Below are 72,089 nucleotides of genomic sequence, written 5' to 3'. Positions count from 1 at the left end.
ATTTTGCATTTCCATGATTCTTATGTACTCAATGATTTATGTAAATAACTATAATATATGTCAGATGAAAATAAACATTGGATATACATATTTTTGTATGCTTAAATTATTTTTTCCCTGATTTTATATATATATATGAAAAAGCAAAAGGAGAACCAGTTTGTTTGTGCTATTGACTTCACTTGAAGAGGAATGAAATATGAAAAGCAATTTTATCTGCATGAGTCTCATTAAACGTATAATAATTAGTAAACTCTCAAGGTAGTATGGTTCTTAATTCATATTAATGAAAATTTGTAAAAGAAAAAAAAAAAAAAAAAGGATTATCATCGTTGTATTGTTTCCTTAAGAGAAGAGTTAGGAGAGGGTAAAAAATTAAAAATAATAAAAATAAAAAAAAAAAGGAGAAGAAAATAGACTAATAAGGCAAATAGGCTTATTATAATGTTAGAAGTTCCTGCTATATATAAAGGTTTTATTTTAAGACTTATACAAAAAAAAAATTCCATTGACTTCACCTTCCTTTCAATATTCCCCTCCTATAGAAGGAGGGATCTGGCTAGATGGAATAAAACTTAGGTTGGAAACAAAAGGGTATAGGCTATGTGTTGGAATTTTACAGTACTCCCTGCAAAAGAATAAAGCTTGGTGCATGCTTCAATCAATATTTTATTCACCAGTGAGGAGAGAGGAGGTGGTAGAGGTGAAATGGAACTTTCCCGATAAAGTGGTACAAAACTGAAATGAATAGATCACAACCCGGGAGCCACTGGTCTATGCCTTTTATGGTGTGGGGCACTTCACAAAATCTCAAATAAATAAATAAATAAATCTAAACATACAGCAGATTTGTTATATATCTTGAATGTCATCACACGGCACTTGCAGGGCAACCAGGCGATCAGGCCCAGTCAGCATGGGTTTATGAAAGGTAGGTCCTGCTTGACGAACCTGATCTCCTTCTATGACCAAGTGACACACTTGGTGGATGAGGGGAAGGCTGTGGATGTGGTCTACCTTGACTTCAGTAAGGCTTTTGATACCGTTTCCCACAAAATTCTCCTGAAGAAACTGGCTGCTCGTGGCTTGGACTGGCGTACGCTTTGTTGGGTTAAAAACTGGCTGGATGGCCGGGCCCAAAGAGTTGTGGTGAATGAAACCAAATCCAGTTGGAGGCCGGTTACTAGTGGAGTCCCCCAGAGCTCAGTGCTGGGGCCAATCCTCTTTAATATCTTTATCGATGACTTGGATGAGGGGATTGAGTGCACCCTCAGTAAGTTTGCAGATGACACCAAGTTAGGTGCGTGTGTCGATCTGCTCAAGGGAAGGAAGGCTGTGCAAGAGGATCTGGATAGGCTGGACCGATGGGCTGAGGTCAACTGCATGAAGTTCAACAAGGCCAAGTGCCGGGTCCTGCATCTGGGGCGTAACAACCCCAAGCAGCACTACAGGCTGGGAGATGAGTGGTTGGAAAGCTGCCTGGCCGAGAAGGACCTGGGAGTACTGGTTGATAGGCAGCTGAATATGAGCCAGCAGTGTGCCCAGGTGGCCAAGAAGGCCAACAGCATCCTGGCTTGTATAAGAAGCAGTGTGGCCAGCAGGTCTAAGGAGGTGATTGTCCCCCTGTACTCGGCTCTGGTGAGGCCGCACCTCAAGTACTGTGTTTAGTTTTGGGCCCTTCGCTACAAGAAGGACATGGAGGTGCTCGAGAGAGTCCAGAGAAGGGCAACGATGCTGGTGAGGGGTCTGGAGAACAAGTCTTACGAGGAGCGGCTGAAGGAGCTGGGGTTGTTTAGCCTGGAGAAGAGGACGCTCAGGGGAGACCTCATTGCTCTCTATAGGTACCTTAAAGGAGGCTGTAGAGAGGTGGGGGTTGGTCTATTCTCCCACGTTCCTGGTGACAGGACGAGGGGGAATGGGCTAAAGTTGCGCCAGGGGAGGTTTAGGTTGGATATTAGGAAGAACTTCTTTACTGAAAGGGTTGTTAGGCATTGGAATGGACTGCCCAGGGAAGTGGTTGAGTCACCATCCCTGGAGGTCTTTAAAAGACATTTAGATGTAGCCCTTAGTGATATGGTTTAGTGGAAGTCTTGTTAGTGTTAGGACAGAGGTTGGACTAGATGATCTTGGAGGTCTTTTCCAACCTAGACGATTCTGTGATTCTGTGATTCTGTGATTTTACCTAACCTGTCAGTATTAAACTGGGTGAGAAAAAACGTAAAATTATCAATTAGATTTAAGGGAATAATAAAAAAAAAAATGTAAACAAAACAAAATGAGATTTATTCCATCAGTGCAGATCTACATCTTCTGCAGTTTTGCCTTTTCTCTAACTCAAATATATTAATTTGGGGGTCTATATTAATTTGGGGGTCTGAAATGAATAAGTTGTTCACTTCTTAGACCTTAGGCATCCCAAAAACTAAGACTGATGCCTTTAATAGATGGAGGATATCACCTTCTCAGTCACCAATGGACACAGGAAACCCAGATGATTAAGTACGTGACTAGTTTTTAGATCATTAATGACACCTGAGATGAAACCCAGCCCATCAGAAGTAGAATAAAGAATATTGCATTTAGTATAAATGCATAAAGTAGCTTTACTCTGTAGTTACTATGTTGTAGCCAAACAAAAGTAGAATCAGACACAGAAGGAAAGGAAAGAATAGGCAAAATTGTTGAAGATAATATACTGATTTCAAAGTGACTCATTCCTTAATACATTCAACAGGGATAGAAGAAGTAGGGAATACTAAAGAGCAATTAGCTAAACAGAAATATAAAAAATGTAAAGAAATCATATGGATTTCAATCAATTAATCAGCCTTATGGGTCTCATAAGCTTTGTCACAGAAGATATTTCATGCTTCCTTTGATGTTGCAAGTTCCTCACTGAGGAGGCATTCTAGCATTATTGAAAAGTGTTGCACTGGTTTACTGACATGTATTCCCTCATTCTTGTCCTCTATATGTCTCTTATACTAGCTTCCTATTAGCATGTTCATTCAGTTTAGTAGGCAAGGTGGCTCTAGCAGACTGGCCTTTGTTATCTATTTAGTAAGTGAAAAAATAAATCTGAAATTTTTCCATTTTTCTGTGTCAATGTATTAATTTTTAGGTACTGTGCAAAAGGTGGCTAGGAACACCTATATGATGGCTACATTCTAAATAAACTAATGTGGTTTTGAATGATAGACTAAATCCTCCATCTCTGAAATGTTCCAGTGGAATATTAATATTTTCAAGTACTTTCTTGGATGCAGATGCTTAAATTTACCCGTTTCACCCTGAAGACAACAGAATGAAATTTCTAAATGTTTGAATTTAGAATTACTGTTTTGATTTAGGAGAAGATGCACCTCATCATCTGGTACTGATATGACCTGTAGGTACATGTCCCTTTGTAGTTTCCATTTTATTTGAAGGTTTAAAATATTTATGTACTTTTAAGAACAAGGCAGATAATGTCTTGTCTTATACTTTTAGTAAGTCTTCTAACTGAATTAGGTCCTTCCTACTACAAAGCAAGCTTTATTTTTTGTCTATTATGAGGCTTCTGTGATAGCAGCTGTTGCCTACTGCTTAGAAGTTCCTCCAAAGTTGAGAAAACTATCTGGATTGACTTTGCAAGGTCATTAACATAAGTCTAGGCCAATCCACCAGTCTTATTAGTTTTAGTAATCAGTTATCATCCCTGGTCTTTCAAACTTGTAACACCACATTATGAATATATCCAGCAAAATTAATTTCAGCAATTTTATATCAACTATTTTGTAACAACTTGTCAGCATCCAAAATCCTCGGACCACATTCTTACAGGTGTTCAACATAAGGAAGGCGTTTTAATAGCAAATGTACTTGTTTAAAGTTATGTGATGTTACACAAGATTTTGATTCATCAGAGTGATACAGTAATGTACTGCAGTAGCAACGCAAGCATAGTATAGCAATTGCTATGTGCAGTTAGATCACAATAAACACATGATTTCTATAACTAGTCTCCATGTGCTCACTGTCATGACACTAGCCATCCACAGTTGTCTGAAAAGGAAAAATACATGGGTTGAAGCCAGCTGAAACCCACTCTTGTCTTCAAAGTTCCTTTTATTGGTTGCTCAGTTTTTATGATCTATATTGGGTTGAGAAACATACACACTTCCCACGTTAGTCTGGCTGTCTCAGGAAGGCATTCACACTTGTTTTTTGATTAATTCAGTAAGGCTGTTTAAACAACCAGATCAGCTACCAACCTCCAGTCCTCTGGCCCTTTTGTGATGTGATATGTGCAGCTTTCTTTAAAATAGCTGTTTTCACTTCCTGTATTCCCCAAGTTTCATGAGCACATCCCCTGTACCAATCTGCTCCAAGCCTTCTTCCATTGCAGGGTTTTGTTAATTGCTCACAAAGCCACAAGTCATTAAGTTTTATTTGGTTTCCCAAAAAAGATACATAAAAATTCGAGAGTCAGGTCAATTTTTCATTAAAACAAGGTTTATTAAGTAGCAGGTTACCAGAACTGTACAAGAATAAACTTATCTCTGGCCCCTTGCAGTATTTCCAGATTTCGTCACCTCATTTTCTGAGTAACTTGAAGAACTAACTAATATGTACTGTAAAATAAAATAATAATAATAATGATAATAATAATAATAGTTTGTATAAAGTTATAAAGAAACTTTAATGAGAATAATGTATCACAAAAAAAAAAGTTTGTATAATGTTATAAAGAAATTTATTGAGAAATAGGTAAAAAAAAAAAAGAAAAAAAATAAACCAGGTGAAGGACAAGAAGGACAAGTAATTGGTTCAAAGGTTAACACAATGGTCTTAAACTGTTACCCTAGATTGCATATTTGTGCCAGTAATATATTGAATATGTGAAATGTTTGGAAAGGGTTTTTGGAGGGTTGATTATTTTCTTCATCACTTTATTTTGGAGACCAAGTTCAGTAGAATAGAATGGAATAGAATAGCATAGCACAGCATAGCATAGCTTGGGTTGGAAAGGACCTTAAGGATCATCTAGTTCCAACACTGCTGCCATGGACAGGGATGTCACCTACTCCCCTCTTTTAGTTTTAAACCATTCTCCATTGCCCTGTCATTATCTGACTGAGTAAAAAGTTGTTCTCCATTTTTTTTATAAGCCTGCTTTAAGTATTGAAAAGCTGCAATGAGGTCTCCCTGGAGCATTCTCTTCTTCAGACTAAATATCCCCAGCTCTATCAGCCTTTCTTCACAGCAGAGGTGCTTCAACCCTCTGATCATCCTTGTGGCCCTCTTCTGGACCCATTCGAACAGATCCACATCCTTCTTGTGCTGGGGGCCCCAGACCTGGAAGCAGTACTCCAAATGGGGCCTCACAAGGGCAGAGTAGAGGGGAACAATCAACTCCCTCAACCTGCTGGTCACTCCTTTGTTGATGCAGTCAAGGATGCAGTTGGCCTTCTGGGCTACAGGTACATACTGCTGGCTCATGTCAAGCTTTTCATCTACTAGAACTCACTCCCAAGTCCTTTTCTGCAGGGCTGCTGTCAATGAGTTCTTCTCATAGTCTGTACTCCTTTCTGGGATTGCCCCAACCCAGGTGCAGCACCTTGCACTCGGACTTGTTGAACCCCATTAGGTTCACATGGTCCCAATTCTCAAGCTTGTCCAAGTCCCTTTGGATGGCATCCCTTTCTTCTGTTGTATCAACTGCACCACTCAGCTTAGTGTCACCTGCAAACTTGCTGAGGGTGTACTTGATCCCCCATTATCTATGTTGTTGATAAAGATATTAAACAGTATTGGTCCCAAGACAGACCTCTATGGGACACCACTCACCAGTGGCTTCCACCTGGACATAGGGCCATTGACCACCACTCTCTGGGTGCGACCTTCAAGACAATTCCTTATCCACTGAATTGTCCACCCATCAAATCCATATATCTCCATTTTGGACATCAAGATGTTATGTGGGATCCTGTCAAAGGCCTTAAACATGTCCAGGTAGATGAAATCAGTCACTTTTCAACTGATGCAGCCAATCCATCATAGAAGGCCACCAGATTGGAACTTTTGAGCGCTCAGCTGCTTAGTCACGCCGTCTAGAAAATATCATCTCTGTCAGGACAAATATTAGTAATTGTTGCAGCAATAAGCAGCTACAGGGATACAGACAACAATGCTAAAAACAAACAAACAAAGAAACAAAACAATCATCTTATAAATGTAACATACTTTTTAACATACTGTAACATACTTTTATTTTAGGTCATTTTATGTCTTTGTTGCTTCAATGTTAAATAACTTTGTCATTGTTATGATTATGTCAAAATTGATGATGAGGAAAAGAGAATGTCTGTTTTGCGATTGAATGTGAAAGGAAAATGCACAAGAAAAATATGAATTTATGGCTTAACGTTACAATAAATGTATAAATGACTTCATAACTTTCTGTATGGTATATGTAATACTCCAGGATAAGGTGTTGCTGAAACTGGTGTCAGAACGCAGGATTTCAGCAAAGAAAATCTACTGCAGCATTTCAATCAATGTATTAAGTTCCTATACAGAAATATGTGTAATATTATATAAATAAATAAAAAAGTTTACTATAGAAAATAAAAATACTTCTATGGATTATGTATATGCACACACAATAGTTTATCACAGATGGAATTTACCCAATCTCATTTCTGTCAACATTCTTTGCCTGCTGTTTGACAAGCAACTTCTTTGTTATTGTTTAATATTATTACTCTCTGCTCCAGACCCCATGCAATGATTCTGAATTTTTGATGTCACTTGAAGTTCATTCACACAAAAATGGGTTAATACATAGGCACGGACAAACTTCCCTGGTCCATCAAAGCTGTCGATTGGTCATGTCACAACAGAAGTAATAAAAACGTATATGCAAACATGTGGATGACAATGTCAAATAATACATTCTTTGTCCCTGTAGAACTATTCAGATCTCAAAGCACAGAAATGTGATAGAGGAATGTATATGCAAGAGTAGAACAAAATTATTGACCTTGCTGACTATCAGTGACAAGAGATAAAGTAGTATTTCTCAGTCCGAGCAGGAAACTAACCAAGATTCCCCTACTGTTTCAACAAAATAACACAGTGCAACAAAACAATCATTTTTGCTCCTTCCATGCTATTTTACTCACAGAGAACAATAAAGAAGTTACTTGGGTCGTATTTTTTGCTTGTATACATTTCTTCATAATATGTCTGCTTTTCTACTAAACTGTTATTTGAGTCTCATTGTCTTGGGCACTGTCTTGTCTCATGTTTTCTCTCTGTTCAAAATACTGTTGAAGTGAGTGATAAAACCATAAGACACTAATGTTAACAAAATTTTGGCCAAATGAGACCTGACTCAAGCTTTGTCTCAGATGAAGCCTGCCCAACAGAATTTCTCAGGTAAAATGAGACTTTAGAACATCCGCACAGTTCTTAGTCATTACATGATTCTGTTATGGGCTGGCAAAGCAAACAGAGCAAAGATAATTATTGTGTAGGAGGCTTTCCTGAAAGCTCTAGCTTACATCTGTTTTCTGTTTTCTCAAATACCTTGTGTGTGTTTGAGGGGAAAAAAAAAAAAAAAAAAAAAAAAAAAAAAAGCTCTTAACAACTCCATATACTTTTAATGCTTTTAGGGAAGCATCCAGGAGTTGATACTGGCCCAGATAATGACCACTAAATGGCTTAAGTAACAAAATGTTATTGTTTGCTGACCATATAAACTGGACATGGAACTGCTGTGTGTAAAAGTCAGCTAGCCAAGACTTGGATGCTTTGACCTCTCAGTGTTAGTGTTTTGTTCCCTTAAATTCCTGGTGCTGGTCACAACCACACTGGATGTCCTGACTGGTGTGTACTCTGTTCAGCATGTCTGTTTCGTTGAACAGACATCTTAAAACAAAACTTGATGTCCATGCTATACGTATCCCACTTAGTAATTAAATTATAGATTTTATGTGACTGATTGTTATGGTCCTGTTCTTGTAACTACTTAACTACCAAGTTCTCCTATGACAAATTCTCCAAGTTATCACTTAAAAGATATATAGTGGTGCTTTATGGGAATATGCTAAAATGCCATCTTCAAATCCACCTGAATTAAATGTTGCTAACAATATATTTCCATTTTAAGTATCTTTTGAGGGTTAGAAAAAAAAAGTCCATATCATAGATTTTGTTATTATTCCTCCTCCCTATAAGAGAAACATGGAATATAAAGTATTCTATTACAAAGAAGTGAATGAGATCAGTAAAAACAAAGAGATATCATAGCTCCACTATTTTCAGTAGGGACAAGATCGCATAGAAGATGTTGATCATAAGAACACCAAGATATCCTGCTGCTCACTCTGTAACTCGTCATCAATATCAATATGTGGTTATCTATTTATATAAATAATAAAAAATGTTTAAATATTACCTTGAATCTCACAATTTCAAATCAATCCCGTAACTAATCAAATCCTTTCCTCATGAAGAGTTCAATTTCTAATTTGAGCCCACATTGACAAATAAGCTTTAAGCACTACTGTAATACTCTTGAGCAGTGAAAGTATTAGATAATGAGGCCATAATCTCCTTTCAGACTGAGTCAAGCTGCACACTTATATTACCTTTCTAATTTGCTAGGTCAGCCACATGGCCAATCTAACTTCTTCCAGTCAAACACTTTCAAAGGTTAGCAAACACTATCCAAATGATTAAATGATTATGATTTCAGCTCATGTGGCTCTCTCTCTCCCTCTCCCCTCCTTTCTCCCCCCCAGCCCCCCCTCCAAAATCTCATGTTGTTTCACTGGAAAGAAATGTAAATTAGCAACTCTTAAGAAACAGTAATTTTTGTTCAGTGAAAAAAAAAGACTAGAAAATGATCAACAGCTGGGAGAATGCTAACCTCTGCAGATGCTAACCTCTGCAGTTTCACAAAGGAAAACAGGAATTAATTCTTAGCATTTAAATATTTATGTCCACAATTAAATAATATATATCATCATGGGGTTGAACAACAACAACAACAACAACAAATATTGACCTCATTTATCATCATGGAATTAAGTCAGACAAAAATAAGTGAAGTTAGTAAGTTATAGCAGAATGTTAAATGGTATGAGCATCCATTTGAGATATTACAGAACAGAGATCTGGAGATTTCCCCCACAAAAATAATTGTCCTAATCAAGAAAAACAAAGAACTTACTAAATTGTAATGTTTCATGCAATGTTTTTATAAGTTTTGCAGGAGATAAAGGGTCATTCTTACCATTTCAGGGGTGTAAAGGCAGACCAAACACAACTATGTGTGCTCTTTACTGTGGTTTAAAACAGTACCAGCACCTGCTGCTCTATCTGTGGGATCAGCCTGTAGAGAGCATCTGTCTCTTAATCCAATGGAGAAATTATCCAGAAAAATTATGTTACAGAAGCTTTCAGTTAGTCCAAAGAAATGTAGGAACATGTTCTCTTTAAAAAGTCAAAAAAAAAAAAAAAAGTTTTGGCCCAGGCCTGCTTAAGTAGTTTTTATTTGTTGTTCTATTTGTTGTTCAGTAAATCTAGAATCTAGTCTGGTTCTGCATAAGATTTCACCTTGGCATAATATAAGATGAAAGCATCAAAAGCTTGAAGTTTCTTTCACTGTATTGTGAAGAGTGAAGCAGTAGCAATGTGCATCGTCAGTCAAAATAATGAGATTTTTAAAAGGCAGAGGTTTATAATTAGAGCACATTTAAAGCAAATATTTTGATGAATCTTGATGATATCAAGGACTACTTACTAAAAACTGAGTGGGAAAACTGTTTAGAAATATATTTGTTAAAACTGAGTACAAGTTCAATCCTTTTATGAATTTAAGACTTTTAAAATGCATGTGGAAAGGTTAATTATTTAACTGTAAATAGAACTGAAAAAAAGGTGGTTCTAAAATTTTGCCTAGTTCTAATATAAGAGTAAAATTCTTCTGAGTATTTGGATAACACAGCTTGGGCAGACGGGTACTGAATTCCAGGAAGCCATATGAATAGTTGCTTGTTTTGACTTGTCTTATTCTCTGCATATGTACTTATTTGGCACATTCTGCTTTGCATGAAATCCGTAGGCTTTTTAAACCCATAGTTTTGTACTAGTAAGAGATGTTTACATATTTCTGGTAAAATCCCTGTTCGAAGCAAACTGATAATCTCATGCATGAAATCTGTTTTTAAAAGCTGTAATATTTCAAAGAAGATGAATCAGGTAATAAGACAGACATATCCATACATACGTATTTAAACATGTTCACTTCATCTTGGTACATAAATTTGGTTAACTTTAGCCATGTGGAGGTTTCTGTTTATTAAAATGAAGTGAGAATAGTTAAGAACTGCTAACAGATTGAGAACAAGTTTAAACTAACTTCCCATTTAAAGCTAGAGCTTTACATTTAATGATAGATTTTAAGTAAGATGTGTGTTTTCCTGGGTTTTGTTTTCTTTGATTTTGCAGTGAAATAGAAAGCTTGCTTGACTTAGTAACACATCATACACATTTTATGCTGTAGTAATTATTGGTCACCTAAATTTTTAGCAAAGCACAGGCTAACACAAAATTTCTATTAGATGACATAACCAAGATAATACACAATTATTAAGTTAAGTACATGTATTTTCTTTCTGTCAGCTATATGAGAGGTAATCAAAACTGTTTTCTGCCACCACATTAAGAATTCTTTGAATTTTGGGCCAGGTTTTAAACTCTTTTGGTTATTAAACGATTAATAGGCAAAATTGCTACAATTAGATAGCAATTTGAAACTTTAAGGGCTCATAATTTCTTGTTTCTCTGACATGGTAAAACCAAACACTATCATCTGGTGCAGAAAACTTTAGTATATACATATTAAGAATAGAGAACGAGGAAAACACAGAAAATCTGTGCAATACGGAAAAAAGAGTTAAAATCAACAATAAACAATGAGCAAATCGTTCATAGACATATGAATCTCTGTAACTAAAAATCCCTGTAACTAAAAGAAGTTATTCTCATCATCAGATATAAATTAGGCAAAGGAACAGCCTCTCAGACCTAAAATTTAGAAGGAAACAATATCATCCAATAAAAATGAAAGCATAAAAAGTTGTATACAAATACTTTATTAGACAAATAGTATGGGTAAAGAACAGTGTACCTACAGCTGCAGTTTATCTATACAGTACATGCCTATATAAATTGTCCCAGTAAAGTCAATAGGATAATTCATCAAATTAGAAACAGCTATCTAACCAAATAACATTGCTGAGTTGGGTTTTTATTTAAAACAAAAACAAACAAACACACAGAAGAAAACAAAATATTTATTAATGTGGTAAACTGGTTGTGAAAGAAAATCTACAGTTTCTTTAGAAGGAAAAATGTTTTTAAAGTGTCACCATCGGCTAAGACAAAGGGGGAAGAATGTTCATATTACCATTCACTTGTTAATTTCAATTCACTTATTTAACTTCTCTGCTAGCCAGCTTTACTTTTTCACGTCTATATTTCATGTCTATATTTCACAGCTATATTTCACGTCTATATTTCATGGAAGTATTTTCATCATTCCAATAACCATAGTTTGTTTCGCTGAGAATGTATTTCGCTTTTCCCTCTCCCTCCCTCCCTCTCTCACTTCTCCATCCCACACTCCCTCCATCTCCCTTACTCTCCCTCCCTCTCTCACACCCCCTTCACTCTCTCCCTCTCCCTCTCCCTCCCTCTCACTTTTTCCCCTCTCATTCTCCCCCTCTCTCATTCTCTCTCACACTATCTCTCACACTATCTCTCCCACCCTCCCTCACTCTCACTCTCCCTCCCCCCCATTCCCCTCCCATCCTCCCCCCTCACTTTCTCACTCCTTCTCCCTCTCTCCCGTTCTCCTTTTCCCTCCCCCACTCTCTCCCACCCCCTCATCCTCCCTCTCTCCCATTCTCCCTCTCTCTTTCATTCTCCCTCTCCCCTTCTCGCACGCTCTCCCCCTCTCCCTCTCATTCTTTTCTCTCTTGCACATTCTCTCACACATCTCTCTCATCCAATCTCCTGCACTCTTTTCTCTCTCATTCTCTCCCACATTTTCTCTATCCCTCTCTCTCACTTTCTCTCTCCCACTCTCTCTCTCTGCCATTCTCCCTCTCATTCCCCCTCTCATTCTCTCTCATTTTCTCTCCCTCCCTCTCTACCCCTCTCTCTCACCCTTTCTTCCACTCCCATTTTCAATTTCTCCCATTTACTCCCTCTCCCCCACTCTCATCTTTTCTCTCCCACTCTCAGCCTCCTACTCCCATTCTCTCTCTTTCACTCCCAGCTTTCTCTCGCCCCCCCAACTTTCTCTCACTCTCTCTCCCCCACTTCCCTCTCTCACACTTTCTCTCTCACATCCTCTCTCTCACCTTCACTCTCTCTCATCGTCTCTCTCTCAATCTCTCTCTCTCCCCCACTCACTTTTTCCCCTATTCTCTCTCACTCACACTATATCTCTCTCACCCCCGTCTTCTCACTCACACTCTCATTTTCTCTCCCACTCTGTCATGATCCCTCTCGCTCTCTCATCTTCTCTCTTATTCTTTCTCTCATTCTCTCTCTCATTTTTCTCTCTTATCTCTTTTTACTTTATTTTTTTTCTCTATTTTCGCTTTTCTCTGGGAGTGAAGGAGAAGCAGGAAGCTGGTACGAAACAGGAAAGGAGAAAAGACAATATTTGCATCAGAAAGACTTCTGTTTATCTGAGATAAATTTCTGAATTATTTTAATATCAAGTTAAGGCAGATTAATACTGGGTGCTGTCCTTTTTTATGGCTTTTTACTTGTAGCTGGGTTATCAGCAAAAAAGACTTGCAGTTTGACCTTTGCTTCCTGTTCTGGTTTAACCCAGCAAGCAGCTAAGCACCACACATTCATTCACTCACACACACATCCACACCCTACAGTGGCATGGTGAAGAGAATCAGGAAAAAAAAAAAAAAAAGGCAAAAAGCTCATGAGCTGAGATAAAATGAGCTTAATAGGACAGAAAAGGAAAGGGATAAAAATAATAATGATAATTATAATAATACTACAAGAATATACAAAGCAAGAAATGCACAATGCAACTCTGCTTACTGCCCGGTGACAAATGCCCAGCCTGTCCCTGAATAGCGGCCCCCTCCCCACCATGTCCAGCCACCCCATATTTATTGTTCAGCATGGCATCATATGGTATAAAAGACGGGTCAGCTGTCCTGGTTCTGTCCTCTCTAGCTTCTTGAGCACCGCCATCCTCTTCACTGGCAGGGCAGTAAGAGGAGTTTAAAAGTCCCTGATTTAGTGTAAGCACTGGTCAGAAACAACTAAAACTTTGCTGTGTTATCAGCATTATTCTCATCCTAAATCCAAAAGCAGCACCACAGCAGCTACTAGGAGGAAAATTAACTCTATCCTAGCCATAAACAGGGCACTTGCTTTCCAAATAGTCACTTGTGTGCCATGTACCAGCAGGTAAAATCGTTTCAAAACTTCTAGTCTTGTCCTGGTTGTGGTCTCTTTTTATGAAATAAATACGTACCAGAATTTAGAAATTATCTGCCATATATTTTGGAGGGTAGTGTACAGTCACTGAAACAAAATTCTAAGATTTTCCTATCTCATTATAATCTGTGACAAGTAGAGAAAACAATCGTAGTTTCAACTGAATCTAATAAATAAGGTACTCTTTCTTACCCCATGACTTCTCAAGAAGAATACTATTTTAGCAGTTCTCTTCTAAAATGAGTAAAATGGTACCGAGTTTTGATCACAAACCTTATCTAGATAAGCCACACACATAATTTCTGTAGCTCTCGTTACTTGATAGTCATCTGATGATACTTTGACAAAATAGACATGCAGTCACAATTTGTGACTCATTTAGTCAGAGTAAACTATTTGATCTCCTTTGCTATGGTATTTTTATCAGAAAGAAAGAGGTATCCTGGTATATTTGGGTAGTCTTCACATGAGACCAAATCATAGTACTTTTTCATGGAACAGTTACGTACATTTGACTGTGGGAGATTGATTTTGGTTAAACTAAATATCAGTCTGACAGCCATTAATCATGGCCAGCTAGTTTGGTGCATGACCACACCTCACAGAACTCCAGAGAGATCACCTGTTGATCCTGAGAGGTTTTCACATACAAAAGATTCTTCAGCAGTGTGGGAACTTCTTTAGAGCTGCTGCACTTGGGCACCATACTTGTGCTTTCTCCTTCCTCCAGACTCGTTGGGGAACAAACAGGTGGGTTCAGGCAGTCTCCCTGCTACTTATCGTACACTTAACATGGCAACATAGCCTTTGAAAAGAGGATTATTTTTCTTCCAGAGGGAGTAATGAGATCTAAATACTGTGCTTTCCTACTTGTTCTTCAGCAGGACACAGAAATCCCATGGATGCTAGTTCGTACTCTGCCCAGAAAATCCTTACTCCTTTTTATACTGTCATGGTAATTAAAGTAATTAACAAATATATATATATATATATTGTTGAAACATTCTAGGAGTGAAAAAAAACATTCAAATTTCAGACTGCCTAGGTGATAAAAATATTGTTATAATACATTATTTATGAAACAAGTCACAAAACAAACAAACATTAAATACAGTGTTTAGGAATATAAGTTAACTGTTTGTATAATTAATTGGAACAAGTAAGAAAAAAAAATTGAATGATTGGGTATATAATTTTGTTTCTCATTTTCATGTATTCTAAATGAGTATTAACTTGCCTATAATGTGAATTCTAGTAATATAGAATCATGGAATTACATCCAAACATGATATGATAAAAGGGGAAAAAAACACAGCTTTTTAAAAAACTGTTTTTTAAACATGTAAAAACCTCTTACCAATAAAACACTGATCTTTGCAAAAGGAATTAACAATGCTGGTATTGAATAAGCATCCTTTAAATATAGCTAATGTCTGCTTTCTAAATAGTTTACAGGACAACAAAAACTTTCTTTGACTACAGAACATAGGTTTGACTATGGTCAAACTAGCAACATTATTAGCTTAGCAAAACATGGCATTAACTTTAATAGTTTTTATACCATTTCAGAGTAGTAACTGAAAAGCATGTTAAGATGTTTGCTGCAATATATCCTAAAGTCTCATTTACAAATCTAAACCTCAGTGGCACTTATATGAATTATAAAATGACTATGTGAAGTAATGTTAGCCCAATTAAATAAGTAAAAATATATGAAAATACAAAGTTGGTGTAAGTATACCCTAAGGTACTGGAGGAATATGTGGTAGATTCAGAACTCAGTAATATTTTGACTAAAGAAAAATAAGTAAACATGGATTTTCAAGTGATATGTGAGCACTAAAGAAGTCAGAAAGACTAAAGGCAGGCAGAACATTGTAACCAGTTTGGAAAGGCAAACTACTAGAGAAGAGTAAACCTAAACGAGACATTTTCTGACAGATGAAGAATTTGGCTTTCCTTGGTACTTGGAGACATGATTTAAAAATAAATAAATAAATAAGTAATAAAAAAATCCCTTAAGCTGTCAATAAACTACTTATATGTGATTATATGGAGGTACAAAAAATATTGTTCACAGCATGTTTGCTGTATAAACTAGATGCTAGAGATGGAGAGTTTCTGTTGTTGTTTTTTAAAAAGGTTTTATCAGGAAAAAAAAAAAAGAATAGAACTGAATCATTGTTTGGGAACACGAAGATTGTGTCAAAAATACTGATGAAAATCAGAAAGGCTCATAGGCTGACCAAGCAGCCAGCTGCTAGTTTATCTGATTTTCTGCCAGCATGCTCACCAGCTATCTTGCCAATTGGACCCTAGGCAGCTGGCTGGCTAGAAACCAGCAGGCTGCTTGGCTTCTCAGCTTGCCTACTATCCAGCTGTCCTTGTTTGGCTGGTGTGAAACCTGGCCAGCTTCTCAAGTTGCCACCTGCCCATCTGGCTTTTCTGAGGAGTCCTAAGAGTTCCTTAAGTTGTCCTGCTGTTCAGGATGCCTAGCGATCTGACCTTATCCTTGTTAGTCACCTGGCTATCTTGCTGAGTAAAGAAAAGCTCTCTAATCCTCATGTGCCTCAAAAGTGTCTCTGCTCTCTCATGAGCTGGAAAGTTGAACTTATGTCTAGTTGAGTATATGCCATGTCAGTGGGCTAACTCTCCAGGTATCTAGTTGAAGGAAGGTTGCCTGATAGGCTTCGAAACAGACTGGTCTATTTTACCAGCAATTCTGTAATGTTGGCATCTTTCTCTCCTGAGGAACAAAACAAAGTACCAAAATCTAGAAATTCCTATAAAATATATGCAAACTGCAAAATTTTCTTTCAGGCGTCTATATCATGTGATATACATACATAAATACATACATACATACATACATAAAGTGTGAACAATAATAAAAATAAAATATAAAGTTGTCAGTATACAGTAAGATAAATAAAAATATATTAAGCAATATATTAAATTAATATCAATACAAGATAAAATATTTTATAAAGTGCATTATTTCAATGTTAAACAGCGATATGATCATCTGTAATTATGAGCAATATAACAATGATATACAAAGGATTGTTTATCAAAAACAGTATAATCTGTATAATAATAAGTGATTGGAGCACTCCTGATGTTGGAAAGCATCCTCAAGTGCTCTTGTACATGATATTACATTAAACCAAAAGGTAAACTGTTTATTAAGATAAAATGCCATTGTAAAAATAATGGCTTCATTTTAGAAATAAAATATTCTGTCTATTCAATGAAATGTTTCAATTCATTTTTCAATTTCTAGTAATGACATTGTTCTTCAAATGCATATATTTTATACAACCCAGCTAAGGGGTAGCAAATAGATGCTAAATTTTATTCATATGTTATATTTGCTATATGTCATTTATTTTCTCTCTTATTAAGGTAGTAAATATTGAATATACATTTTCTGTGACCTGCTATGAATAGGGTAGATATTGAGGAGTTTTCACTGCTTGAAGATCTGTCCATGGCAGCTTCCATTTATTATTAATTCTCCCTCATTCCTCTCAAAACTTCAGTTACAGGATCAGTGTTGAATACAGAAACAGTGTATGGTGCTATAGCATAAATTTTGAAATTGCTTCGTTCTAAACAAGGAAGATATTTCTGTAGGAAATCAGCACAATTAATTTCATAAAAACTTTGAGAATTTCGTTTAATGACCTGGAGAATTAAACACAGAACTTATACCATAATACAGTGAAAAGTATACTACAGCATTCAAACACAAGCCTTTTGTACAAAACAAAACAAAATGAAAACTTTTAAAATAAAATTATTCTTCTAAATTTTTCTAAATGTTTGTAACTTGCAAATCTAAGTTTTCTAATAGTTTCATTGCTGCATGATTAATTTGCCAGCTTTAGACATCTATTCCTAAAACTTCAGAACTGTTACTGAGAATTCAAATTCCTGGAGCAATTTTGCAAATAATAGCTTCAAATGAAAAATATGTCTGATATTAACAAATGCACTAAGATTTGATTCAATGGATATTTGCTAATTCATAAAAGCAGATAATTTGCAATAACACCTTAAATTGTCACTCCTGTGCTTGGAACAAAAAATTCATGTCTAAGTATGTTTTCCAGACATGGAACTCTATTCGGTGAATTAAAAAGGAAAATTATGTAAAAAGGGGAAAAAAAAACTGCATTAAAAAAAATATTTTGAGTTATATACCAAGGAAGAGGTATTAAATGAAATCTTGGTTAGGGATCACAATAACACAAAAGAAGAAATGTGTAGTTTCTTCTTGCTCCACTAGAACAACTGAACAGTTTTGTATTTTGGGCTTTAGATTCAGAAGAAACTGAAACTGAAATGTTTTTATAAACCTGCTTTTGGATCCTAGGAAGAATGACAATCTGAGATATAATCCTTTCCTGTGTAATGTAACCCCAAACAATTTGCTTTCTAAAAGTAGTTTGATTTTTCCCTTACTGTAGTGCTATCAGATAGCAACATGCTCTCTGGGGACTCCATTCATGCTGAGATTGCACCAAACAGTGATTGTACTGCTGAATCAGTCTGTAATCAATCTTGTATCCTACAGATCTCCTTTAGTATTTTTTCTTTGATCTCTGTCTAATGGGAAACATAACACGTTAAAAAATAATGAAGTTTCATTCTAATTGTATCATTGTTCAAGAAGCTTCAGGCTTCCTTTTGCTGCCTCTAAAGAAATGTTTGTAACAGTCCATGTTTATGAACATGGTCTAGAGAAATGCTACTCTGGCAAAGTATTATATTATTACTAAAATAAAGAATGAGAAACAATAAGGGATTTAATAAAAAGCATATCAAAATATTTTATTTGCTTTTATGATTTTTAATATAAAATGCCTGTGAACTTCCAAGAAAATCACAAGGGCTAAAGTTCAGTAACAAAATATGCACTATATCTAAACAGAAGATGACCACATTTTAGTCAATATTCTGTTAATTTTCATACAGTAAAGGTTATCTCAGACTGTTGATTCAGGGTAAAGAAGGAAAAAACATTTTTTAAAGGTCATTTAAAAAAGCTGTATTATTTTTCTAGGATGAAAATGCAGGAAAAAGACATTGAAAGTAGATAGTCTCCTTCAGAATTATTTTCCATGCTTTTGGGTTTGTGTGTGTGTGTGTGTATTTTGATGTTGTTGCAGTGTGTTTTTGTGAACACTTGTTACTTGTCTAATGAAATGTTGATAATGTAGATATATGTCACTCTTTTACTCTGCCTGCAGTTTCCATGGTTTAATTTTCATGTGTACAAATCTCCAGAGCTAGTCTGTTTAGCTATATATGAATGCTTGAGGAAAACACTGATGTGAAAAATGTGAGCACAACACCAAAGGTATTGAACTCTTATCTTCTCTAAAACAGAAGGGCTCTGTGTTCCAAAAGCAATAAGATCAATGAAGTTGTGTTGATTTTTACCAACAAAACATCTCAGACTAAGTTAGTGGTGATACCTATCTATCATCTATCTATCATCTATCTATCTATATATATCATGTGTCAGACTTCAAATATGTACTAGCCACATCAGTGAACTGCTTTCTATGAGTTTTTATCAACTTTTGCAGTTAGCTGAGACACTGCCCCCCCCCCCCTTATTCTTCCTGATAGTTCTGATTTTATATATATATATATTTATCTTCTCTCCTCTGTTATTGATAAATATGCATCACTTCTGACCTTGGCTCATACAGCCATTCTATCATTCCTCCCCCTCATCACGACAAAATAGGACAGGATGCAAAAGCTCATGGCTTGAGATAAAGACAAGAAGGTTATTTGCTATTTATTGTCATAGACAAAACAGATGACCTGGGGAACATTAATGTAATTTATTTCAAATTGGAGTAGATTTAGGTAGAGTGAAACAAAAAGAAAAATTAAAACAACACCTTCCAGCCAGCACCCCCTTTTTCCCAGACTTTTTCACTCCTTCATTCCTGACACCTCTATCCCTCCCCTAGTCATTTGCTCATAGTGTAGAGTAGTCTGACTACTCTTTCTCTAAGTGGCTTCCATGTAGCAATGATATCAATAAATAGGAACTACTCAAAGGATGACAATGTGCTCTGAATCAAGACTGAAATTTATACGGAAAGTTCCAGTTTTATTGTTCAATATATAGTTTAAGGAAAGTGTTATTTGTGCTTCAGAGTCTAAAATGCTATAAACATGCTATATTGTATAAATGTAATTGTTGTAAAGAAATGGGGAACATAACTCTAAGTTCACAGATTTTAGTCAACTTTTTTCGCTAGCCAAAGGTCTGATAAAAATAGTATACTACACTCCAGTAACATCCTCTCATCTCTTCCTCACCATCTCACTAAAGAGACTGCACTGAGAAAAGACACTGAGAATTTCCTTTACAAGAGTTGTGCCAGCAAGAATTTCACTACATCAGGGCATTATTTCTTAGAGCTTGTCATATTTTTTATATTGTTGAAATAAAGGATTAAAGATTTTTCTGCTTCATTAGGAAAAAATATATTTTTTTATGTGTCTATGTCGTATATTTTAAGGGAAAAAGAAAAAAAAAAGAAAAAGAAATCTAGTTGTAATGAGCCATCTAAGAGTTAGTCTCTCTGTTTCTTTTAAAATTAAAGTATTATTGCAGTTCATCTTGTCATGTAATGTAAGGGAAATGTTCTAATATTATTAATGTTCTGTAGCACACTCCATTGCTGTTCTTATTATATCAAGCATTCCTTCAAATCATTTTTCTTAACTTCTAACTTATAATGCTTCTTGTCCAAAGAACACATAAGAAAAATCATAGTGATTAAGAATTTCAGTCATATTTGGAACTTCTCTAAAGAATCATACATGCATACAGAAAAAAAAAAAAAAAGGAAAAAAGGATATTTCTTTTGCATCTTCTGAAAGCATAAGAATTCTTGCATTTGAAAGTAAACTTTCTTTCTATTCCTCTCTTTTTCAGTGCATTATTTGGACCTCTTACTTAATTGTTTGAAACACATTCAGATGAACTGAGTTACACTTTCATCTGAAATGGTATCATTAATTGCCACAAAGGATTGCACTCTGACGAAAACATTTTATTTTTCGCTAGATCACATTTCACTGCAAGTGGGATATTTATTTATATGTCTGATCTCTGAAAAGATTTTTTTTTGTTTGGTTTGGTTTCATTTTGGTGCTGGATTTTCTTCTTGTAGCTAAGCTGGGGAAGAGTTTAAAGGTTTTTGAAAGATATCAATGGAGTTCATTATGGTTATGTAATCATGTTGAAAACCTTTAATAATTTCAAAGAAAATAAAATAAATGCAAATACTGATAGTTGTCTTGCCTTTTGCAGACTAGTCACTGGTATAATCCTTGTACTGTTTCTAGAAATCACATAAAGGAACTTCTCCTCCAGCTGGGTGTAGTTTCCTCATATTTTTTTTTTCATTTATCATAAAGTCTCAGCACAAAAAAAAAAAAACAGTCTTCTTCACAGATGTATTATCTGCAGTGTAATCTCAATCTTTGAATTTGACAATGGATCTCAGAGGGAATTTAGAAGCAAACATCTGTTTTGATTACAGCTGCTCAACTTTTTCTCAATTTTTGTAACCCTTGTTCCTATTTGAGGTAGAAGGGTCCACTGTGACAGAGCTAAAATCAAGCAGAAATATTTTAGAGTGCAATTAGCAAGAAGACTATTAACAAATTCCTCTGGAACACTATACTTCAATTACGTTAGGTTTTGTATAGAAAAAAAAAAATCTGAAAAAGCAGTGTAATTTCTCTCTTCTCTCAGGCATGATACCATTATACTGACCATTATGTATGAAGCTATCTAAACATAAAATTAGAAATCCAGAATTAGAAATGCACCAGCAGAGCATTTATATACACTTAGTATTTCATTAGAGAAATGCTTATTTTCACTCACCAAATGAATGTCATAGAATGCTTTTCCTAAAATTAAGATAAGACTCATTTTTTGTTGTATTTTTCTTTCTTTTTCTTTTCTTTCTCTCTCTCCCACCCCCACTCCCCCACCCCCACCTCCCCCGGAGATAAGTCTCTTTTCTTTCCTTATTCAGAATAATATTCTGAATGACTGACTGGGAAAAAGAAATTAACTATTTAGTGTTTTATTTCTTAACTTTATTATTGGTAGATGTTATTGTCTGATCACAAAATAATTCCCTCGTGAGGAGTGAAAGTCTGAAAAAGGCAATATGGTACTTTGATCTGTTGGTCACAATATTTGATGATTTAATTATTTCAAAGATTAAAAATTGAGTATCTCCAGTAAAAAATAAAAAATAAATAAAATATCTGTGAAAGATAATATTTTTTAAAATTATTACTTAAAAAGCATGAAAAAGTGTCTCAATATTAAAAAAACAGTAAAGTTTAAATGACCTGATTACGGGGAAATATTTTCTCAGTAATACACATCTTGAGCTAGGACTCATCTACAAATAAAATCATAGTTAGTGGGCATTAGGGAAAAAGATTTTTATTAGGATGAGACTTTCACTCTTCTATTTCCTCAAACCAACCAAATTAAAAAAAAAAAAAGCATGTTTTTTCTTTCTTATGAGATATAAAACTGATATTCACAGTTCACTGTTTTTAGTCCAAAATCCTGACTGGATTTTTTTGGACTGCTGTTCTAGTATTTAATATCAGATTAAAGGTATTATGTAAGGTATTGTTTAAATTTGATATACATTTTGTCTTGGTGTTTAACCAAGAACACTTCATGGACACAGTTTTTTTTTTATTGAATTTGGTGAAGATTGCTCTTAACAGGTACCATTACAGACTCTTTGAGCACTGATTCTGTCAGCTAACTGATATTGTACAAGAAACAAAATGAAGCAGCTGCTGATTTAGAGTACTGCAGTTTTAAGGACTAATAGGAGATGTAACTACTTGTAAAGCACAAAAAGTTGATAAAGCTTGAGAATTGTAAAAGTTTTTGTATCTTTGTATGGCCACCAAAGAACAACTGATGGTACCCTTATTAATTTGTGGTATGAGCTAAGCTTGTTATATAATTTTAATGGTGTAGTCCGTTAGTCTGAAAGTATTTCTTTCATAATCATAATTGTATAATCATATATATAAGTACTAGTTTCTTTTCCCAGAAGCACTTACCCGCAAAATCAGATTATTTGTAAGCCTTGGGGTTATGTTTGTCTCATCTGTTGTTATTTCTTATTCTTTTTCTATGTTTTCCAGCTACATTTCCAGTCTTAACATTTTCTATTGATTCATGTATCTTTTGACCTTGTTTTTATTCTTTGATATAATAGTGAAATCTGATCCATTTTCTTTTCTGTGAGATACAAAATTAATGCCAATACTAATTGTAACAGTTAAGCCTAAGTATCTTTCTATTTCTTGGATCAGAATTATCACCAGCAATATGTTCCCTCTGGCATTTTCAATCTTTATCTCAGAGATTGTTTCAGAATATTTAAGCTGAGGTTTAAATAGAGAAACAGAGATTCACAGCCTGCTATACCCCAACCTTCTGCATTTTTGAGTGTAAGTTTTAATTAGCTATTTCTACAGTGATTGAAAATGTTTCTTTATTATTTATACAATTAAAATACTTTATGTATTTACTAATACTAGTAAAATAATTGTGTATCTGCAATGTATGTAATTCTAATAATTTAGGACAACTACCAAGTACTTCTGGAATAAAAAATACAGTGATTTTGACATTTCAGTGTGATCAGAGTTCTAGTAGTTGTTGCAGAAAGTTTTAGAAAATTGATCTGTTAGGAGGATATAGGCAAGAATAGTCCAAGATTTTCATACCTTAGATATAAATTATAGAAATATAAATGAATATTAATGTGGAGTAGATTAATGTATTTTCTGCTGTTAATGATTGTTGTGTGTTTGTAGAGAATATCATTGTCTCTTAAGAGCAAGAATGTTAGAAAAATAAAATGATAGTGTAATTTAATTATTTGTTTTGTATAATTATTATTCATCAATAAATAAAAGAGTGATAATTATATATTTATCTATTTCTCTTATACTCTCTGGAAAGTGTTATCAGTACATTTGATTTTTTTTTTTTTTAAGCTACTGTTAAGAAATAAATTGCTGCATTTCCTTGACTGGAATTGCCATTCGAGATACAAGTTTGTTTTGGCTGAAAACAATAGCGAAAAAGGAGAGTGTTATGTTAGATTTCCCTGTACTCCTCCTAGTGCTTTTGACTTCACCACACAGGGGTTATGAAACCACTTCTTTAAGTGCAAGTTGCAAAACTCAAGAGGAAATGCAATGTTTAATGCAGATGTTGTTTTCAGGAATATCTGAGTGTATCATCCATAGCAATACCAATATTATAACAAACAAATAGGTTTATTTGAACAAGTAAAACTGTGGGTTTCAAAAGTCGATTATGATGTTTGATTACCATTTGTATACTTTTGAAAAATAAATGCCCTTATACTATAAAGTAGCCTGTGCTTTTTGTTGCATGAAGGAGAGAAATGGAAATAAAGATCTCTTTTCTAATTTCTAAGAAGAAGGAAATTTTAATTGTAAACCAGTGCAAAATGGAAAATTCTGTTCCTTTGGTAATGTTTCTAACAAAGTTGATCTAAATACTCAGTCATGTACCTGATGCTCTTTCCTGGATTTTAGATGCATTCCTGGACAAACTGACTTTGGGGACAATGAATTCAGAATACTAAATAGCTCAGAAGTAATAATGTGGAGAACTGACTTTTTATTTTCCACAGTAGATTAGAAAACATTAATTTTGTCCCTTCCCTTCCCCTCCCTTTCTTTCCCTATTTTTTTAATCAGTTTTAACCTGATATTTTCTCAGTCCATTTTAATACATATCTTTTCTAGAATTTCTTCTAGAAGAAACATGAACTATGTACTAAGAAGGCATGAGTCCCAATTTCAATCTACTCCAATTTCAGTATATTCATGTACAAAACTGTATCACACAACAGGGTTTCTTTTCCTACCTCAAATCTACTCTCCTGTAAAAGCTTGGCATACTCATAATGCACATTGCTAATTTTCATTCTCAGTTTGTGTGGTTTGTTCTTGTCTATTGTAATAAAATATGGTATGTGGAAAAAGACAGTGCTCCAGAAATTCTTTTGGTTTAAATTAAATTCTTGCTTTATCACACTGGTTACAAAACTTCACTTTGAAAGCTGGAGGTGTTTTTATTCACAGTGGTGCCTTGTCTCTTAAAATTAATTGCTCAGACATGTTCTGTAGTACACTAAGCAGATTCTTGATGGCTTCTAGAGGCTTTAAAATAGCCTAGGAAATGTCACACTCTGCTGTGGTATATTACACTTGTAATAGTAACTTCAGTAGCAATAGAACTATAGCTGTAGTCATTATAATCAAACTGTAAAGATAATAACACTATATTCTTTTTCCCAAAGGTAAGTTTTGGAGTACTGTTCTATAGAGGGCTCTGTGGACATATCTGAAGTGACAGGTAAGCTCATTCATATAAAATATTGTGACTATCACAGTTCAGAAACCAAAGATATATTAAATGTGTATATACCAAGGAGTTATGGAATAGGTATCCTTCAAGTGTTTCTGTCTTTACAACAAGAAAATGGTCTTTTTTTTTTTTTTTTTTTTTTTTTGTCCTTCAAAAAGACAGGCTTAAGTACATAAGTAAGTGATTTTGTGAAAGGCTATGAGATGAGGTTCATGAAGACTCGCTCTTAGGCATGAAGATGATCACTCTTATAATGATAAATTCTCTGCCTGGCACTGTGAATTCTCAAAGTCAGTTATGGACAACTAGGTTTCCAACTGCCACAGAAACACCTTTTTTTTTTTTTTTTTTTTTTCAGTGAAATAACTTCAACAGGAATGATGAATCACCTATTTGTGATTAACTGCTTTTTTTTAGGAGATGTGCACTGATATAATTTCAGGTGGAAAAAGAAATCAAAGTTCCTACTGCTGATTAAATAGATTTTGACTTAGCATGGTACGATCATTCCAATCCTTTCTCATTGACGTTGGAAGCAAAAGTATTTTGCAGGATGAATTTGGCATGGCTTGACCAAATTTTTATTTAAACCAGTGAATCTTAATTGGCTTTAGATGAAATAGGGGTCTGGAGCTGCCCAATTCAGACAAAGTGACTGGAGAAAAAAAAAAAGACAACATTTTCAATGTTTAAGCAACTACGTGGCGAAAGCTCTTATGCTTAGAGACTCTCAGATATGCAAGGAGTTCTGCAGAATTGTTGCAGATTGTTAAACGGGACTTAAATTCCAGCCATACTAAGAACCCTGAAGTGCCCATTTCCATCTGGCTCACAGACTTAGATGAAGGCTCTAAGAAGAAGAGGGGAGAGAAAAGCCCTTAAGACAAACGTTATTTGCTAGAGAAGAGTTAAAACAAAGACAGTCACAGTTGTCCCTTTGACTCTTCTGAAGGACTCAAGTGGAAAGAAGAAAGAACAGAAATAGAATAAAAGAATAAGACAGAATAGAAGTGAAATAAATAACAAAAAGAGAAGCACTAGGTGTAAATGTAAGGCAAACAACCCACATGCTTAGTTTTCAAACTCAGCATTTCTCCCTGTTTTGAAAAAGATAGTTGGCTTGCCCTGGAGGAGGAAACTCTCTAATAAAGTAGGCAAATGTGTCCAGAAAAAATACTTTGGTACTAAATACATAAAGCTATATTATTAAGGCATTTCTAATGTCTTAGAAATAGTTTCACACCCTAGAAATACAGTGATAACCAAGGAATACTGATGGTCATTCTGGGGATTATATACATTACAGAATACAGAATAAACAATAATGCAGAAAATCATTGCGGAAGTGCAACAAATTGCTCAGACTAAAGTTTTTCTTAGCTGTGTTGGAGTATCCTTAAATATATGCCTTATAAATGTAGGTCTACATTTCCAAAGCAGGTTTTATATACTACAAAAGCATTGATCAATTATTATCAATTATTATGGTAACATTGGTGGTAGGGGGATGGTTGGACCAGATGATCTTGGAGGTCTTTTCCAACCTTAATGATTCTACGATTCTATTTTATTTTATTATTCAGGAGTTGGACTTGATGATCCTTAGGGGTCCCTTCCAACTTGGGATATTCTATGATTCTATTTTTACTTAACATATGCGATATTCAAAAGTAATTAAAAATACCTGAGAACTGGAGGACTGAAAACATTTTGTCATGTATTTCAGTGTTTTTTGCATAATATGACTTTACATTTATGAACTTAATATAAGTTCCTTTAAAAAAAAATAAGTTCTGCAAGACTTTTTCCTCAGTGGGAAACTGGTAGCAGTTCAGTGCATGTTATCTGCTGATAGAGAAAAGTAAGGAGACGCAAATATTTTTCTCTGAGTTAACATATATACTAATAACCTTTTTAAGAGGTTTGGCCTTTATGTGACATGTTAACTATGCTTTTGTGTAGCTCGGAGTACTTAGCTGTATAACTCTGCCATTGCTCTCAGCATCTCATCGAAGCTAATGTTGCAGCAGAATGTTTTTCTTGGTTTTGATGCTGCTGTGTATAATTGATGTTTAAAGAAAAAAAAAAAACAGTGGTGTTTGTTTGTTTGTTTGTTTGTTTTTAAGGACATTGTCTGTGCACCCTTAAACACATGCATGTTTCATCAAGATGGATTTACAAAACATGTCTGTGTAATTAATACTATGAATTTCTGTGAAATACTGGTACTGGCTATTACCTGAAAAACATGTTGCTAAGCAGTACACTTTACACTAATGGGCAGCCAGCATTGAAATAACCAGCATTAGCATTAACATACACTGTGGGTTACAAAGCAGTCGCAGACGCATTCTTTTTCCAGTGCTATGTGGAAGACTATAATCACCAGTCTAATCATATTCATGTATAAAGTAAGACAGTTCAGCTGCTGCTTTTAGTAGTGGATACTTCCATACATAATGCAACATTCTTCCAGCCTACCCTGAATAAGGAGGATTTACATAAGTTTAACTGAATAGGATTCCTTAGAAGGAGAAATAAATAACAAAAAATCTTAAAGAACTGTCTGCCCCTAAACTAAACTGCCAGTAGACCAAAATTAAATGATTTTAGTTTAAAATCACTAAGAATCTGACCTTTCCCATCTTAAAATATTTCTAGACAACACCTCTAAAAATAGAAACGTGAGTGTAGGTAGTGCATGTGTGGATCTTATACATAAAACTGGTGGATAGGTTGAAAGAAAATGATCATATTAAAGATATGACCGTCAGCCTCCAGCTGATAGTATTAACGAGGAAAATGACAATCAACATAAACATCAACCAGCATATATTGAAGAGATTGTTGAAACAGAAGAGGAGTAAACATGAAAGGAAATATGAAACATGAAAATCAGTCACATGGGAGTACAGACCATGTAGGGGAAAGAGCAGTAGTGGGGAGCTGGTTTGGTACTGCTAGAACTGCTGCCCAGACTGGACAGGGCAGCAGGCTGTGATGCTCAGAAAATGTTCAGATGTTGTGAGCAGCCTGCACCAGCTCCTGAAGTGACAGTACTGGTTACTCCATATGGGAGCTGTAACCTTGGGGAGTGGTATATGGCCCTGTGAGGGGCTTCATCACTGGCATGCACATTAAAGATGAAAAAGCAAGGTGTAGGGAGTGGAATAGAATCACAAAATCATGAAATGATTTTCATGATTTTGTTTGGAGAGGAGATCAGAAGATCAGGAGATCAGCTGATCCAATCCCCCTCTTCGAGCAGGGACACATGGAGTAGGTTGCCCAGGACCATGTCAAAACAACTCTCGAAGTTCTTCAAGAAGGGAGGCTCCACAAGCGGTTCTGGTGCTCAGTCATCCACACAGTGCTAGATAAAAATCAGGAATAAACATAAAGCAGGAATATCCAATACAGATGTGTGCAAGTACAGGTAACCCTGCAGTACCAGGAGAGGGGGGGACTGGTTGTAGCCCACATGTCCTGTGAGACGGTGTGTGTGGCCAAAACACTGTGAATAAGTATTTCTGAAGGATTACAATTTCCTGGGGTTGTTTATAGAAAGATGTTTAGAAATCTATAGGTGTTTATTAACATTTTGTATGTGGCTGGTATTTTTTTTTTTTCTGTTTTATTACTGATATTGATCCTTGACACTGATTGCTGGTTAATAACATATTGTTAATAAAAAAATAAATATTTTTATTTGATTTGATTTAAACTATATAAACTGAGCAGTTTTTTTTCTTTGTAACACAAGAAAATAGGAGGAATATTGCAAAAATAGCACTGCGTCATCTCTCATAGGTGAAAGAAAATTGATGAAATTGAGAGTATAGTAAAACAGTTTATGTAATTGATTTCCCACTCTGGTGCAAAATTAAAGCAAATTTAACTGATTAAAGTTCTCATGGACCCAGTTTATGTTCCCTTGCATTGCTGTTTATTTTCAGCAGAATCCAATTTAATACATGAAACTGGAAAAGAAAGTAAGGGCAAAATCTTGAAAAGTACTGGGGCATACAGAAAATTTAAAATTATAAAAGTTTTACAAGCTCTTAAAGGAAAAATGCACTTAGATTTATACAGCTCTTGTTATTATGTATTATTTACACTTAGCATGTTTTTCCTGTAATAAATCTAACCCAATAACGTCTTAAAATACATGCATTCTCAATATTTCAGTTTTGACTGTGTTCATTTCACATCTGCTCTCAAATTTAAACATTACTGTCAAACCTTTTGAGTTTCTACAACTATTATCAGCAATTGTTTTGTTATCTGAAAATATTTAATCAAATAGGTAGCTGATAATTAAGGGACTTGATGACCCAAACACTATACAAATATTTTCTTTAGATCTTTAAATATGAATTGACATCTTTTGAATACTCACAAGCTAAGAGTAAGATTTCGGAATATTTTGGTATTCACTTATAGTATATTCACCTATATAAATTCAAAATTTTTAGCAAGTTCTTGATACCCAGAAACGCACAGAGTTAGAATAATAGCAACTTTTTAAAGTAACTTAATTTTATTTTATTTTTTTTTCTATTGCCCCCATGGTCCTGCCTGCTTCCTGGCTGGGGTGGTGGGACTGGACTGGCTGGTGAGGCTGTCTCCTGCTGCTCCCAGGGTGAACCACCCTGAGAGAATTTACCAGTTCACAGCCTCCAGATTGCCAGGGAGTCCCTAGATCCTGCTGTGCCCTGGCAACTATTTGCTATATCTCTTTCTATAGTTCCTTCTATAAGTGCTATTCTCATTAAATGAGAGGCAGCTATGCCTCATACCACAGCTTCCACTTGTATTAATAATCATCTTCTGCCACGGCACTGACTTTATGAAATGCCCTTCAGAAGGTTAATATGAATCTCCAAAGCCTCTTTAGATTTAAGTCCAAAACCTGGGATTATCCTAGTCTAAATCAAGGCTGTGGATTAATGAACATAATTTAAAGTTATTCATTTAATTACAACATTCTGACATCTGTTCTCTTTGAATTTAAGTTTACTATTTTAAAGAAGGTAGTTTTTACTTGATAAATTGAAACTAAAAATATGTATATGTACAAAATGTGTACCATTATGTCATTGAAAACATTCAATGCATTCAAACAGAATAAACAAAGGAATGCATTTTTTTTTTAAGGTTAGGAGGGAGGAGTTTGAACAGTTTTCATTATCTTTCTAGCATTTTTTTCATTCATTTCATGTACTGATGTTTTTAATATAACCAAACTACAGTTTTCATATTTCTGGGCATCTTAGGAAGAACTTCATTGCAATGAAATTTCAGTATAAATTACTCAACAATTTAGATATTTTTGAATTCCTATTCTGAAATGTATAGGGGAATGAGGCACAAAAGTGGAACAAATATCCTGTCTGACATTTTAAGAGAGATGTACAAAATAAAACATTTTGTATAAATAAGCTTACCAAAAAAAAAATAGAAAAAAAAAAGACTGCTGTATACTGATGAATGGTGTTTGTTATATCCACTTACTAATTATAGAAAAATGAAAAAAAAAAAAAAGTTATGAATAATTTCTTTAAAGGGCAAAGAGAAAGCAATGGATAAAAATGTGATTAATTTAAAATACTTATCTCAAAACCATAGTTCATTGCTTGGTCAAATAAACAAATAAGACCATTTAAAAAAAAAAAAAAAAAAAAGAAAGAAAATCAGAACTAATTATACATCCATGATAGCTTTGATGGTTATGTGCCATTTAGTCAGCAAACTCTGAAAGAACATTTCAGAAGAATAAAAGAATAAAACTAATATTAATAATAATAATATATAAAAAAAAAAAACTTAAAAATATATGTTTCTGTCAAGTATTTCCACAGGAATGGCTTCTGTATAAAGAGAAGTTAAATAGAACTGTTTGCCTTGTGAAAAATATAAATAAAGACAAGATTTAGCAGAACGGCATAAAACTGAACAAAATAAATAAATAAATAAAATAAGAAGAGGTTAATAAAAACAAGTTTTAATAGTTCAAGAACATTTCTGTTTGGTGAAATTATTTGACATTAGATAGACATTAGATTAGATATATAAAAACAAAGAAATTCTGTAATTTGGGAACTATTTGCAATAATGAGTCTAAAAGTTCTTTGAGAATACCTTCTTTAGAAACTGTGAAAAACTGTCCCTAAGACATCGACTACTGATCTCTGGGATGTTAACTCTGGGAAAATTTAAGTGTTCATAATCTTTTTTTTTTTTTTTTTTAATTTTCTTCTCTTTCTCTAAGCTTTTGTTACTGGCCACTGTCAATAGACACTGGCTTAAATGTTCTTTTGAATAGTAACTGTAGAACCATTAATCAGAGTGAGTATAACCTTTGGTGTGAAGTTGTACCTTTCCCTACATGTTTCCCTAATTCTAACTCCCATGACTAACTGTTGTTAGTAGTTTAAAATGTTATTTAAAGCAAAGTCAAGTACCTTAATAATTTCAGTAAAATTAAAAACTAAATAAAAACTAAACTTTTCATCATAGCTAATACACAGACTTAATGAGAAAGCAATCACATGCACAGAAGAATTGAAGGTATATACAGGCATATACAATCATGTTTACATTATTGATCATCCACAGTTCACTGGATATTCAGGATATTCTCAAATCTTTTATGGAGAAGAAGGAATGTGAAATGGAGCTACTTCCTCATGGGAAAATAATAGCCTGAAGCATATTGGTTAGAAAGTACACAGAATCTCTTCAGACTTTTAATTTGTGAGAAAAAGCTAAATGTGGCCAACACTCTAAGAACTGAAAGCCCTCATAAAAGTTTGGTATTTACCCAAAGAAAGGGATTGGATTTAAGATGTAGCTTCTTATTTTATAGCTGAAACAACACTCCTATGCTCATGCAGGCATATGCTTTGCACATCTTAGAACTATTTTTGGAATATTTTTGGAATTATTTTTGGAATATTCTATGAATGTTTTTGAACAAGTTCTATTAGCACAGAGGCTATCCTATTAGAGTATATTTTTGAATAAAAATTCTACATAATGGAAATGTGATAACATTTCCATCATCAATATAACCATCAAACCACATATATTCTTTGGAATACTATCTCAATTTTACAGCTGTACATGAGATATATGTTCCATTTTAAGCATGCTTCTGTCATTTTTCTTTGAAAAAATTTAGAAGACGTTTAATGGTAAGTACATACTTCGATAATTACCTTAATGAAATCAAATCTATTATCAAAGGGTATAAAGAAATTTCAATAATCCATTAGTCTGGAGTAGAGAACTTTATGTTTCCTGTAACTAGATGAATGCAAAGAGAAAAGTCGTTTTAGTATGATTACTTTGCAAGTGCCTTCATTTTTTACAACCTCTGTAGGCAAAAATTCAAAATAAATACATAGATGATTTGAAGCGTTCACCCCTGAACTGTTGGAAGGATATCTCACCTGGTCTGTTACCATGCTCTTTAGACACAATATAAAGATGTCAGGTGAGTAAGGGAAGAACCTCAGTCTGAGACTTTTTAAAAACATTTTTTTATAGGTTAAACTTCTATGGCCTATGATCTTTATCATGAACTTTTTGTGGTTTTCTTTTTGTTGTGTAGTTGAACAGCCTCAGAGACACAAGAATAAGCAGTGTTTGTACCTATTTCCCCCTTCACCCCACCCCCCAATCCCGAGCCTAGCAGCACTGAAATTAAGTTACGGGATATTGTTAGATTAATGGTTAATGGTCTGGAAAACTCCAAAACTTGCATTAGTTCCATATCTAATTTGGATTTTTATCATTTTTATCATGGAATTTTTATTAGCTCTGTTCTATGTGGTCACAGGTCAATCAGATTTCATTTTAATAAGGAATGATTAAGTGTATTTTGTAATCTAAGTTTCATTGTATTAATAGCTATTTAGTACACATGATGTGTACACCACAGTCTCCATAGAAATATCTATTACATAGCATATTTGTCATTACTTAGTTTCCAGAATACAACATTCATTATGCACCCAACAGCACAATTATTCAGAATGTGACAGTATTTCCATTATAAAACTCTATTATGAGAGGATTTTTTAATACTTCCATAAATTTTCAATCTTGCTAAGATTTGCCACAGGATGTTTCAGCCTGGGTTTTAATAAGTATTAGCTGAATTTGTTAAAATTTCAATAATTAATAATAGATTAACTAGAAATATGTATTAAAAAAATCCCAAATCCTTTGATGGAGACTAACAGTGAAAAAATATATACACTTCAAATAAATTAATTTTGTGTGAAATTATGAAGGTTGGTTTAGAGAAGTTAATATCAAATAACTATAGTGTTGAACTAACTAAGTTTGACAGGAAATCAAAGACATCTTTGTTTATAATCCAAGAAGCAGCAAATCATTTTTTTCCTTAATCATTTTTTGTTTGTTTGTATCAAGAAATTGGTATAACTTTAGCATGTCCTAATTTTTATTATTTCATGCTTTGAAAATTATTTACAAATTTAATTAGCTTTTTTTTATTCATTGTATAATCAACACTATTTTTTGAGAGTTTCTCTTTTTAAACAGCAGGGTGAAGCAAAATCAACCACTTCAGCAGCCAGACAAATAAAGAAAATCAAACAGTCAAGAAAAAAAAAGAAAAAAATAACTTCCTTTTTTTTTTTTTAACAAAGAATTTGATAGATGCAAGCAATCAGCATTTTTGTTTTCTTAAGGACAGCAAGAATTAATGGAATGGTTTAAGTGTTCGGCATGATTTGGGTTTATGAGACCAGAAGGTGATAAAATAACCTTTATATTGGAAAAGGACAAAGCAGAAATAGAAAGATAGTGCATTTATATCAGCATTAAGAATGCACCCCATTAGTCCTAACGTTTGTGAAATCAGTTTCCTTTGAATCTCTGAGGGATAATTCACCTAAATTAACTTCAGCTTTAGGAGGGAGCTGTGATCTTAGTTTACTCCAATAGAAAAAAAAAATAATTTATTTAGTGACCTTTGTAGATTTCAGACTTGAATGATTTTCTTTCATTTCAGTCCTTGTTAGACTCTAGGCAGGAACTACCACTTGTAAATGGTGATTGCCTAATTCACAGAGATAAACATAGAGCCTTGGGGCTGTTTTGTTCTGCTCAGACAGTGTAAGTGTATGGATAAGATAAAATGCTTAAAGACATAGTGTTGTTGAAAATCAAAGTTAGCTAATGATTAGGCTAACTACAATTAAACTGAGCCTCTTTTTGAAACAAACAAACAAACAAAACTACATTTGAGAGGAGAATAAGGTGGGAAATCTTTAAAAATTAAGATGTATTAAACAGGTTTGATTTTAGAGGATACATGGACATAAATTCAGAATTATTATCCCCAAAATTTCCAATTTACATTTACCTTGGGAGCTTCTATATTATGTGTGGATGTCCACATAAAAAAAACTAATCACAGACTTCTGTTCTATTTCTGAACAGAAGTGCTAACACACCTCAGTAATGCTTGAGTCATGCCAAATATTCACTGGATTCTTGAAATAAGTAAGTATCCCTCTAACTGCATTTTCTAAGAAAGTTTGGCGTGATGAGTGTTCAAGAAAGCCTTATGGCTTTTCATGACCTCATGAAAAAAAAAAATGCAATGACAGCCATCAAGTTCTTTTAGAATGACTCTGGAAGAAAAGAAGATGACACTTCCAGATCTGAAGACCTGGTTTAAAATAAAACGGAGGAATGATCTTTAGAATACTCTTGTCCTCACTCATGCTAAAATTTCAGTGTCTAAGCCTGGAGCTGACATTTGGTGTCAAGCTTGCTTTTATGAACATATTTATCATGAATTCTTTTTAAGATAAATATTTGCATGTCAAGTGGTGGATATAACCCCCTCAGAAAGAAACAGGACATATGTCACTAGTCTTCTTATAGACTCCCTTTTCTTTTTAACTTCTGATGATAATGAATTAAGGGCAATGCCTTTTCCTGTCAGCCAGGTTAAAAGGGTAAAGAAAGGATCTAAAATACAGTACTGTACTCCACTTTTCCTTTAGTCATTTTAGATAACTCACTCACATGATGGCTTAAAAGGTTCTCTTTTTAGTGTGCTTTTGTTTGTTTGTTTGTTTATTTTTATTTGTTCGTCAATTCTACATTATGGTACTAAGCTTTGATAAGGCTGTGATAAAGGCTTATCAAAACATGGGGGGTGGGGGTGAGGTGATGATGTTAGAGCAATTAGAAAAAAAATATATCCAGAGTTGAGTTGAATTGTATTAAGAGATTTGGATGCCATAAAGAGTTATTCTAGACTTGTCAGTATGCAAGTAGCAAATATCTCAGAAACCCAAGAGAGCATATTGTGAGGTTATTTCGGTTTCTTACACATAGTATTTATTAAACTAATATATATAGATACATAGAATGATCTGCTAATCTATTAAATAAAATCAAAGTATTTATTAAACTAATATATATAGATAAATAGAATGATCTACTAATCTATTAAATAAAATGAAATGCAGATTTATGAGAATGAAGTTAATCCAAGTTTTGGTATTTGCATAAATAAAATAATAACTGCATAATGGAACGGAATACCCACCAGTTATATGTTCTAAAAGGGAAGGAGTAAAGACAATTCTAATTAACTCCTTGCTAAACAGGGAATTCTATATGTTTTAGTCATTTACAGAATACTAAAGACTTTGTATCTCTTACATCTTGATTTTTGTTTAATTACAGATTTTCTAATTCAAATTTCATTAAATAGTTCACATCAAATGCATGTATGTAATCACAAAAATGAAGAAGCAACTCAGTAGAGCCTATGTGCAGTAATCATTTAAATGTTTTTATTCTGAAAAAAAAAAAACTTAATTTTTATCATCTCAGTTATTGTTCCACAAAAATAGTTTTCTCTTTTTTTTTTTTCCTTCTTCTTCTTTTTCCTTTTCCTCCTTTCTTTTTAAATTGAAACTTCTTTTAAGTTGACAGGATTCTTTTTATATTTAAGATTTCAATTGTCACTTGATTACCAGATTTGTATGGTTTCTAGATCATATCCATTATTTCTTTTACATCTGAAATAGGTCTGTAAGTGTTTTTATATTTTGTTTGTTTTTTTTTGTTTTATGTGACTAGCTATATTTGAAGTAGCCATAAATAAGCCTATTTTTCTGAATATGAGAATGCAGTTGTTTAAGGAATATTAATAAACACAACTGCAACTAAATAAATACCTATTTATTTGACAAAAATATATAAATGTAGATTGATTTCTTAAGATTTTTTAATCTTTTTTATATAAAGGAAAGGATTCTGTGAAGAAAAAATACAAATGTAGCATTTTAATTTCAGAAATCACTTTCAAATGATTAACTTCTAACAAAATTTTGCACAATTTTTCTTCAAAAGATTCAGAGTGAGATATTCAGAATGATTCAGAGAGGTAATTAGATTTATCTTGCTTTTCGTAAGGTAGTGTTCTCAAAAACACATCGAGATTCCTTTGAGTCTGCTTTTCTCTAGTGAATAACAGGAAGGGTACGAAGACACTGAGACAGTAAATGCAATAATGCAATCCAATATAAAAATATATATACTTCATTGCCTTGACAAAATATATTCTGCAGACATCTGTGTGTGAAACTTCACAGTTTTGTTTCACTGATGTTAGTGTGAACATTTTGTTAGGATTTGATCCATGTGGGTTGGCACCTGCTATCCCACCCTTTCTTCAAGGTTCACTTTGAGTTTCTCATTCAAAGAAAAGTAAAAATGCAAAATGAAAATCAGTCAAAATCACTGAATTTCATCTGGTTGAATGGCAAAACCATGAAGCTTGCATGATGTTCTCCTGCCGCCCTGTATAGCCTCATTTTATCTCAAACTGGAAGTATACATTAAACATTAATGAATTCCTAAGTAAATAAATCTAAATTACATTTCATACTGCATTCTCTGTAAGGTCATTAATGTAATGTTCTGCTTCTGTATTTTTGCATTTCTATATGTTGGCACCTTGAAGGCTCACATACCACAGGTCCTTCAAGAATAACCATCTAATAATAATACTGATTCAGAAAGCATGTGATAAACATTGATCTAGAAGGTGGTGTTTTTTTGTTTTTTTTTTTTTTTTTAGGAAAAACAATAACAAAAACAACCAACCACCACCACCAACAACAACAACAAACAGATATCCAATGAATAAAGTGTCGATTGTATACTCAATGCCAGGTGAAAGAGATCTTAATACACCACTGATCTTGCAAGCGACAGCTTTGAAATATTCTGTTCTGGCCAGATAACATAGGAAAAGGTGATTCAGGTTTTCATGGAAATAATTTTCATGGAAACATTAAAACCCAACATGCTTTGACTAGACATTGCTTTTTTGTTTGTTTTTGTTTTGAATTGTATTTGCTTCAGGGCAGTGACCATCTTACTTATACCACTCCCCATCAATGAAGTACATTTTAACAATGCACCAAAATACAAAGATAAAATCAATGCATTTAGAAAAGGCAAATTTTATTAGGTTTAGACACATAAGTTAATAACTTCATTGAACGGTATATGTACTGGTTTATTGGAGATACGATATAAAGTTCTCCACGGTATCTTGCTTTATTGTAGGAGTAAGGGGGCTACACTGTATGACATCCTACAGTGCATGATTTCAAGGTTATGAAGTAATATTACCTATGTGGGGTTGTGAGCAAACTGATAAAAAACCTGTGAGGTTACAGTCAGTTTGTTCTTACCTTCAGTTGTTATTTGACTGTTCCTCAGTGTAAACAAATTCCTTATAATGGTGTGTATTAGATACAACAAGGAGACTTATGATTTACTAATCTAACATATCACATGTGATGTTTACAGCAACTGATGATTATATATAATTAAATTAAAATTGAATTATAAAACACATACTATTCCTTTTATTATTATTATTTTTTTTGAATATAGATCTTCTAGAGATATAGCCTTTTCTTCATATAGCTAGCACCTGACTGTGGAAAAATTTAGTATTTTAGGACTCTATCTGAAAGACTTGTTGTAATGGAAACACCTGTGAAAGGTTTTACACAGCAAATAACTATTCAAATATTTAAGACTGCTGGGACAGGCAGGACTAAAGTATCTACCAGGCATCTACAATCTACCACTGGATGTTATAAATGATCCTTAATCAACTGGTGAAGACATTATATTTGTATATCAAGCACTCTCCTATGTAAAGGGTGACGAGTTAATTTTATTCCTCTCACACAAAAGCTCAATTCAGATACTGTACATAACAGACACTGCTATGTGTTAATAGCATTTTAAAAATTGGTAAGAAAGAGCTTTCTCATCAAGAAGAACAAGTACTTCTCACAGCAGCTGTCCCCAGAGTTCTGAGTTTTGTGATTTTCCTGAGATATTCATTTTATACCTGTGACTTCTGACATCCTGTGATTTTTGCTTCAGTGGGTAGAATGAGCTAGTATACAGTTGTACACTGCAACCTATACAAGGCGCTTTAAGATAACAATCCGTAGGATTGAAATGAAGGTGAGAAGAGATCCCGGTATCAGCTTCAATGATAAGGCTGCAGAGACATGAAGGGTCAAGTCAAAAGTTTAATGGGATGAGTTCAACATAGTAGGCCACTTTGGTAAACAGGTATAACTTGACAGTATAAAGGATGTAGGCACATCTATGACATTCTAAGATCCAAAAATATTGGCTATTATTAAAAGATTAAAAACAAATAAAGAAAAAAAATAAAACAAACAAAAACCAAAACAAAACAAAAAAAACATCCTGACCTTATGATTACCTATGTAAATGAAATAAGTGCAAAATTCAATAAATCAATAGATTAAGCAAATACTTGTAAAGTTGAGACTGAAGCTGAAACATATTTCAAGTTATTTCTGATGCTTTAGTCATGATTGCTGTGACATTATTACTGCTGATCTAAATTATAGTCACAGACCTTCACCTTGGCATATAATTTATTTTCATTTTTTGCTTGTCTGTATTGATGAGTATTCTAGATATGTGCATTTTTTAAATTGATAGGCTTGAAGATATATGACCACCTTAAAGTTTTAGAAAATGAAAATACTTTTTTTTTGAATAAAATAAACTCAAAATACTAGATCATATTTTAAGAAATCTCTAAAATCCAGAAGTTTTTGAAAAAGTCCATGTGTTACTGCATCAATTAAAACATTGATATTCCAATGCTTCTTGCCAGATATGTACATTGATTTCCTCAAAATTTTTATTTAGCTTTTGATTAATAAAAACAAGTTATACTTTTTATTTCAAGTTTTACAAAAGTTATGAATTTTAAATGTAAGCATTATGTTAGCACTATAACCTGTCTGATATTTAACAGATTAAATAATCTGACATGCAGTTATCTGTCATAATTTTTAAAAGTGGAATGCTGAACCTCCCACAGAATGCCCAACACTTTGAAGTATTTAATTGGTACCTCAAAAGCTGGAGATAGAGTTAGTTTAATATATTAATATTTTAATAACAGATATTTATCAGGAAATTGTCTAGCATGTAGTGAGGTAATACACTGGAATTCAGTAGCACAGTAAAAGTTCTCTTAAAACTTATGCTCAGGCAAGCTGTGACTCTGTTCTGAGCACTAACTTGAGAAAGATGTCCTGTTTCTGTCTGAAAGCTTTGTGAATACCAGACATTCAGCTTTATTTATTTGATGTTTGTGGGCTGAAATATTCAACCTTTATATTAAAAACTGAGCCGATTTTACAGAGTACTGAATAATTTTCTATGTTTCTCATACGTACAGTTTTTCAGTGCATTAAAATTATATCATTGTGCAATTTATTTGCTTTCAAGATTATTTCTTTTTCTTTTCAACTCAGATGCAGTTAACCTTTGTAACTTGTTCAATGAGAAACTCCAGTGAACTGTATCACCACACACAATTAATGGTTGAGCAGCCTGTAATAAATGAAAATGCCATCATGGCTTAGCAATTAGTGCATGGATCATCCTCAAAAACTTACACTCTTTTCTGTCTGCAGCATTTAACTTTGCTCTGTGATTTAAATTATATTCAAAGTGAATGGCAATATTCAATTACTGTAGAAGAGTATTATGGGAAATTGTCACAATTGTGATTAATAGCCCTTATGGAAAACAATTAATTTCATGTCCTGTTGCTAGGTCAAGTATAAAAGCTAATTTCCTGGAAGAAAGAAATATGTTTATCGGCATATCTTTTTTGATGTTTTAATCTGTAACACTAAGCGCTTCATTCACTGTAAAAAAGTTTTCTTGCATATATTAAAAATGCTTTTATGGTATTAAAAAAAGTGATAATAAAGACAGTTTACTGATGCATATGTGAGGAAGACAAGAAAGTCCAGTATTAGAAAAACGACAGTTATATCAAGTTATATCATGGGAAACTTTTCGCACATGCATTGACACTGACAAAACTAGTTAAAACCAGTTGAATTACACAATTTTAGTTAAAAGGAAAAGTTAAACACACAAAGAGTGACTCAGACAGCTCAACCTCCCTTTCCTTACAATGCGTGGCAAAAAAAAAAAAAAAAAAAAAAAAAAAGGTCTTCCCTCTGCAATCCTGAAATCAATTATGAAAAGAAAGGGCTTCTTCCCTGGCATAAGTCCCCCCAAAACAGAAGGAGAATTCATTCTCTACCACCATTTTACACCACTGTGTCCTAGCTTTCTGTCTTCATTAATTTCTTTCTTTAACCTGTTTTTTATTCCTTCTTTAAGGAATTACCCCACCCAAGGCTAATGAAGAAGCTGGCATATGCTTTGCTGGGTAAAGAACTGGTTGAGTGACTGGGCCCAAAAAGTTGTGGTGAATGGAGTTAAATGCAGTTGGAGGCCGGTCACCAGTGGTGTGCCCCAGGGCTCAATATCGGGGACAGTTCTCTTTAATATCTTTATAAATGATCTGGATGAGGGGATCAAGTGCACCCTCAGTAAATTTTAAGATGACATCAAGCTAGGAGGGTGTGTTGATCTGCTTGAGGGTAGGAAGGCTTTACAGAGGGATCTGGATAGGCTGGATCAATGGGCCAAGGGCAACTGTATGAGGTTCAACAAGTCTAAGTGCTGGGTCCTGCACCTGGGGCACAACAACCCCATGAAATGCTGGGAGAAGAGTGGCTGGAAAGCTGCTTGGAGGAAAGGGACCTGGGGGTATTTGTTGATAGCTGACTGAATATGTGCCAGCAGTGTGCTTAGCTGTTAACAGCATCCTGGCTTGTATGAGAGAGTGTTGCCAACAGGGAAGTGATTGTCCCTCTATACTCAGCTTTGGTGAGTCTGCACCTCAAATACTATGTTCAGTTTTGGGCCCCTCACTACAAGAAGAACATTGAGGTGCTGGAGCCTGTCCAGAGAAGGGCAACAAAGCTGGTGAAGGGTCTAGAGAACAAGTCTTATGAAAAGCAGTTGAGGGAACTGAGGTTATTTAGTCTAGAGAAAAGGAAGCTTGGCGAAGACCTTATTGCTCTCTACAACTGCCTCAAATGAGGTTGTAGCAGGGTAGAGGTCGATATCGTCTCCCAAGCAACAAGCAATAGGACAAGAGGAAATGGGCTCAGTTGTGCCGGGGGTGGTTTAGGTTAAATGTTAGGAAAAGTTTCTTCACTGAAAGGGTTGTGAGGCATTCGAACAGGTTGCCTAGGGAAGTGGTTGAGTTACCATCCCTGGAAGTATTCAAAAGACATGTAGGTGTGGCAGTTAGGGACATGGTTTAGTGGTAGGCTTGGCAGTGCTAGGTTAATAGTTGGACTTGATGGTAGTAGTGGTCTTTTCCAACCTAAATGATTCTATGATTCTGTGAGTTTCTTCCTTTAGTTTTATCCCTTGACATCATATAAAACCACTAATCTCAGTAAACCTTTTCAAATGGTTAATTAGGTACATAATATCTCTAAGCTAAAATACTCAAAGTTTTTCTGGAGACTTCAATTACTTAAATATATTATCCATTTTGTTTTCTGTAATGTTTATAGATCATTTGTTCTAAAAATGCAAAGATGCAGGATGACATATTTACAGGATAAATATATTCATGAATATTTATTTCACATAATTCCAGGCATCTAAATTATATGCCTGAGTTAGGGGAAGAGATCCCCAACAATCCCCTTTTAATCAGCTGAACAGAGCAGGGCCCTATCATTAGCATACCTAATTGCCTTTATATCTTTCTCCCTCTCCCTCTCTTTTGTATATCTAAGTACTCTAAACAGACTAGCCTCCTACTCCAAATTATATCCCTGAAGTTATCAGTATTAATCATTCGCATCCTTTCTACATTTTTCCTGCACCAGATTTTTATGAGCATTATTTCTATCTTAAGTTCAAATCTTATTGACAAATAAAAATAATTATTACATGTTATTGATTTTCCAGCACCATAAGCACAGAGTAATCTTATTTTATTATACTTCAAGATTGGGTTAATAAAATCATAGTGAAGTGAATCATGAAAAATTAATTATTAAGACAACATGGCAGGTATCTCAAATAATAGTAATGTAAATCTATTTAGCCAGAACTATTTTTCACTACTTCGATTCAGAAAAGGAAACGAATAAACAAACAATGACATTAGGTATTGGGGAGGGGGTGTGGAGAGACACAAAACAATTTCTCTGTTTATAAACATGTTATTTCTAACTTGGATTATAATGTAGTTATTATAGTTATGGCTATAAAACTGATATTGTTCTGATACATTTTAGAATTTATGAAATGCTTAAGATGTCTTTTTCTGTTTTTTGTTTGCTTGTTTGATTGATTGATTGTTTTTTGTTTGAATGTTTTTTCCTTAAAAAAACACACACACTATATTTTTAGGATAGAATAAGACTCACAAAATACAATGATAACAGCCTGTGTCCCTCTGGAACAATTCCACAAAGGATATTTTTTTAAAATAATCTCAGAGATACAGTGCTAGTAAAATCCAGTTAGTACTACTTACGTAACTCAACCAATTAGAATAGAAAGTGAAGGAAGGAAATCTACTTCTTTATCTGGCATTTTATATTTTATTTTTTTTTTGACATAAGTAATCAATGATAAAAATACTCTTATTTAAAGATCTTGATTTATCGTTTTATTGTAACAACCTACGCTAAAAACACTTTGCTTTGTAATTGTCTTTTTCCTTTTGTCAGTGACTGGTATGAGGATACTACCTTAAGAGATTTACACATAACACAATGGGTGCTTGAATGTTAATAATGAAGATATGTCACCATTAAAAAGTTTTCTAAATGGCTAATTAAAATGGTCATAATCCAAAGTCATATCTTTAAAAAATAAATAATAATAATAATAAAAAAATCATAGGATAGCTATTACATTTTGGTACTAAAATAATTTCTTCCTTCTCCTTCTCCTTCTCCTTCTCCTTCTCCTTCTCCTTCTCCTTCTCCTTCTCCTTCTCCTTCTCCTTCTCCTTCTCCTTCTCCTTCTCCTTCTCCTTCTCCTTCTCCTTCTCCTTCTCCTTCTTCCTTCTTCTTGGAAAGTGAGGAAATTCAAAGGAAGAGAAAAAATATATATTCAGAAATTAGGAACAAGCATTTTAAATAGAAGATAATGTTAAAATAAGTTCATTAAAACAAATATAGGGTGTGACTTGACGGTTATTATTTTTATTTTGAAAATATTTGAAGTTGGAGAGGAGGCTTCCAAGCATTTATGGTATAACAAGATCCAAAGGCTGGAAAGTGAAATTAAGTATTTCAGCTTTGATATAAGATAATTTCTGGCCCTTAAGAAAATTTCACAGTAAAACAGCCTTCAGTGCAGAATGTGGATTCCTCACAGTCTGAAGGATAAAATATAGCTATATTTTTAATTACATGACTGACAGTAGTTTTCAGTCAGTGGAACCCAGAGAAAAATTGACTATCCAATATTAAAGGTTAAGAAAGACTATTGCCCCCATTTCAAATTATCAGGGACAGAAGGGCAGGGAAAGTCACAAGTATCTGGATGAAACTCCAGAGCTACAATACAAAAATGATGTTATGATCTGGGATATTTAGGTCAGCCTTGGTTTAATTATCTCCTTCCTCTTCAGAATCTTTTAACCAATAAAATCTATGTATAAATTCTTTGTTTTTATATCCACATATGCAATATTTTTCATTCCTTTTGTTTATTGTGAAAACTCTCTGCCTAAATTCTATCGTGATGCTAAACTTGGTCTGAATGCACAGGTCTGAGATTCAGGAACTTGGAGGTCAGACAAAGCATAGTCAAAGTAGAACTGACAAAAGAAAGTGAATTCTTCTATGATATTGGGCATAACTAAAACAAGAATGCTTTCTAAGAATTAAAATGCTTAATATTTATTAATTGCCAGAAGAGAGATTTCTAAACAAACAGATTCAGCACCTTTATAATCACACTCTTACTGTTTTGAATTTGACATATTCAGGTTTAACAAACATAATAAAGCAGTCTGCCTGATTATGTGATTCCATCTTCATAATCACTTACGTACTGGGGAATTTTTTCTTATTCTTATATAGCATATTGAATCAAACTAGTCAAGTCTGTTTGGATGCTTATGTTGTAAGATTTTTATTCTAGAATGAAATTTAAAACTGTTTTAATGTTTTAAATAGAATTTTCTGTTCTGTTACTGTGGCAAATAGACACTTCAGATTGTTAATTGCCATTGGAAAGAAGATCAAATATTACTTTGCAATTTTGTATGCCCATCTTTAAGTTTTTCTACCTTCATTAAATATTCTCTAATGAACAAAATAAAATTAAAAAATCTGGTCAAAAATATAAAATTCAATTTTATGAAATTAGTTAAATATAATAAAAGTTATTTTTTCCTGTTGCTGAGAGCTGTTGACCATTCATAGAGTACCACAGAAAAAGTATTCCTCAAGAGAGGATCACCTCTCTTGACCTGCTGGCAGTACTTCGCCTAATGCAGCCAAGAATACCATTAATTTTCTTAGCAGTAAGGGCACACTGCTGATGCATGTTCAAATGTGTGTTCACCAGGATCCCCAGGTCCTTTTCTGCAAAGCTGCCTTACAGATGGTCAGCCCACAGTATGTATTGGTGTCTAGAGTTATTTCCAGGTGCAGGACTTTGTACTCCCCCTTCTTGAACTTCATAAGGTGCCTGTCAGCTCATTTCTCTGGCCTGGAAACATCCCTGTGGATGGCAGCGTGACCATCTGGTGGATCAGCCACTTCCCACATTTTCGTGTTTTCCACAAATTTACAAGGGTACACTCTATCCCATCATCTAGATCATTAAAAAAGATGTTAAATAATACCTGGTATTAAACCCTGGGGCTTCTCATAAATTTTACAGAAACTGCAAGATTTTCTAAGGTTTCTTGCTCCAGAAACTATTTGGTATTATTAAAGAGAGAGAGAGAGAGAGAGAGAGAGAGAGAGAGAGAGCAGGAAAAAAAAAAAAAAAGCAGGAATCTGTAACAGAACAGTATTTAAACTTTAGGTGTAACAAAATCACATAATAATCTTCTTGTTCTTCCTTTTTCCCATATCTATTTATCAGAAAAAATGAGGAAAAAAAAAAAAGTGTATAGGTATTCATTATAGAAGTAGCTTTAAACAGTGTATGATATTCCTTGAAAATATAGGTACTGCAATAGAACTTTACATTCTGATTTCCCTTATATGAGCAGAAAACAAACAAACAAACAAATAAATAAATAATGCATGTTCTTCATGTATAGTAATTTTAGAAGGCCTCAGAAAATACATAACCATTTTATTACTATTCATTTATGCATACAATTAATCATAAACTACAAACGATTGTTAGTTTTGAACCCTTAAGCAAAATATATGAGGTCAATTTTTAAAGAATTATTCCTCTGGGCTGTAATTAGTATTTCGTAGCATATGCAACCTGATGTTACTGTAGGAAGCAATTTGAACATCTGGGTGTATTATTTGAAAGATTTAATTCCAAATAACCTTCTTACTTTGAAATGTTAGTGTGCATATTAGACAAAAAAACGAATAAAGCAGACTCTTTAGCATCACTTTTAAATACTGAAAAATACACAAATGCTTTGCCTTTTGCTTTGTTTCTTAAAATATTTGAATATATGGGACCATAGATTTAGGCCGTAAATTGAAACTTCATTTATTTCAGATGCCACTTCAGCTATTTCAGGAGTTCTTCAGAGTTGTGGAAAGATACAATACAGATTTTTTTTAAACAAGTAATATGTTCCACAAATAATTGCAAAGATATGTATGTACACTTTACACTTAGGATTCAATACATTGTACATTGAAGTCATAAACCCTCTCTTGTTTAAGAGTAACGTTTAACCTAGCGGGAATTCAGACAATAAGAAGTGTCTCATTCAAGTATTACTAGGTATTTCTGCAATCCTCCTGCAGATTCAACAGTTCTAGGTTGTGATCCTGCCCTGAAGTCCAATAGGGAAGAAACACTGAGTTAATGTGGAAATCCGCTGAAGGAAACAGAATTTCACAGAACCATAGAATGGCTTGGGTTGGAAGGGATCTTAAAGATTATCTAGTTTCACCCCCCCTGCCATTGGCAGGGTTGCCACCCACTGGATCAGGTTGCCCAGGGACTCGTCCAACCCGGTCTTGATCACCTCCAGGGATGGGGCATCCACAACTTCTCTAGACAACTTGTTTCAGTGCCTCACCTCTGGAATTTCCTCCTAACACCTAGTCTAAATCTCCCCTCTTTTACTCAATACCATTCCCCCTTGTCCTATCACTACCCGCCCATGTAAAATGTTGCTCTCCATCTTTTTATAACCTCTCTTTAAGTACTGGAAGGCCACAGCGAGGTCTCCCCAGAGCTTTCTCTTCTCCAGGTGAAACATCCCCAGCACTCTCAGCCTTTCTTCATAGGAGAGGTGCTCCAGCGTCTGCAACAAATTCAATTCAAAATTCCACTTCCAGATCAAATGTCATACCCCAACTTCTCAATTAATATCATGGCATTGTATTATCTGAATAAAAACAGCATTGGCAATTTTTCACCTTCAACACTTTGTAAACTTTTTACTAGATTTTTTATGTCAACAAATAATTTACAAAAATAAGGGAAATAGTGTTCTTAAAAATACAAATGCTTATATTTTATCTACCCAACCTGCAATGGTAAGAACGTATTTTCTAGTGAATTTTTTGTTACAGTTTTCAAAGAAGCTTTAGGTAGTTAAAGACCTTCTACATTAGACTTGAATATCACAAGGTTATAATCTATTTGATCATTTTTGAGGTTGCCAAATTCAGTTTAAGTTAGATCTTATTCCTATTGTTATTTTTCTGTGTGAATGTCTTGTGCTTTCACTCTGGCAACAAACAGTAGTAGTGTAGCATGGGAAGAATCATAAAAAAAAAAAAAATAGAAAATATGCCATATTCCATCACATGTGTTGTGCTTCTTGCCTACTATTCTTTCTAAGATGGTGACAGATGCAGTTTAGGAAGATTGTGCAATCCTAAACACTGTGATGTCTGTCCTTCTCGTTGGCACTCTCTCTCTGCTCCCTTCTCAGAAAGCACACAGTAGGTGGTTTAGAACTATTAATTCCTGCTAATTCCACTTCTTACATGCTTCCAGATCTTCTGTTCACAAATTTGTCTAATCCCTTTTTGTACCTCCAGATACCGGCTGTGGTCTGCAGCAGTCTCCTGTACAGTCTACAGCAGCAACAGAAGGATCCAAAAATTCACTTACTGCTCAATAAAAAATAAAAAATAAATTAAAAAGTGCTATCTTAACAGTTTTAAGCTGATCTTGCCCTACCTTAATGACTGTCTTCTAGCTCCAGCATTGTCAGATTGTGTTCTACATTCAGCTTGCCTATCACCTGTTTGATTCTGATAGCCTCAATGTACTTTTCTTTCTTCTCCTCATATTGAGAAGTCACAAACTTATTAGAATCTCCTCACAGAGCATTCACTTCTTTGATTGCCTTTCTCTGTACAATCCTGAATTCTTGTACTTTATTCTCCTGGATTTGGTTGGGATAGAGTTCATTTTCTTCCTAGCAGCTGGTATGGCGCTGTGTTTTGGATTCAGGACTAAAATAATGTTGACAAGACACCGATGGTTTATTTGTTTCAGAGCAGTGCTTACACTAACTAAAAAAACTTCTCTGTTGCTCATGCTGTCCTGCCAGCAAGGCAGCTGGGGATGCACAAGAAGCTGGGAGGGGACAGAATCAGGACAGCTGACCCAAATTGGCCAAAGATATATTCCATACCATATGATGTCATGCTGAACAATAAAAGTAGAAGGAATTGTGCTTTGCTTGCTTTGTATATTCTTTTCTCATTGTTATTATTTTCCCTTCATTTTCTGTCCAAATAAACTGTCTTTAACTCAACCCATGAGTTTATTTACTTTTTTTTTTTCTTTTTGTATTGTTTTTTGTTTTGTTTTGTTTTATTATTATCTTCCTTATCCCACTGGGAGGTGGAAAGGACAGAGTGAATGGCTGTGTGGTACTTAGCTGCCTGCTGGGTTAAACCAGTCCTTCTGGCACCCAGTGTGCAGCTTGAGGGTTGAGATGACAGACCTGACCAGAGTGTGTTAAAATTAATTTGTTATAAGCCTTATATTAGTTTAATAGTTGCTGCTCACAATGTTGATTTATTTGCTCTCAGAACTGTTGTTCTGAGAGGAGACAATCCTCAGGGTACCTGGTGTGGCTATACTCTGCAAAGTGGCGATAGAGAGTGCGATCCACCATTACTCTTTCAATGGTCTTATTTGCCTAAGCTAGGAAAGATGGATTTCTGTTCATTTGTGTTTAATCTCAAAAAGGGGAATAATTGAAAGCTCATCTTTCTCATTACAGAGATGCTAGAAGGAACAATTAAAAGCAATTTTATTTTTTTTTTACAGAAAGCATTATTTGTTCATTGTATCTTCTAATGTAAAATTTCAAATCATAAAGTGAAATTATAAGGAGGGGTGTTCAAAAAAAAGAAAGCAAAGAAAGATGATCCACTACATAAAATGTTAGACTGTGAAACAGCTTGAGGTGTAACCATAGGTTTATCATTCTGTAATATTCACAGAATACTGTGGATGCAAAAGTTTTCATATATTCAGAAATTAACAAGAAAACTGTCCCAGGGACTATTAAATGCAAGCATCTTTCTTTGCTTTCTTTTAGTACCCTGAGGATTGTCTCCTCTGATTGCAATTTACCATTTTTATCTGCACATCTGGAAGGAGTTATAGGTACACATCCTTCTTTCCATGCAGTTGTGTTTACTTTGGAACGTATTTCCCAACAGGACAGCCAGGGGACTGGAGCAGCGTACACATTACTGATGGTATCTGTTCTGCAGTCTATAAAAGTATTTGTGGTGGGTTGACCTCATCCTTCTTCCAGACTCCCACCTAGCTGCTCTCTCACTCCCCCCCTCCTCAACAGGACAGAGGAAGAAGATGGAAAAGCTCATGAGTCAAGATAAATACAGAGAGATCGCTTACCTATTACCATCATGGGCAAAACAGACTCAACTTGGGGAAAATTTATTGCTAGTTAAAAACAGAGTAGGATGGTGACAAAGAAAAAAAACCTCAAACACTCCCTCCCACACACACACTTTATTCCAGGCTCAACTTCACTCCTTCATTCCCATTTCCTTTACCTTCTCCCTGACCCAGAGCAGAGCAAGGAGACAGGGAATGAGGGGTTGTAGTCAGTCCAGAACAGCTCCTCTCTGACACTCCTCCCTCAGACTTTTGCCCTGCTGTAGTGCAAGTGCTTCCCACAGGCTGCAGTCCTTCAGTACTCCAGGAAACACACGCTGCTCCACCATGGTTTCTCCATAGGCTGAAAGGGAACCTCTGCTCCAGTGCCTGGAGCACCTCCTGCCTCTCCTCCTTCTCTGACCTTGGTGTCTGCAGGGTTGTTTGCCAAACTTTTTTTTCTTTTTTTTCTTTTTTTATTAACGCTCTTCTTAAATATGTTTTCACAGAGACACCACCAGCTTAGCCGTCTTGGCTGTTTCTGCAGTGGGTTAATTGGAATCAGCTGTGTCTGACACGGATTAGTGCTTGGTCCCTTCTCACACAGGCTACCCCTGTAGTCCTCCTGCTGCCAACACCTTGACACTTACAGTACAGTATTAAATTCAGAGTCCTATGGATGAGGAAGAGACATAGGGGAAAATTAACAGGAATGAAAGAGAAGGTCAACAGTAAAGAATTAGTAGAAAAAAACTATATATGATATAATAATCTTAAAATTGGTACACACTTATATCACCTCCTGTCTTCCTTTTCCCTTGATGTAATTTTCATCAATTCAATGTCCTCTGGGACCTAATGTAGACAGCACCAGTCTTCTTTAAGCCTAGAGATAGTGGGAAGTCACAGAAAATCATCAGTTTCCACACTTCTTTGCTGTTGGTGAGGGTCCTTTTTTTTCTCAATCTTGTCTGTTTTGGGACATATATATATATATATTTATTATTACGACTGTCTGCTTTCTTCTGAGGGATTATTAGCTCAAGTTAGAAAGTTTCAAAACAGTGTTCTCCAGCCTCCATTGGCAGGAAAGGAAATAGTCTGCTACGCTGTGACTACCACAGTTAGTCAGACTTAATACCATGGATAGCATTCTCACAGCTTCAGCTGTAGCTTGCAAGGCAGTTTAAACAACCTAAAACAAGCTCAGGTCAAAATAAACCCAGACCAGCCTTAAGACCCTGCACTGTCAGTTCCATACAAAGTCTTCAACTTTTCACTAAAAATGGCCAAACTATATCTGATGCACTACAATACATCTGCTTGTGGAAATACAAATGAAAGATGCACTGCTCAGAAATGGATCCAAATTCTAATAGCTTAAGACATGTCCCTCACTCGTACAAATACTTAGTGCATTTATAATGAACAAGTAAAATGAATGGGTTGGAAATATGTCTGTACCTTATAGATTATGCATTTTTTATTTGTCTGGTTTTACAAAATTCCCACATGGGCATTTCTCTTACCAAGGGAAGGATGGCTATCTAGTAGGTAGACTGAAGATTAAAAATAAACTCTGCTACAAAATACTGAAGATAATTTTGATACAGCAGAAATATAAATGAGGAGGAATCAAATATTGTGAGTAAAATAGCCACTACCTAAGTAGAAATCTTGCTATTGCGATACCAACCACATAAGAAATCGTACTTATGGACAATCTGAGGTGCTAAATTAGATTTCCTAATTAATCTTGTGTTGGCAAGGACTTACCAGCTGAGAAAAGAAAAAAAAAAAAAAAAAAAAAAAAAGATGACTTCAAGCTTTGAGGGCTTTCCTACAATATCTTCTTCATAAAGCAAAACAGAAAAACAAATGAACATGCAGCCCTTGTTCATCTAAGATATATATATATATTTAATTTTATTCGTTTGAATAGGACTGTTGATTCTGAGATTTTGCAGTTACATTAGCTTAACCTGTTCAATGAACAAGTTTTATTTAGTAAGTCGAGTAGTTTCTCTCATGTCTCCCAAATCACTTCTCATGCAAGTTCAATAAAATACAATCTTTCAACATTAACTTCATTTACATAAGATGTTTCTAAATCATGACTAGCAGATCCATACTACAGAGCAGAACTGGTTGTACATTCATTGTGTCACCTCTGATGAATAGGAATACAATTGTTTTGATTGATTGAACTAACTACTTGTTTATGCATACACACAAGAACCCGTCTTGCACTTTTTCTCATAAATTATGCAGGATTATCATCTTGACATGACTTTCCCAGTCTGACACATCAAAACTTTAATCTTTCTCCAATGCATGTCATTGATTCAGATTTCATAAGGCTTAAATAAAAAGCTCAATCTAATTTGTGAACTATGATTCCAATTTTCAGATTAGTCAACAGTTAGGAAAAAAAAATAATTAAAAAAAAAAAAGCATAATTTTCCTTGTTAGTGAAATTTATGAGTTGAAAGGCTGTGGAAAATTTCTGTAGTGCATAAGAGTTTTGTTTTAACACTTGAAAATAGAACGCATGACATCAGGCAGCAGAATTCTTCAGAACCTGTACTTGGCTCTAAATATCTGAAAATCATTAAATTTGGACTGTAAAGTACTACAAATAAATGTCTAATATGTGTTGAAGTGACATAACATGAATCTTTTAAATTCATGATCTTACAGGTAAAGCAAGGTCATGTTTTTGTAATAAAAAAAAAAAAGCAATTGGGATTGAAGCCTTTTTTCAGCCTCAGTAGAAGAAACAATTTAAATGTCTTTTAGTTCTGGTAAAATAGGGGGAAAAAAAAGTTTAAGGAGTCAGATTACCTAAGGTTTTTTTTTTTTTTCCAAATTCAATTATGAAGTTTATAATCTCAATAAACACCAAGTTGCATGAAGGAAACAAAGACAATCATTTGGTTGTATAGATACAAAAGCAATTTGGAAAAGGAAGAAACTATACACTTTTGAAAAAAAAACACCTGTTTTTAAATGGACACAAACCACCAAAGATGTTTAAGTGTGCAGCCTGAAAACATTCTGCAAGGGAAGAATACAGGTACATTTCTCTTTGAAGCCTTTTAGTCCAGTCAATCCAAATTGAAGCAAGTACTGCAACTTTTCTAGCTGTCTGTTATACTTTCTTTGAAAGGAAATAATTTGCAATTTTAGTACTGCAGAATAAGATTTAAGTGTGCCTTTTTAACAGGCAATAACATGATTTGTCAGTAAATCTATTTCAGTGATAAATATTGTATATTATAAATCCTGTTATAAGGTTATTTGAGGAAAAGAGAGGTGAAAAACTAATAAAGCATTCTACCAAATAGTTTGAATGTTTTGCTAAAGTAAAGATTTACTGGTTAAGAATTTGGAAAATAAGTTATTTATTAATCAGGATTGTTAACTGTTTGCCTTTTTATAGAGTGTTATAGCCAGTCTCCAAGCAATGGCTACTTTGAAAAGACTACCCACATTTTTATTACTGAGCATGACATTATACAGTACAGAATATCCTTTGGTCATCTCAGGTCTGCTGTTGCACCTGTGTCCCCTCCTAACCTCTTGCCCACATCAGCTTATTCATTGGAAAGGCTGAGAGAGAAACAGAGAAGATCCTGCAAGCACTGTTCAACAAACCATTGGTGTGTTATCAGTACTGTTCTGGTCACAAATCCAAGAACACAGCACCATACCTACGAAGAAAATCAACTTCATCCCAGCCAGGCCCTGTACACTTATACCATTAAATAATTATCTATATTGGTAGTTCTAAAACAATATAATAAATAAATAGAACTGAAAAACAAATCAAAACAGCTAACCTAGTTGCCTGCTGATCCAGTATCTCTAGTATTTTGATTTATTTTTTTATTGGGTCATTTCTAACAACTTTTTGGCTATGACACGTATGAAAAATAAACACGAGTGTCACAAAAGAATGTAATCTGAGAAAGGTTTTTTTGTTTGTTTCCCTACCAGTATAGATACCCTAAAATTATCTGTATTCTGATTCAAGTTCACTGAACTGTGCTTCTCACATCACATATTATGCTAAATCCCTACTGGAGATTCTAAAGTGTCTACTGTGATTATATTCTTCAAGGTTCTTTGGATAATTTGCAGTCAAAACTTCCCTTGTTCCTGCTTCTGACAATCACCATGATCACATATGAAATTTGACCTTTACACTAGTATCAACTAAAATAGTCCTTTAAAGAATAACTATTGAAAGAAACAAACAACAACAACACAAAACAATATGACTAAGTGAAATCAAAGCTAAATTCCAAGTTCATTTTGCTAGATCCAGATGCTTTAATAGTCCATTAAAAACTTCTGCTTTTGTTGTAGAAAGCTCTTGTGGAAGGGGAAGACATCATGAATGAGAGATAAATGAATTCTGCTCTTTTAGTTTAATCAAGATATATCTTCTTAGTAGAAGAAGATCTTGGAGCAGAGGATAACTTTTTGTTTTCAAAGTATGGATTGCCTATTGACAATAGTAGAATGAAATGAGCTATTTTAAAGTTTGATTTTTGACATTGTGACTCAAAATTCCATCAAGGAAACTGCATTTGCAGACAACCTGAACAGTCTGTCCTTTCAATGGTAAGAAAAATTCAGTGAGAAAAGTCAGAGGAAATACAGTATACCCCATATTTTGAACTCGTATACAGCAAAACTCTCTTACTGCTTTTAGAATTGTATACCAAGGCAACTATTTTCCACAATGCCATGTTTACTCAACCAAAGCTTTACGTGTTTGGCAGCAACAATACTCTTCTTGGTCACAGAATCATAGAATCACAGAATCATACTTGAGTTGGACGGGATCTTTTAAAAATCGAGCTCCCCACCCCCACCCACCATGCTCCAGCAGGGACTCCTGATCCACCAGATCAGGTTGCTCAAGGTCTCATCCAGACTGACCTTGAAGACTTCCAGGGAGGGGGAATCCACAACTTCTCTGGGCAACCTCTTCCATTATCTAACCACCATCATTGTAAAGAATGTCTTCCTTATATCTGATCTATTCTCTTTTAGCTTAGAACAGTTACTCCTTGTCCTCTCACTACGCAACCTGGTAAAGAGTCTTTCAAAATTCCGTGTCATTCCATTTGATTGTACACTTTTAAGGACAGAATGTTCCAGAGGTGATCGAACATCTGTGATGCATATTTGTTTGCTCATCAGGAAGAATCATAGCATATCCCAAGTTGGAAGGGACACACAAGGATCACTGAGTCCAACTTCTGGCTCCACACAGGACTACCTAAAAATTAAACCATATGTCTGAGAGTGCTGTCCAAATGCTTCTTGAAGTTGGACCAGCTCAGTGCTGTGACCACTTCCCTGGGGAACCTGTTCCGTTGCCCAACCACCCTCTCAGTCACGAACCTTTTCCTAACATTCAGCCCAAACCTTCCCTGATGCAACTCCATGACATTCACTTTTTCCTGTGGCTGTCACCAGAACTGATCACAGGAACTTATTGAACAGGCTGCTTTCAGAAAATCGTCATGTTACAGAGACAGTGAATGATACAATTATCTCTATCAATTTCCAATAAATAAGGTGAGCAATGACAATATTTTACTCTGGATCTGTGTATCACAGCAATCCAGTGACCATTTTGTAGCTGCAGGATATAAAGACAATATAAATTAAAAATTCAAATACTGTCAGCTGAAAAACAAACAAACAAACAAATGAAGTATCTAGTAATACGCACCTTAAGAGGTCAAATCAATTTATAAAAAAGATCAGTAAATAAAAAGAGTAAGTAAAAAGTAAATAAAAAACAGGAAGTAAAAAGATCAGTAAATACAACCCCCCAACCCCAAACCTCAAAGACAACAAAAATACTATGAAAAGACCTGTCAGTACCTTTTCTAGCAAATTTATTTAATTTGCTACTCAGCAGAAGATAGTGAACTTTGCTCTGTCGGGATTATAATTAAGAAAGCACACAAACAGTGTGCAATGAGCTTTCATGCTCTAGGCTACATACTTTTTAATGCAGATCAGTAGGGAAAGAAGAAAAACAAATGAACAAACAAAAACAACAACAAGACTACTGCATTTTCAGGAGTTTTGCTGTTGTTCTTTTCTGTTTGTTTTTCTTTCAGAAGTCTACTCTTTACTAACATGCTGTTAAAAACATTACACACTAGAAATCCATACCTTTAAAAAATAGAAGATTACAGAATCGCTTAAAAGGTAAGCTTACAGCTCTAAGCAATGGGTTTCAGATACAGGCTCTGCCAATTTTTACTTGCAGTACATGTAGAATCTCTGAAGAAACTTAGAACTCGTTTTCTTAACACTTCAATAAACCAAATTCTAGATTAAAGCCTAATAAACAAAGAAGAAAATAAAGACTACACAATTAAAAATGCCTTGAGTGAATTGGCTAGCATCAATGAGATTTCATAACATCAATGAGATTTCATAACAAATTCCAGGATAAAGTCCAATCTTTCAGGTACAAAGAGATAAATAGTACAAAAAAGGTACAAATAGTCAAACAAAGACAAGTAGAACAAGGCTGAAAACTGTTTTCATTTGACAATACTAGCTATGTTTTCTCATAGACAATGAGTCTGAACACAGTCTTGTATAACTTTCTACAGAGCTGATTCTATGGATTTAATTAACAATAAACTCAGATGAAAATTAAAAATACATTTTCCCCTGCAAATAATACCAAAATCAGTGAATTTTCATTCAACTGAAACAAAGCTAGCTAATGTTATGTAGTTAAGGATCAGACACTTGACAATACTGTTTTTCACAACTAATTAAAGCTTGAAGGTCACACTATCCCAATAACATAAAGTATCTAGGTCTCAGGGACTTGTGTAGAAACTTGTTTAGTTTCTATTTTCTTGGAAATAAGGAAATAATAAATGAATAGGGCATCTTCATGTATAACTGCTTTGCTTGGATTTTCTTTGCATCGTGTATTTTGTGCATCAGTGATACTTAGGTCTGTTGACTGGAACAGTTTTTTGATATTACATTAATCTATTATGAAGGAACTTTACATTAGAATATATGGGTTTATACATCCCTTTCTTATTATCACTTACTAACATTCTTCTAACTTTTCCTCACAGTAGAGTCTCCTGTGCATTTTAACTTTTGCAGCAATGAAGAAAAACAAAACAGAAACAAAATAGTTTGCTTTTATGAGACTAACAGCAAACACTGAATCTTTTTTTCTGGCTTACCTATCAGTGTTGTCCTGCTGTCCAACACTAAAGAAAAAAAAAATCAACTGAATATATAAGAAACCCTAGTAGAACCTTGCAATGTTCAAAACGTTGCGGAAGTCCTATGGTTAGCTCTCATTACAATAAATGTAGCTTATTTCTCTTTAATGTCCCTTTCCAGATAGCCTAAAATAATAGACAACAAGTATTATTACAGGAAAATAATTGTTAATGAGTTAAGGGTGAAACTGACTATGTTGAAAAGGAGCCTAATTATAATGCTGAAATAAAAGGACTTTTTAATAAGTCTCCAACAGATTTCATGACAAGTCAATTTACCGGGGTATTCTTTACATAGATTTTCGAAAAATAAAAAATAAAAAATTAAACAGCTTACGATTTATTTATTTATTTATTTTGAGTGAGTAAGAATGGATGGATGGAAGAAGGCAAACATTAGAGGGGAACTCCATACAAGTGTGAATAAAGGCAATGCACTCCAATGGTAAAAATCTACTTTCCCCTTAAATAAATACAGTGGATTAACTAAAAATCTTCCTCATCTGAGGCTAGTCAAGGTGGTTGGTTTTGCCATTATTTTTTTTTTTTTGGTGGGGTGATATGGTATTATGTGAGGTCTTGTTTGTAAACAATGTTTCTTTTAATGACTGTCTTATATTTTATCTTCAGTCACTTTCATTAGAACATCTTTTATTATATTTGTGCTACATTGTTTACTATAAAAAGAGTTACCACCATACCTAGATAATCTGTTATTTATCTGTGTACTTGCTAGATAATCTGAGAACTTAAAGGTGAACGCAATTTGAATATACAGGACACAGGTTCATTTTTTTCTCTTGTTTACCATACTACCAGTCTGCAGCTTCAAGAAAGAAAAAAAAGTCTGTAAGGAGCTCTGATGTGTGGATGTGGGAAATAACTACCATTCCAGCACAAGCAAGCAGTACATTCAGGCAGCTCAGTGGTTTCTCAGTAACTTACATTTGTTAAACCTCAGGCAGACTTCCTCAGCTATAGATAATCTAGATGTTTTCAGAGACTTTTATATGTTTCATGCTTTCTCATTTGCTTCTGCTTGAAGTGCAAGGAGTTTTCAAAGAGCTTATTTAGTAGCATTTTTTGGATTGCCAGACCAGATCTGGTATCCCATGGCCACTGTTACTGTGCTAAGTCAAAGCTCAATTCATCAGTTTTCCTGTTAATTGATTACAGATGCAGTCATTGTTCCAGGGGGCTATCGGATACTGAAACAGGCTCCCCATGGTCATGGCACTAAGCCTGTGAGCATACTAGAAGAGTTTGTACAACACTCTCAGACATACAGACATACATTCTATTCTATTCTATTCTATTCTATTCTATTCTATTCTATTCTATTCTATTCTATTCTATTCTATTCTATTCTATTCTATTCTATTCTATTCTATTCTATTCTATTCTATTCTATTCTATTCTATTCTATTCTATTCTATTCTATTCTATTCTATTCTATTCTATTCTATTCTATTCTAATTCTATTCCATTCCATTCCATTCCATTCCATTCCATTCCATTCCATTCCAGGCTACGCTACGCTACGCTACGCTACGCTACGCACTCATTAATGATTATTATTTTGGTTGGGTAGGTATTTAACCAATGCCTTCGTTAGCAGGAACAGAATCCACAAAACAAAGATATAATTATGTTTACTGCCACCAAATGCTTACAAGTCAGCTATACGTTTAGGTGAAAATGCAATCTGACTGACCCGTTAAGCCAATTTAGACTGTATATTTATATATTTTAATTGTTTATTCTGTACACTGTGATATTTTAACTGTGCCTGCTTTCAGATTCTTTGAAGATTGTCAGAGACATATTTTGTTGGTTGGCTTCTGGTCAGTATTAATAAAAAAAAAAAAAAAAAAAAAAAAAAGGTATGCATTTAACCCAGATATCTTTCCAGTTTAGGAAAGGCCATGCTTATTTAATGCCTGTCCCTTCAGTTTATCCCAAGGCTGACCATTTTGACTATTAAATGCTAATTTGTTTGTTTTGATAGGACTTTCATAGGGTGATCTAGCATTGTGTAGGTCAGTGATGCCTTGGCTTTCAGCCTGTGTATTTTATAAGGCTCTAAATCTGCCTGTCAAGAGAAAGAACAGAAAGGTAACAACTGCTAGTTAAATCAAATCACTTCTACTAAATTGGACAAATTTGGTAATCTGATGCTCCCTGGCCCAAGTCCATGTCAGTAAGAATGACTGTGTTCAATCAAGGCTAAGCTCATGGGTGAACAAAACACAGTCCGAGAATACTACAGAACATGCTATCTGCAAGCACATCTTTTTATCAACAAAAGGATATTACTCAGATGATGTATAGCTATGGCTGGAAACAAACACTTTTCATGATAATAGATCTCAGTGTATAAATCTAATAAATTAAAAGAAATAATTTCTGGTTATTTTAGGCATGAGTTTCAGATTTTTAATATATTCAACTTACTTTTATATTTCCAAGCCATTTTTATTTTGCTCTGAAAGACAGATGCAGTAGCAGGAATACCCAATGCAGCATAATCTACGAATTGAAGGTTTGTTGTTTTTATTATTTTGGTAAATAACATTGTGTTTACCAGTGCATCACACCTTACAAGTATTTATCAGTATTATAATTTCTGTAAATATCTGGTATATCACCTACACTGAAAGCAGGATTTTCCACTGTGAAACACGATCTGTCTAACACTGTAGTTACATTTCACAACATTTTATTACAGGCATAGAAATGAAATAAATTTACTATATTTAAGTGAAGCAAGAGGTGAAATTTAAGTTGACTTGGTTTAATAATTTAATAGAAATTTAACTCAGTATTTTTTAAACATGTTTTAATATATTTTAAAGTTTCTATATATACAGTATTATTATATCATATTTAATTAATTTTTTGGTGAAAACAAAAAACTGACACTTTAAAACAATCATCCATGATTAATAATCTCATTTTTCTTATTGCCTTTCTTTCAGGCTAGGCCTTAACCTAGGTCTGTTCAGTCCTGCCTTGCTGTTTTGAGTGTACACAGTCTTATGACAAGACTAATTAATTATGTTTGGTGAGCCATAAGTTTTCCTTCTTCATGTGATAAATAAGAATGTTAGAAGTTAGAATTATAGTTTTAATGTTAAAAAGGTAACATTCTCAGCTATACAATGATATGATTAGCACAGCATTCATTACAGCTTATCATCAACTACTATGGAAATACGTTGCCTGCTAAATGTTCGAAGACCATACCTATCAGATCAAGCCTATTCAGCTTCTCCATATTCTTCATCTATGTGAACATACATTGTGTAATATAAAAATAGTAAAAAAAAAAAAAAAAAGAGGCTTATAAACTAGCAAAATACAAAAGACCACTTGTTTCCTTAGCAAAAAGAGTAGTAAAAAGTAGGCAGCAGTAAGTCTTCTCTCCACACTTAAGAAGGCTTGAGGGTTTAATACTTATGCTAAAATACATATATATATATATATTATTTTTTTTTTCAGCAGCTCCTTTACTTTTCCTAAAATCCTGAAGATTTTTAAACATTGTTTACCTTTTGCCTTGTGCTCTAATGGTGAAGCTTCTCACTTGTATTTGTGATGGCTTTAAGTGCTTTTTCTCCAAAACTGCCATTCAGCTACCTTCTGGGTCATGGGTTGGATAGAAAGGCAGCAGTGACTGAACCACAAAACTGTACATCCATCCAAAAATGGTTGTTTAGACCTCAATAGCGTTATTTCATGTTGGTTAGGGAGAATCCAATCTCTCCCTGTGACCTTAGTAACTTGATAAATGTTTTGGAATAACAAAATAAATGTTTGAAATAAATGTGTAGAAGGCAAACTTTTTTTTTTTTAAACAACAGTTAAAAATAATGGTTGTGGAGGTCAAGTACTACATGAGCTAAAAATCTTATAAAATAACAGAAAGAACTGCAATACCAACTATGGAAAAACAGCCTAGTTTTAATATAAAGAGACTTACATAAACAGCACATAAAAGCTAGTACCAGGTATAGGGTGTCAGTGTCCAGGTGTTGGCAGTGTGAGGCTGCAGGGATGGCCTCTGTGAGAAGAGACCAGGGTCTGCCCTAGGACAGAGTCAGCAGGTTCCAGCAAGGTCCTCAACAGGACACTGCTGAGCCCATCAGCTGACATGCCAGCAATTCTGAGAAAACAAATGCAAGAAATGGAAAAAAAAAATGGAAAATGAGAGGATGGTTGGAACAGCAAAGCAAACACCAAGGTCACGCTGGTGTTCACAGTGCAAGCCACCAAGGAGGCATAGGAAGAGGAGGAGGAGAAAGAGAATGATTATGTATAGAGATGTATAGAAATGGCTGCCAACATGATGACAGCTCCTTGATGGGGGAGAACAATTGCAATCTAAAGTAAAAAGCTTACAACTTCCAAAATAAATAGAAAGATTAGATAGATAGATTAGATAGATGATAGATAGATAGATAGATAGATAGATAGATAGATAGATAGATAGATAAAAATCCACACACTATATTGTGCTTAAAGTAAGGCCAGAAACAGGAGCAAAGGAAAAAAAAATAAATCTTAGCATATCCCTTAACCATCAGGATCTTCAGGAGGTCTTAAGCAGTTTTCAGCCATGAAGTATCACATTCCTGGACAAACGGAAGTCATCACTCCTTCATGGAAAAAAAAAAAATATTTCAGCATCAAAAAGATTTTTTTCCATGATACTAATTCCTGGTTTATCAAGCAGCCAAGCCATCTCCAGCATACCACAGCTGTTCCAGATTGTTGCCACTCTGTTGGCAGAGTAATTGCCAACACATATGCATGTAGCAGTAAGATTCCAAATTATCTATGGATCATGATACCAAAGCTAATCCCTCCTCCTCAAAAAATGAAGAAAAATAAAAATTGACTTTCTCTGGCAATTTGGTCCTGAAATTCTACACTGAAATTCTCATCAAATCACCTTACAAGCAGGCATTCTGGACTACTGAAGCAATTTCTGATATTTGCTCCTACATAGAAATGGAATGTGAAGCCAAGAAGAAAGAAGAACCTGGATACAAGATTTCAAGAGATAACTGTGGAACTCGCAAAATACTGGTTACACATAACAAGCATAGGGACAGTATATGCTTCCAGACTTAGGCATCAGAAAGCTAATCTTTTACTTGACCCTTGTTTGAAAAACACCATGCACTGAAAGCCATGGTAAATAACATTTTTCATCCACATAAAGAGATTAGACTGCCAAGGCAAACTGCAACCCCTTATCTGGTTACAGCTTCTATCTTTTTCACTAGTACAGAAGAAGAAAATAATCTGGGATACAATGATAAATTATCCTTTTCTTAAATATTTAAGGTTAATCCAAAACTAGAAAATAAAACTCATTTTCAAAACCAAGCAAGTTAAATGCATAATTATGTAGCATATTATAGTGATTAGTTGCTAATTATACCTTAAAATGATCCTTATTGCTTTATAACCTATACTATTTTCTAGCATTCACTTGCAATAGTGAACATCAACAATAAAATACCTGCGTATTTAACTTTGGGTTTTTCATTCTTTTTTTTCTTGACCTATTTTACCATCTAGAGTCCCTTTGCTATAATAATTTCCACGTAATTCCAGAAACTCTGTTTTTATGGCATTTGCTCATTCCCTCTTCTACTCTATTTATAAATAATGACTTTACCCTATATTGCTAGTTTTCATCCTTCCAGTATCTCCCTCCTTCATTTTAATGTCTTCATTCAGTCTTGAATGTGTAGGGGAAGTAAAAGGAAATAAGACTGAGTAGTAGAATACTGTCTACTTCACACATGCAGCAGAACTAACATTAAGAGTTATGTTTCCCCCCATACAATACAATCACCTATACATATAATATAATAGTTGCGGCATACATTAAAGACGTCATTAATTGAATGTTAGTCTGAAAAATGGTGAAAAATTCTATCATGAAATTTCATATCATATTTGAAGGGGATATAATGGACATGTATAGAAGCCTCCCAGAACTTATTCTTAGGGACCTCCTTCTCAGGATAAATTAGGTAGAAATGAGTGCTCAATAAATATCTGACATGCAAATTTGTATATGGCAACTTCATGAAGTTTGCCATTAGTCAGTCAGTTTCGAAAAAGCACTGTTAACTTTGTATCAAAAGAGATCTTTTACACCTTGTCATAATTTATTTTTACTTTCAATTTTTTCCATTTCCTGTAACACTTGAATAATGCTTTGCACATATAGCCTTCTTTAGCTGTTTGCTAAAAAAAAAAAAAAAAAAAAAAAGTTTACTAATAAATCAAAAATCCATTAAAAAGTAGTTTTTAAGAAGTGCCTGGTGCAGCTACTCTTGAGAACTTGATCAAGAGTGAGTATATTTTGCTTTTAGTTTTCTGTCCTAATTTAAAACTTTCAATATATGACCAGCAGAGATCTTCAAATGACCTCAGGGAGTCTGGATCAGATAAAACTAGGTCTGTGATGTGCTTTTTTCTAAGAACTTCTTGAGGAAGCTGGTTACATTGGTGAAAGGCTTCTCTCTCTAAAAATATTTCTCCCCTCCTCCTTTCTCTTGAAGTAATGAGATGCAAGTCTTGCAATGTTCATTTCAATTGATACTTTTAGTTGATGTTTTAATCATAAATAGAATATCTATACTGCAAATAAGCACATATAAGTTAGATGGAAATTTGAGAATTGGCCCTTGAGACATGCATAGAGAAATCTGACATAGAAAGAGAACAAACATGACATGATGACCTTTGGAGAGATGTTACATTTGTCAGAGAACAGCTACAATGCTTCAACCTTTCAAAGAAAACAAACATAAATGTAGATATTTTAAAAATATAAATAGCTTAGAATGTTTCAAATATTTTTTTAAAATACTTCCCGAAGTGACAGTGGCCAGCCAGTATTTGTATCTCTGCGTTAATGATACTTCTATTAGTTCCTAAACTCTGAAGAAATGGTTCATCTAGAAGATTTTACTGCTGATTATGCTTCTTTAGGTAGATTCAGTTGTTCGAAGTAAGAGTGTGTCATAATGATTGGTACTTGTGCACTGAATTAATCTTTGGGAGCCTGTCCTTGTTTTCTCCCTTTGATATAAACTGTGGATGAAATTACATGCTGGTGTGCCTGAAGTATTTAGGAATGAAATCATGTGTATCTTATCATTTCCTGTATAATTTTCTTCAAGATACAAGGAGAATGTCTTGCCAAATATCACACAGAAGCATGGCATGCTAAAAATCAATGTGACCCACCACTAAAAAAAGAGAATACAGGTAAACTGCTACTTCCGTGTTTTTTTTTTTTAATTAAATCTTTATTTTCTCATATAAAATATGAATATTTTTTACATGCTATGATTTTAGTTTGAAAAGTTACATATCTATTTTGATGTTCAGTTAATCTACTGGTGTTTTAGAAACTGTTATTAAATGAGAGCTATAGTACCTGTATTTCTTCTCAGTATAAATTTCAATAAAATTCATAAATTGCTTTGCATCTTAACAAAAAGCAATAAAAATTCCTTGATGATGTCAAGCTATAAACAGAACACAAGAATAAAGATATTTAAAAGTGCTGTAGCAAGAAAGACAGGAAAAAAATAAGAAATTATGCTATAATTTATGCATCAAATAAACCCTGTATATTATACAAACATACAAAGTCTAAGAATACTGTTTTCATCTCTACATAAAGTTACAAATTATCCTTGAATAACCTTATAAACTAAACAGCCTTATAAAATTCCTACAAAATGTTTATCAAGAGTATACCAGAGTATCGTTCAACACAGTCGTTACATGAGCCAATATTTGAGGATGTTTTGTAAAGATATCCACTTTATCTTCCAAAACCTGTAGGGGGATTGTCAAAAATGAGCTGGCAAAACGTATATAAGATTTTGTAGTTCATTGAAAAACCTCCTCATTTTGTCTGCTTTGATCAAGAATTGAGTTCTTATGTTTGACAGATTATTAACAAGTGTTTCAAACAATACTACCTTCCTTGAGAACTTCAAATTAATATGAAAAAGTAATTATCAAGATCTGCTTCAGGTTGCCAAAGCTAGTAAGTCTGGTGACTTTAACTTCGTTCCCTTTCTTTAGCTCCTGGTTTCATTTCATTGTTCTTCCTTACATTTCTGTTATCTTTCTACTTGCTGTAGTAGCGCTGATCATCATATCTAAGACTGTTCCTCTTGTCTATTCTTTTTCCCCAGTAAAATAGTACTATAAAAAGCAGGGTATTTTTCATATAAGGGCACATTCCTATTTGTCAAAAAAAAAGAACTAGTCAACCTTCTCCTTTTTAACAATATCTGAAGGCAAATTGATCAAAACAACCTGATATATGCTAACAACGACTTCGGATACATCCTCAGGAGACCATTCTCTGCTATGAATTCTAAATGGACAGGAGTTTGCTACCTTGGAGCCTCGGGGTACATCAGCACAATATAACTGTGATCAGTGCAACTCTAAGCTTACAATAACAAGCCCTACAGAGAGACAGAATATAATTGCACGGGCTTGCTACCAACTTTATATGCAGACACAGTTTTCTTTGCAAGTCTAGACTCAGCTTGCTTCTGCCAAGAAAATAACACAGAGATGTACCTTAAATAGAATATCTCCAGTCTGGAGGAGTTGACTTTGCACTCATTATTGTGCAAGCAGAGGAAGACCACTACTAAGTGTGCTGGATGTTGTGTCTTTGCATCATGAATTGAACTCTGTTGAAGTCTGGCCCAAGCAATCTGGATATATCTGGATGTTTTGCCTAGTCTTTTAGCTTCCAACCCATATATTTTAACCTTAAACACTGTACTTCTTCATAAAGAAGGATACCACTTCAAAATGAGGGAGGCAGGGGATGTAGACAACAATTCTTCATATGACTGAGGTTGTAAACAAAAGGAACTCAAATTAAATCAAATATGTTGTGACAATAAATAAGTGCAATGGTGTTTTAAAACACCACAAAGCAGATCTGCCTTTAAAATATGTCATTAAAATATTAGTCGAATTATTTTACTTTCTTCAGACACTATTCTACATTACTGCAGAGATTTTTAATAGACAAAGTACTCAGCACACCTTGTGTGGCAATGATTACTTACTGCCCTGCCTTGCAAGAATAAATTGAAGACAGCATAGCTTTCTGGTGCCTATTGTTACTCAATGACAAGGAAGTAGTTAAGAGGGTCAAAAGCTTCTTGAACTTCATAGAAAGATACTGAAAACAAAGAGTTTATCATTTTTGTTTAAATAAACATCTAATTAATAATATATTACTAAACCATACTATACTATAATGTAATACATACCTCCAAACCAAGGGTGGCATTAGTACATTATTTTGTCTTTTCCCAGTATTAGTTGTCTACCACAATAAGATGAATAATATTAAAAATATTTTGTTAATTGTTTTATCTATAAATATATACCTTTATGATGAAATATTTTCAATATTGGTAGATCATTCATCTGAAATATTTGGCTAATTCACTCACAGCTTCTCAGCACACGTTTGATTACATCAAGAAAACAGAAATACGTATAAACTTAAATATATGTTTCTTGTCCAAGGAGCTACAGAAGCTTTCTGACAATTTTTCTTTTTAGAACTCACGGCCCTTTTTCCACTTGTCTTCTCTCTCCCACAGCCACCTCTGCATCATCACTTTATGAATACTGAAACACAACACTGAAGGAAGCAAACACAGTTTAGAAAATGTTGCCTTACCACAGAGCTTGTTAAAACAGTTCTGATCACAATTCTTGCTGGCAGTCAGCCTTCAGCTGTTTAAAACTGTGACACACAATTTTCCACTTTTTTTTTTTTTTTTGTAAAAGCACATCAATTGTTATGGTTAAGTATGTAACACAATGATAAAAGTGATTTGAAGATGATCCTGTTTGTTTGTTTGTTTGTTTTTATGCGAGCAGCAACCCCAATAGCTTGGAAGACCAAAGCCAAAAAGCAGTGGTTTTGCAAGATTAAATAAATGTTCAATAAATGTTCCCAAGGAAAATTCAGAAAATACTGTCTCTTTTTCAGTCACAGTTCTTTCTGAAGAACAAAATAGTCAGATTATTTTATTATGTATAAGGTTTAAATTTCAGACATCTTCTCTGGCAGAGAAATAAGATACTTCAGATGGCATTTGATACCTTTTTTTTTTTTTTTCTTTTACTTATTTCTATAACAAAAGTATGCAAGAATTACTGAGTAGGTTAAGACAAACCAGTTAGATTTTTTCAGCTGTTATTTTAAAGTCTGCTTAAGTTAATAAACATTAATGAGCTTCAGAAAATTGGTTAGTTTTCAATCATAGTTTCAAAAACCGTGAATTAATTAAAAAACATGCCTGTTAATTTTTAAACATTTTTGTTTCAAATGTGTTTATTTCCATTTTTAGATGCCTTCTGTAAATCTTCTTTTATTAAAGTTTATTTAAATTCTTAAATATTTTCTTGATTTTTATTATTTCCAGTTTGTCTAGGCTGAAATAAATATTTAATATATTCAGGGTTGTAACTAGATTTATTGGAATAATGACATTATTGTTGAAAAGTGTTTGTGAAGATTTAAGCTACTTCATGTATTTTATTTTATTTTTTCCAAAAATGGCTTTACTTAAAACAAGGGATGTCCAATTACTGTTAAGTTTGAATTAGCATTTCTTAATTGTCATGTTCTCTTTGTTGCTGAATACCTTCTAATATTGAAATTGCTTACTGTCCTTTTAAAAGATATTGAAAAATATAAATCAGAAAATACAAGTTGGTGGCATCAACCACAACTCCCACTGGATCACATTTTTTTCCCCTTTCTAATGGAAAAGAATATTAAATATTGCCAAAAGGCTTGCATCCATAGGAGAGGAAGGAAGTATAAAACCTTGACTATCACTGAGGCGATTGGCTCTAGGGCAGATGCATTCTGCAGCAGAGCAGGAGATGGCAGCGTGCAGCAGGTTTCCTACATCAAAGGCCCTCGAGGCAGCGGTGGGAGCTACCAGGACCCAGCAAGGCAGCCCTTGAGGGTGGCTGATGAGGCTTGGTTGGAGCCAGGAGCACCCTTCCCACCCATATCATGCAAAGGCAGCCCCTAGGGAGCACAAGTGACCAGGGCATACCATGGCAGTTTGCACAGCAGTGTGCACAAGCAGGGCAGGAAGCAGACCAATCTCTACCTGCTATTCTGGGCGCACCATGAAGCAGCTTTCCGTGAGACAAAAATGGTGTCCACTCGCCGCACCTGCTAGTCTGAGACTCAAACCCAGACGAGGGGGCCACAACCCCCTCAAGCAGACACCTCTATCCAGACAGACCTCCCAAGGACTGAAAGAACAGCCCAGACCATCAGTTGCAGGAAACTCCAGAATCTGGAGGTCCCCCTAGTGCCTGAAGGCAGAGTTGTGTGTTGTTGGTGCAAGTGTGACCATATAGATGCACTCTCTGAGCAAGTTGCCAGGTTGTGAGAGGAGCTTGGCAGGTTGTTATGCATCCAGGAATTCTGAGCAAGAGATCAATGTGTGGTATCATGTGCTGGCATGGGCTGATCAACAGCCTTACCTTAAGTCCTCGCAAGGGGGTGGCAAAACGGCTTCCAACCTGAAACCAGCAGACTTGACAGACTCGCAAGACAAGGGAGGCTGGACCCTCACTCCGCTTGCAGCAGAGTGAGGAATCTCCCCCTTGCACCTGAATTGCCCCTATGCAAAAGATATGATGCTCTGGGGCTCAAAAAAAGGAGAGGGTGTCAACAACAACAATGGTAATGGTCAAGGCCCAGGAAAGGGCAACTGCAAAAGGTAGACCAGCATACAACCATTTGTATAAGAACCAGTGCCACAAAAAAAACATGGACGGTGTTGGTAATTGGAGATTCCTCTATGAGAGGCATGGAGGTGCCCATTTGCCACCCAGACAATCTCTCAAGAGAGGTTTGCTGCCTGCCCAGGGCCTGTATTCATGCCATCACAAAGAGGCTACTCAACTTGGTGAAGCCAGAGGACTATCTTGCTCTCTCACATAGGGACAACTGAGGCCATGACAAAGAGACTCCAAAACATCAAAAGGGACTTTATGTCCCTTGGAAAGATGCTGAAGGGATCAGGAGCACAAATAGTGTTCTCCTCAATCCTCCCTGTCGGACACTGGGACCCAAGGAGGAAGCAGTGTACATACAGATCAGGTGAATGATTGCTGTGTAGCCAGTGCCACGTTCAGGGTTTCGGGTTCTATGATTTTGGGCATGTTTTTGAGAGACTGGACTTGCTGACACAGGACTGGGCACACCTGACCAAGTGTGGCAAGAGTGTTTTGGGCAGCAAGCTGCCCAGACTCATTAGCAGGACTTTAAACTAGATTCAGTGGGGGAAAGGGATGTACCTGTGATTCACATGAACCACTGAATGCCAGTACTTTGGAGAACAGCAAGGAAACACCTGTGAATCATCCCATGGGAATTAGGAAGAACTCCTCTAAAAAGATGACGCAGCCCATAGCCCAGATGAAGTGCCTGTACACTAATGCATGAATCATGTGAAAGAAGCAAGAAGAATTGGAAGTCACGGAGCAATTAGAAAACTATGACCTAATTGCTACTACGGAAACATGGTGGGATGAATCACACATCTGGAACATTGGAATAGAGGGCTACAAGATTTGTAGGAGAGACAGGTAATGAAGGAAGGGTGGGAGTGTTGCCCTCAATTCAAAGAAATGGATAGATTGTGAAGAGTTCCCTCTAAGAAACATCCAAGAGCAGGTTGAGAGCCTGTGGGTAAAAATTAAGGACCGGATCAACAAAGGACATCTTGTGGTTGGAGTATACTACAGGCCACCCCACCAATGGGAGCCTGTGGATGAGGCCTTCTTGCTCCAACTATAAGAAGCATAGTGCTCACAGGCTCTCTTCCTCCTGGGGGATTTCAGCCACCCGTATTTTTACTGTGAAAGCCATGTAGCTGGCAGTAAGCAGTTCAGGAGACTCCTGGAGCCCACTGAGGACAAATTCCTCCTCCAGGTAATAGACAAACCAACCAGAGGAGAAGTGTTACTGGACCTGGTGCTCACCAATGCTGAAGAGTTCATTAAAGAGTTTAAGACTGGAGGAAGCCTGGGCTGCAGTGACCATGCCCTGGTTGAGTTTGTGATCTTAAGGAATATGGGCCTGGCTAAAAGCAAAGTCAGGACCCTGAACTTCAGAAGAGCGAAATTTCAGCTGTTCAAAGAATTATTAGGTGAGATCCCATGGGACAGAATCCTTAGGGACATAGGATATGATCAGAGCTGGCAACTCTTTAAGGATATTTTCCTTAGAGCGCAGGAACTCTCTATTCCCATATGCAATAAATCAAGCAGGGAAGGTAGGAAAATGGCATGGTTGAACAAGGACCTGCTGGTCAAACTTAGGCAAAAGAAGGAAATGTACATGCGGTGGCAACAGGGCCATGTACCCTGGGAAGAGTACAGAAATGCTTTCAGGTGTGCAGGGATGGGATCTAGAAAGCCAAGGCACTGACAGAACAAAACTTGGTGAGGGATGCAAAGAATAACAAGAAGGGGTCTTACAGGTATATTGGCAGCAAAAGAAAGACTAAGTAGAGCATACCACCTCTGACAAATGAAGACGGAGAACTGGTAACAACAGATGTGGACAAGGCAGAGGTACTTAACAACTTCTTTGCCTTGATCTTCACTAGTGGTCAGGCTTCCCAGATTCCTCAAGTCCCCAGACCTCTAGGAAGGTGCTGGGGGAGCAGAATCCCTCCCTCTGTAAGTGAAGAGCAAGTAAAGGATCTTCTGATGCAATTTAACAACTACAAGTCTATGGGGCCTGATGAAATGCATCCCAGGGTCCTGAAGGAATTGGCTGATGTAGTCGCCTGCCACTCTCCATCATATCTGAAAAATCATGGCAGTTGGGTGAAGCCCCAGGTGACTCGAAAAAGGGAAACATCACTCCCATTTCTAAAAAGGGTAGAAAGGAAGACCCAGGGAACTACAGACTGGTAAGCCTCACCTCTGTGCCTGGCAAGATCATGAAATGAATCCTCCTGGAGTCAATGTTAAGGCACATGCAGGACAAGGAGGTTATGCAGGACAGCCCGTATGGCTTCACCAAGGGCAAATCGTGCCTGACCAATCTGGTGGCCTTCTATGATGGAGTGACTGCATCAGTCGACAAGGGAAGACCGAGTGATGTCACCTACTTGGACTTCTGTAAGGCTTTTGACACGGTCCCACATGACATCCTAATCTCTAAATTGGAAAGATATTCATCGGAAGCATGGACCATCAGGTGGATAAGGAGTTACACAGAATCAGAGAATCACAGAATTGTAGGGACCTTGAGAGATCATCAGGTCCAACCCCCCTGCCAAAGCAGGTTCCCTAGAGAAATCTGAAAGATAGAGATAAATAGAGAATTGGCTTGATGGCTGCACCCAGAGAGTGGTGGTCAACGGTTCTATGTCCAGGTGGAGGCTGGTGATGAGTGGTGCCCCTCAGGGGTTTGTCTTAGGACTGGTGCTTTTTAATATCTTCATCAATGACATAGATGATGGGATTGAGTGCACTCTCAGCACATTTGCAGATGACATCAAGCTGAGTGGTGCAACTGATACCAAAGAAGGAAGAGATGCCATTCAAAGGGACCTGGACAGGCTGAAGAAGTAGGCCCATGTGAACCTAAAGAGGTTCAACAAGACCAAGTGCAAGGTGCTGCACCTGGGTCAAGACAATCCCAGATATGTGTACAGACTGGGAGAAGAACTCATTGACAGCAGCCCTGCAGAGAAGGACTTGGGGGTTCTAGTGGACAAAAGGCTCGACATGAGCCAGTAGTACACACTTGCAGCCCAGAAGGCGAACTGTGTCCTTGGCTGCATTAAAACAGGTGTGACCAGCAGTCAAGGGAGGTGATTGTCCCTCTCTACTCTGCCCTCGTGAGGCCCCACTTGGAGTACTGCATCCAGGTTTGGGGCTCCCAGCACAAGAAAGATGTGGACTTGTTAGAATGAGTCCAGAGGAGGGCTACAAAGATGATCATGGGGCTGGATTACCTCTCCTATGAAGAAAGTCTGAAAGAGCTGGGCCTAAAGAAAAGAAGGCTCCAGGGAGACCTCATTGCAGCCTTTCAATACTTAAAGGCATCTTATAAGAAGGATGGAAAAGGACTCTTAAATCAGGTAGATAAA

Source organism: Anser brachyrhynchus (assembly GCF_964034855.1).
Source record: "Anser brachyrhynchus genome assembly, chromosome: 4".
In the NCBI taxonomy this organism is placed as follows: Eukaryota; Metazoa; Chordata; class Aves; order Anseriformes; family Anatidae; genus Anser; species Anser brachyrhynchus.
This window is presented reverse-complemented; position numbering follows the sequence as displayed.